The sequence below is a fragment of the Thunnus albacares genome, chromosome 1 (assembly GCF_914725855.1).
Source record: "Thunnus albacares chromosome 1, fThuAlb1.1, whole genome shotgun sequence".
Taxonomy (NCBI): domain Eukaryota; kingdom Metazoa; phylum Chordata; class Actinopteri; order Scombriformes; family Scombridae; genus Thunnus; species Thunnus albacares.
Window position 1 is genome coordinate 35,928,995 of NC_058106.1, and position 61,166 is coordinate 35,990,160.

The 61,166-nt window shown below is 39.5% G+C and overlaps 2 protein-coding genes across 5 annotated transcripts; both read left to right on the top strand.

The window, feature by feature from the left end:
• Positions 1-719: 719 nt before the first annotated feature.
• LOC122985890 (aggrecan core protein-like) lies at positions 720-24,652 on the top strand. Of its 3 annotated transcripts, XM_044356888.1 has the most exons (20): positions 725-972; positions 5,014-5,108; positions 5,288-5,379; positions 6,354-6,645; positions 7,352-7,526; positions 8,035-8,162; positions 8,271-8,564; positions 8,750-9,520; positions 9,659-9,833; positions 9,922-10,049; positions 11,510-11,803; positions 11,890-11,988; positions 12,091-13,938; positions 14,952-15,029; positions 15,988-16,101; positions 18,370-18,528; positions 18,629-18,711; positions 20,396-20,540; positions 22,124-22,306; positions 22,420-24,652. In XM_044356888.1, the coding sequence occupies exons 2-20, from the start codon at positions 5,021-5,023 to the stop codon at positions 22,506-22,508; spliced, it is 5,235 nt and encodes a 1,744-aa protein (XP_044212823.1). In that variant the 5' UTR covers positions 725-972; positions 5,014-5,020; the 3' UTR covers positions 22,509-24,652. The 3 variants fall into 3 exon arrangements, with proteins under 3 accessions (XP_044212842.1, XP_044212823.1, XP_044212833.1); XM_044356898.1 differs by lacking the exon at positions 15,988-16,101; XM_044356907.1 differs by lacking the exons at positions 15,988-16,101; positions 18,370-18,528; positions 18,629-18,711; ... (1 more) ...; positions 22,124-22,306; positions 22,420-24,652 and adding an exon at positions 15,400-15,927 and having other exon boundaries at positions 720-972.
• A 5,036-nt stretch (positions 24,653-29,688) lies between these two features.
• On the top strand, positions 29,689-52,661 carry znf408 (zinc finger protein 408). Of its 2 annotated transcripts, none has more exons than XM_044356920.1 (9): positions 29,689-30,033; positions 32,367-32,641; positions 35,850-35,910; positions 37,740-37,960; positions 41,877-42,592; positions 44,033-44,242; positions 44,653-44,776; positions 47,228-47,461; positions 50,662-52,661. In XM_044356920.1, exons 2-9 carry the CDS (start codon positions 32,371-32,373, stop codon positions 51,324-51,326), a joined length of 2,502 nt encoding a protein of 833 aa, XP_044212855.1. In that variant the 5' UTR covers positions 29,689-30,033; positions 32,367-32,370; the 3' UTR covers positions 51,327-52,661. The 2 variants fall into 2 exon arrangements, with proteins under 2 accessions (XP_044212855.1, XP_044212864.1); XM_044356929.1 differs by having other exon boundaries at positions 32,367-32,637; positions 35,852-35,910.
• Positions 52,662-61,166: the final 8,505 nt, after the last annotated feature.

Below are 61,166 nucleotides of genomic sequence, written 5' to 3' on the forward strand. Positions count from 1 at the left end.
CTCACCACCTTCATATAAATCAAGTATGCCAGATATCCCCAGATACATTTCCTTCAAAATAAAAGCATAACTTAAATTGGGGGATCAGCTTGGTCTAATGAGATATTTGTTCTGGTTTGAAACATCTGTTGTGTTTCTTGCTATTTTCTGCCTCATCCTGTATTCTTTTATTGATGATTCGTCACTCTAACGACTTTCAAATCTAACTTAAAAACTGTTGTTTTCCTGCATCTTTGATCAATTAATTGATTGGTTTCTCTACTGCAATTGTGTTTCCTTTTTCCTTTTTACATTTGGGGTATTTTGCAATTTGTTTCTGCACTCTGAACTGTATTTCCAGTATTTATGACTCTGTTCTTAACTTTTCTAATTTCCTTTTAAAAAGGTTTCTATTCTCTTAATTGGCATTTTAATGTTCTTATATTGTTTTTCTAATGCATTATGTAAAGCACTTTAAATTGCTCTTGTGTATGAAATGTGCCGTACAAATAAACTTGCCATATATATTTTTCTTGCCATATCTTGACAATTGTTTCTCTGTTTCTTTTGTTTTTATCTGTTTCTAAACTGAGTCAGGTTCACAGCTGGTAATGTTTCATTGCTCCACTGTTTTTCCCTCTTAAAAAAAAATACAAATAAAGTGAAAATGACAATGAAACATGTTACTTTGTCTGAAAAAATGTTACAGTGTTGAACTCACTCACCTCCTGAGCAGCAAGGGTTTCACCCAGCAGCCTGGTTTTATTTTGAAAGCGGTAACGTGGCTTCCTCACGTTTCACTGCGAACAGCTTGACGCCGGTGTTTCCTCTGAGGTTTGACAGCCAGACCTGGTCCCAGTTTCTTTCTTCTGCACACAGCCAAGCATCCTGAGCTGTTGCTTCTGCTCACTGGAACTTTTAAACTCACAACCTGGCAAACTGGAACTCCACTGAGCCGAAAAATACACCACTGAAGAAGAAGTTCTGCAACAGGTGGGTAATATTCTTTTTTATAAAAAAGTTTTATACAAAGTTTCCTTTTATGAAGAAACATGAACATGTATGCTCTCTTTACCTTAAGATACTCTGTTCTCATCTACATTAACTCACATCCCTGTGATTGAACTTAACACAGAATATCATTCATTGTGAAGATATATTCAAGTCTGAAAAGATGGATAAAGTGAATTTCAGATGAGTTTAAACTCTGCTGTTCCTCCTGAATCGACACGTGGATTCATATTCAGTCTTCTTTTTGTCTTCAAATATTCAATATGAAATTTTATTTCTGAAGAAGGAAAAAATTATTTCAAAAAGAAGATATGTAGGAAATCAACAGATTAGATCTGTGTTTTTCACCTTAAAACTTGAAAAACATGTCTGTCTATTGGACAATTAATATGTCAGCATCATATCAGTTTAATATCTGAACGGCCTTGACAAATAACATAAAATAAAATAAAAAAACATCAGAATAAATTTGACAAAAATGAAATGAAATAAATGAAACAAACTAAAACCAAATCTGTCATTACTTTTACTACATAGAAGACAAACATGTCAAAACTATAAACTTTATTTGTTTGGTCTTCCACAAGTGATAAAGTACCTCAAAGAATGTCAGTTTAATCACTCTTGTGTATCACACACACACTTATATTTGAGTTAATTATATTTTTAATCAGATTTAAAAACAGCTTATGTTGATGAAAGTACTGCAGAATGTTAATATATCTATAAAATAAACTTTAAATAGTAGTAGAGGAATATTAAAGTGATTTTTTTCTGTTTCAAAAGTGTGTTTAATATCATGTAGAGAATCTATAGATTGTATTTGACAAACCGGTTGTTCAAACCTGATTGTTCACATGAGAAAAGTGCCTCATGTAGGGAGAAAAAATAGATGTACAGGTGAGGAGTTGTCCTGTCATGGCCTCAGCTCCTCCCATCATGTCTCACATTTTTCCGAGTCTCCTTCCTGAATGTTTGCAGTGTTGAGACGTGATGGAAAAAGGGCAGACTCTGGAATATATACACCGTGCTGTTTACATAGGCCCCGGTGTCGTCAGAGCTCCCATAATACAGGCTTCAAGTGGGGGAACAGATCTGGTCTTATGGGCCCTTGGTCTCTCTGGGAGTGGAGCTCACCACAGCAGCTCAATGAGCTCAGTGTGGGGGCCGGCCACCGGTGCGACTCACACACACACACACACATACACACAACTCAGCTGCTAATGAACTGTCACTAAGTCCAAACACCACGTCTCAGTCCTGAGGAGACACTCCCTCCAGGTTCTGAAGAAAGGCAACTTTTAACAGATCAGATGTACATCTGGGAGCAGCTGAGTTGAGTTTTGGGTCCTACATAGACGTGAAACCAAAGAAACTTCTCCACATGAAGTTTCACATCAGCCTTACGAGTTACATAAACTCTATTTGGCAAATAAAAGCAGACAGGAGTGTTCACCTTTGCTTCACTGCATCTCTGGCGATAACTGAGCAATTTGTTCAGGTTGTGGAAAGTGTGTTAGATTTCCGCAGCTCAGAGCAGTTTGCAGGAGCTTGTTGAATCTGTGCTGAGTGCCAGAGCTGCATCCACACCTGGTCTGATGCCCCAGTGACAATTTGTCCCAGGGTTTCTGAGCTGTTTACGTGAACTCTCTGTGCTTTCGGTGCTGCTGACCAACTGTAAAATCTAGGAGTGACATTTTATTATTTGTATTCCAATCCTTTTACTGAGAGACCCTGAAGGAAAAGTTTTGGTTATTTCCCATGAGAGACTTCTGTATTTGTATACCTGTGTGAGCTCTTCTCACTGGTTTGAAGTGGGCAGGTCTCAGTTGGGAAACGGTGATGTCACATATTTCCGTGCACCAGTCAGAGTTTAGTAATATTTGAATCAAAATCAGGATGAAAGTTGTAGGTTTTGTTCGTGTATGGTGTCAGGCCATTGCCACACCTACACAGCCCAGATGAAGCACATCAGTTTTTGAGTGATAAACTCTTCTGTCTATTTAGTCATGAATCTCTGAAGCGGCTATAATCAATATTTATAATGACGTATGAACGTATGTACAGAGATTATCAGCGACTCTGCAGCTCCTCTCGGCTTTATAGTGAGTTTTAGCTCATTTTTTAGCTGCGACTTTGCAAATTTACTGTTTTAGTTCACTCTCAGCGCTCTCATAGTGTCATTTTGGGCCGCAGCAGGCAGCTGTTTTCAGAGAAATAGCTCTAAAAAGCCACTGTACTGCTGCTCAGCACTAAATGGCAAACAGACACAGTTAGCTGTAGACTAGCTGGTGAACGTTGTGGAGCATTTAGCAGATAAAGAGCCAGATATTTCTCTCAGGAGTTGGTAGAGAGCAAAAACAGAGCTTAAAGAGAGTGAATATTGGACTTATATTCACCAGGTGTTGTTGCTCCATAACTGCTGGATGTGGAAATAAGCAACTGTTTGCTAACAAGTCCAACAAATCAACTTAGAAGGTCATGATATAGCCAAAAAATCAGTTATGGCAGGTTCAATCTTCATGAGAATTATCAAGGGTTTTAAACCATGTTGTCAATGAATTTAAGTTCTGTAAGAGTAGAAATGTCATGGTGGAAAAATACTTAATTGCAAGTAAAAGTCCTGCATTTAAAGTTGTAAGTAAACAAGTATTAGCATGTAGCATACTCAAGGATCAAATGGTGAAAGTGAAATTGTATATAATGGGAATCAAAGTCCAAATACCTCAAAAACTACTTATAACTTGTGGTTTAATGAGCAAATATTCCTCATGCACTTCTTTTAGATTCTTCACATATTAAGTAATGGAGTTAATTTTGTATTATTATTGTGTTGAGACTGGAACATACGAACCGAATTTAGGAAAAGTCTCTTCACTCTTCACAAGTCTCTCACTGGGAGGAGGAGGAGGGAGGAGCAGGAAGTGTTGCTCAGATGTAATAACAGCAAACATTTACTTTTTGAAATAACTGCAGCTCCTTGTTTTCCTCCTTGTAGAAAATAAGAGGCGGTTGTTAGAGAGTGAGTAATTGCTCACATGAACCGGTCGTGCGGTCGTGTGTCATTCCTCCCGGAAATGTAGCTGCTGTGTGACTTTTGTGGATTCATTCAATTGGAATCATGTCAGTTTGGTTTTAGGAGTCTGGAGGTGTACATCAAATGACTTGGACTTCAGAGCTGATTTGTCAACTTGACTTTGAACATCAGCGACTTGTGTTTTAATTTGGATATGACTCGGCTGGACCGGCAGCGTATTCACAGACAGAGCAGTGTTTAAACTGTAGGACTGCTACATGTGTTTTGAATGAATGCATGTGACTTTATGGCGGGATTTCTTTGTATTTTGTGTGTATCTGTAGAGAAATGGGGTCCGCTAACAGCATAACTGTGGAATGAGAGCTTGTATTGATCCCTCTTTGACTGAAAAAATGTTTTATTATATGAGACATTTTCACTTTTGTTTGCACTATTTGATATTTAATTGTTAAATTCAGTGGCACAGTTTGTCACCTCCACCAAGAAGGTCGTTTTCCATCTCATTAATCTGTGTCATAGTTAATATATAACTATATATATAACTATATATATGTATAGATATAATATATCTCCAAAATCAGTGAACAGATGTCTTTGAAATGTAGTGAAAAGTCTGGTTTTATTCGTAACTTAACTAACAAAAAATTAATTTCTGATCGTTTTCAGTATTTTCTCATGCAGTACTTATTTGTTATTTTCATGTATTTATATTTAGTACATGCAACACTTATTTGAATGAAAAAATATCAATTACATTAAATTAATTAATTTAATTTTCAAAACAGAAACAGCAATAAATGCTCACTGTTTTATATGTAGCAGTGACAAAAATGAGAGCGATGCTTTTATATCCCATCATTAGTGAGATAAGGTGACATGATGACGGTTCCTAAAAGAAAACTTTCTGGGGATTAATGAAATTCTTATTATGACTCATAATTGTTTTACTTGCATTTTGCTCATTTTCCTTCCTTTCCTTATTTCAGATAAAATATGATCAGGTGGACTGTGCTTCTGACTGTGTGTCTGAATGTCATCTCTGCAACATTTGACTACGTTTATGAAGAGCGTTCACTTCTGGGTAAGAAAGCATTCTGATCTTCATGAAGTGCACCTGAAAACATCATGACCGTAAATCAAGGCTGTATGAAATATGCTTATGTCTCTCTCGATACAGATCTCAAACATCTGTCATTTTTAGTCAGATAGAGTTTATATGTTGTCGTCTTTCTTCCTATTTTCTGTGTTTTTCTCTCACAGATCCAGAGGATGTGCTGAGTGTGGGCATTCCTCTGGAGAAACCACAGCGTCCTCTACTGGGAGGAACGTTAACATTACCGTGTTACTTCGAGGTGTGTGAATACGAGCTTTTGCTAAATATCAGTCCAGAAAAAAACCAATTTGTCATATGCTTAAATGGCGGACTGTTTACATAACTTAAAGCTCTGCTAATTATTTCTTTTAAAATATATTTTATAATTAAATGTAAAAATGCTCTTTTGCAGCTTTTCTGAGCCTCTTTTAGCTCATGACTTCATTTTGATTTTATTACATTAACATTTGTTTTCAACAAAAAATCCAATAAATCCACCATTGCTACCTGCCCAGCAGACAAAAGCAACTAGCTGGAGAGTAAAGTGTAACATCTTGGAGCTAAAGAGTCAGATATTTTTCTCAGGGGTTATTGTAAAAAAAGAGCTAAAAGGAGAGGGAATATTTGACAGAGAGATGAGTGCTATTTCTGCTCCATATCTGGGAATTGTTAGCTAACAGCTATATAATAAACCAATGTCATGACTGTGTGTCTGCCAGATTGTTTCAGAGTTTCTCTGCCCCCTAGTGGCCAAAAATGAATACAGCTTTAAAGGTGTACAGATTTAAAAAAAAAAAAAAAAAAAGAAAAAATCAAGAGACAGATAATTGAAGACTTATCTTGCAAAACACAGAAGTATAAAACAAGAGAAAAAAACTCTGTTGCTCCCAAATTCAATTTGTTTTTTATTCTAATTTAAAAAAAAACAGATTTTCCTACTAACCTCTGGCAGTATAGAGTCGTGCAGTTTCAGTTTAATGGTAACTAAATAAAAACTTCTGCCTCCACTCTAATATAATAAATGTAAATTAGTTTTTGGTGCTCATAGCATCAATAAAATACATTTAAAAAATTAACAGTAATGTGTATTTTCAGAAACTATTTCCACATAACTCGGGATAATGAAGAGAGCTCACTGTCACCCATTTCATAGGGATACATTTTAAAGGAGCTGCATCACACCCTGTAAGGAAGTATGAAGTAAATTGGTGAATGTTGTTGTTTTCCATGTAGGACCACACTGTCCCAGACCCAGGAGCTCCCACCATCGCCCCCTTCGCTCACCGCATCAAATGGAGCCTCATCACCAAAGAAAAAGTCACGACCATCTTAGTGGCCTTGGAAGGACAGGTGCGTATCGGCGAGAGCTACCTGGACAGGGTTCAACTGACGGGCTACCCGACAACCCCGACAGACGCTACCATCAAGATATCTGAACTGCGGTCCAGCGACACGGGAGTCTACCGCTGTGAGGTTCAACACGACATTGAGGACAACCACGACGATATCAATGTGCAGGTTCAAGGTACGCAAAGGAGTGTCAGATCAGTGTCTGAGAGACAAATGCGGTGGATACAACAGATCTGAATATCCCTGAAAAAGTTGTTTAATTGTTTTTGTTATATTTCACACTGTTTTCCTTTAATTGGTTGCCAAATTCATGTGGGTGTGGCCTATTTGACATAAGCTGTGTCCAGAAGTGCAACATGCTGCCAAATGTGTTGCCGTGGTATTACAGAAATAACTCAGTGGTCATGAACCAGACTTGACGTTTTGCACAAATTGATTTCATTACAAAGCCATAATATTCTCAGACAGGTTTTAAGTAAAATCAAGTTACCACCATCACCAAATCATCATCTGTCGCTGTGATACTTTGATGCAAATCCAGATTAGGTTTAAAAATTTCTAAACATGTTTTATTATTTAAATAAAATTGGATAATTGTACTTTACTTAACCTTTTGTAGAGACTTTGTGAGTGTTTTCTTGTTTTGTGGTCTTGACCATGACAACATCTTACTGAATTCACCTTTAAACCAAAGCTGGACTGATATATCGGCCGATATTAGTTCATGGCAGACATATCAGTTAATGTTTATATGTCGACCCATAAGTAACAAAAAATTGCTTGGTTATGTTATGTGATATGTTATGTTACCTGATTTTAAATACAGATAAGAACTCCAGTATCAGTGAAGCTACACTTTAAACTATTGTTTATCTCTGTAGGTATCGTCTTCCACTACCGGGCCATCATGGGCCGCTACAGTTTGACCTTCGAGAAGGCGAAGGCTGCGTGTACCCAGAACAGCGCCGTCCTAGCTTCACCTGAACAGCTTCAAGCAGCTTATGATGATGGATTCCACCAGTGTGATGCTGGCTGGCTCTCTGACCAGACAGTCAGGTCAGTCTGTGCTGTAACATGACGGACAATGACTGCCGATTAATGAAGATTCATGTGTTGATGATGGTGACAAACATATTATATATAAGTGTCTTAACAAATACAAGCTATCCAACTGACAAATGCACAGTCTATGTACTTTCTATTTTACATACATTTAAAATATATATACTATATTATTATATATACTATAACTAGTATAGGTCAAAGGTTGTATATGTTTATGTTATGTATATGTTTGTATAACAGCTTAATTATGAGTAAAAATGTGCTTTAAATCATTCCCTGCATTGAACAGTTTGTCACTTTTGTTTAATTATTAAATTAATTTTCTGTCAGAATTGTGATGTGTTGCACAGTTTCTAGAAGGGACGATTTTTAAACACTCCTTAGTGGTGTGTTCATGAATGCTCCAACATCAGAGAATTCATTGTTGCCTGCAGAAAAGCAGCAATACGTTAACTATTTCATACTTAAGAAACCAAAGCTCATTTGTCTTTGACTGAAGGTACCCAATCCATGATCCTCGTGTGAACTGCTACGGTGACAAAGAGGAACTTCCCGGGGTCAGGACTTATGGAGTGAGAGAACTCAATGAGACTTATGACGTCTACTGCTTTAGTGAGAGGATGACAGGTACACAATGAATCTGTTGTGGGAATTTTCATACATTTTTAGATGTTCTTTGTGTATTTTAAGGTCATTCTTTAATTTTAATAATCTAACCTCCCTTATCCGATACAGGCAAAGTTTTCTACACCGCCTCTGCAGAAAAGTTCACCTTCTCTGAGGCTGTGGTGGAATGCTCTAAGCACGGCGCTCAGCTGGCTACTACAGGTCAGCTGTACCTGGCCTGGCAGGGTGGGATGGATGTCTGTAACGCTGGCTGGCTGGGAGACAGGAGCGTCCGTTACCCCATCAACATTCGACGGCCGCAGTGCGGAGGAGGTCTGCTGGGGGTGCGAACTGTTTACCTCCACACAAACCAGACAGGATACCCACTTCCTGAGTCTCGCTATGACGCCTTCTGCTACACGGGTAAGTCCTCATTCAAATCCTGAGTGTCTAGATTTACAGTGCTTTCTGTGCTCCATAAGTAGTCTAGTTCTGTTCTGTGAAAATCAGACAACAAGATGAGAAAGACCAACATAAAAAAGATGTGAATATAGTCACAGCAAAGTCTTAGGATTCCCTTATTAACACTTCTTCTCCCTCACTTTCAGACTTAACTGATGAAGATGGTTCAGGTATCATAAGAGAAGGAAGTGATGTGTTGAGTGTTAGCACGGAGACACGGAGCCCAGAGGTGTTCTTCAGGAGGACGACTACAGAGAGCGAAGCGGTTGGAGAGGTGGAGACTCAGCAGCCTACGGTTGTGGACTTCACCTTCACAGAGAGCCCCACCGAGCTACCGCTGCCTCAGCCGCCCAGCGTCACTGAGCTCATCACTGAGTGGATACAGCCAGCCACCGCCAAGCCTGATGTGGACAGGGAGCCTCAGCCGCCCAGCGCCACTGAGCACATCACTGAGTGGATACAGCCAGCCACCGCCCAGCCTGGGGTGGACAGGGAGCCTCAGCCGCCCAGCGCCACTGAGCACATCACTGAGTGGATACAGCCAGCCACCGCCGAGCCTGGGGTGGACAGGGAGCCTCAGCCGCCCAGCGCCACTGAGCACATCACTGAGTGGATACAGCCAGTCACCGCCCAGCCTGGCGTGGACAGGGAGCCTCAGCCGCCCAGCGCCACTGAGCACATCACTGAGTGGATACAGCCAGCCACCGCCGAGCCTGACGTGTCCAGGGAGCCTCAGCCGCCCAGCGCCACTGAGCACATCACTGAGTGGATACAGCCAGCCACCGCCGAGCCTGACGTGTCCAGGGAGCCTCAGCCGCCCAGCGTCACTGAAGTCATCACTGAGTGGATACAGCCAGTCACTGCCAGGCCTGAGGTGGCCAGGGAGCCCAGTGAAAGCTTTGTGATGCCTTCAACTGGTCAGTGATGGAACTGCTGGTGCATGTTATAGTCACTGTAACGTCACAAAGACAGTCTAGTGTGGTCCAACTCCTAATATTGAATAAAAAGGCTCCACCACATGAGATTCTTTCTTTTCTTCTTCTTTCTGTACGCAGGTGTGGTCTTCCATTACCGCCCAGGATCCGGTCGCTATGTCCTCACTTTCATTGAGGCCCAGCTGGCCTGCCAGAGTGTTGGAGCCTCCATCGCCACCCCAGAGCAGCTGCAGGCGGCATACGAGGCTGGATATCACCAGTGTGCTGCAGGATGGTTGATGGACCAGACTGTCAGGTAAATCTGACATGTATTTTCAGACCAGGCAGAGAGATTATTGTTCTAAAAAGACATTTAATAAGCCTTCACATCTGCTCTTTTCTAGGTATCCCATTGTTTCCCCTCGAGATAAGTGTACTGGAGATCTGGGAGATCAACCTGGAGTTCGGTCCTATGGTCTGAGGCCAGCAGATGAGAGATATGATGTGTACTGCTACGCTGATGGGCTCAAAGGTGAGAAACCTACAGAGAATTACCAGAAACTCTGCAGCTGCCCTCAGCTTTATAGCAAGTTTCAGCTCATTGTTTAGCTGTCCAACTGCAACTTTACTGTTTTGTTTCACTCACAGTGCTCTTATAGTGTCGCTTTTGGCTGCAGCACTTTTCAAAGAAAAACCTCTAAAAACTCACTGTACACTACCTGCTCAGCACCAAATGGCAAACAGTTAGCGACTAGCTGCTGAACATAGTGGAACATTTAGCAGCTAAAGAGACAGATATTTCCCTCAGGAGTTGGTAGAGAGCAAAAACAAAATAAAGAGAGTGAATATTGGACTTACATTCACCAGGTGGACAGAAACACGACTCCAAATGAATGATAATGTTGTTCTGTAACTGCTGGATGTGGAAATAAGCAACTGTTTGCTAACAAGATCAACATACCAACTTAAAAGCTGATAATATGTCAGTGTTGTGTTCACTACTTGTTTCTGCTGAAAACAAGGCCAAAAAACCAATTAATGCATCTTGCTGTAAAACGATCGATGCCACTCTACTATCTGTACATGAAGAATTGAACTTGAATCTAAAGGCAGTTAGCATAGCTTAGCATAAAGACTGGAAATAGTGGGAAACAGCTGTCCTGGCTCTGGCTGAAGCTCAAAACTCCACCAGTTGGCTTACCAGTTAATGTGTTATATGTCATTTGTTTAATTTGTACACAAACAGAAATGTAAAAAATACAACAATTTGTGGTTTTTAAGGAGAGTTATGGTATGTGCTGTAACTATTTTTTGGCAAACAGCATCTAAGAGCACTGATTTTCAAGAGCCTTTTCGTTACTTTGAGGTTTCCAGGCAACAAGGAGACACTACACAGAAGTGTGGTTGTTTGTCAAGAAATAGTACAGTGTTACTCTTTCTAAATCTGTACAGATTAAACCGACAAGATACAAGTTCTAGGAGTGTTGGGAGGTAGAGAAACAAGCTTGCTGTTTCCCCCTGCTTCCAATCTTTATGCTAATTGCCTCCTGGCTCCAGCTCCATACTTGACGGAGAAACACAAAAATGGTATTGATCCTCTCATCTAAGACTTAACAAGAAAGCAAATACTGTAAGCATATTGTCCTAAATGTTGAAACTGTTCCTTTAAGGTTTTTACAAGTCTATGCTAAAAAGCTAGCATCCACGTTTAATTTAGTTTTAACAAGTAATGAAAATTTTTGTGCCATATTTAACATCAATTAGCCAAATGCTTGTCAGTAAACAAGCAGTAAGCTTTTTAAATGAACTATAGGAGTCATGAAAACTTGAATTACAATTAACCAAAATGTACCAGACTTAGAATGATATGAGTATAACATATGTAAGACAGGATCAGACAAGGATTTCAGTTTGTCTCTGACTTTATGTCTCCATTTTCAACTTTTTTCACTTCTTCACCATCTTTACGTCTCTTCGTCATCTGCTCCACAGGCGAGGTTTTCCACTTGGGCTCTGCGGAGGGTTTCACCTATGATGAGGCTGTTTCTAGCTGTCAAGCGCAGAACGCCATCCTGGCCTCCACAGGAGAACTCTATGCAGCCTGGAAAATGGGTTTTGACAAGTGCCGTGCTGGCTGGCTCTTGGATCGTAGCGTCCGTTATCCCATCACCAACCCTCGTGCTGGGTGCGGAGCGGGGAGGAGAGGAGTACACACTGTGTACGCTGACCCCAACCGGGCAGGCTACCCTGACCTTCACGCCAGATATGATGCATATTGTTTTAGAGGTAAACACTTAATTATAACTATCTAAAGGGCTCGTTCTGAATTCATTCATTAATGCATATAATTTTCCTCTGTTTAATTCTTGCAGCTGATATTCTACTTATTGCAAATGAAACTGGACTGAACATCACAGATATCCAGGAGGCCCTCCTGAACCTAACAACAGTTACTGATTTATTGAGGCCTGGTAAGCTATATTTCAGTCCTGAACACTGAATGCTTTATTTACCTGCCCAAACATTTCTTATACTTCCCATGTAACTCACTCTCTTCTTATATGTCTCTTTAGCTGTCCCCTCCATCGTCCAACCCATCCCTGTGGAGTCTTCAGGTTCTGGTTCAGGCTCAGAAGACTTTGGCTCAGGGTCTGCAGTTGATAGCGGCTCTGGGGATCACTCTGGAGACTTGTTTGGCTCTGGAGACGGGTCTGGATCTTCAGACTTGTCTGGTTCTGAAGACCGGGTCATCTCTGGAGACTTGTCTGGTTCTGGAGACGGGGTCATCTCTGGAGACTTGTCTGGCACTGAAGACCGGGTCATCTCAGGAGACTTGTCTGGTACTAGAGATGGGGCCATCTCTGGAGACTTGTCTGGTTCTGGAGACCGTGTCATCTCTGGAGACTTGTCTGGTTCTGAAGACCGGGTTATCTCAGAAGACTTGTCTGGTTCTAGAGACGGGGCCATCTCTGGAGACTTGTCTGGTTCTGGAGACCATGTCATCTCTGGAGACCTGTCTGGTTCTGAAGACCGGGTCATCTCAGGAGACTTGTCTGGTTCTAGAGATGGGGTCATTTCTGGAGACTTGTCTGGTTCTGGAGACCATGTCATCTCTGGAGACTTGTCTGGTTCTGGAGATCGGGTCATCTCTGGAGACTTATATGGTTCTGGAGACTTGTTTGGCTCAGGAGATCAGTCTGGCTCAGGGGACCTGGTTGGTAGTGTGAGTGCAGAGCTGCCCAGTGGAACACTGGGTCTTACCAGTACAGATGCTTCTGGATCAGGTCTCAGTGGAGAAAGATCCGACATCACTGTCATTTTTTCAGGCATCGACAGCACTCTGGCTGAAGGAGGTTCAGTTTCAGGAAGACTCCAAGAAGCCGAAGAGGGGAGCGTGGGGATCCTTATCTTCCCTTTATCTGAAACAGGCTCTGGAGTGGTCAGTGGTAGTGGGGACCTGTCCGGATCTGGCAGTGGATCTGGCTCTGCAGAGAGTGGCTCTTCCATGGAAAGTGGACAAAGTGGACAATTCTCTGGCATGTCGTCCAGTTTCATCACTAGCCGGGACTTTTCTGGGTTCAGTGGTTTCCCATCAGGAGCCTCTGGAAGTGCCAGTGGACAGCCAGGAGATGCTCAGATACTACTTGTAGATGATGAACTGGTTGATGCATCCACACATATTACCCACAAGGAGTATGAGCTTGGTGGAGGCTCTCTGGCATTCAGTGGCTCAGGATCTGGGGTTCTCAGTGGTGATCTCAGTGGCTCGGCCTCTGGAAGTGGCTCTGGGCTCTTCTCAGGTGTTACCTTTGTGGGGTCAGGCTTCACTGACCTTACAGAGTCATCTTCTGTAGAGCAGGAGGCCTCTGGGTTTTTACTCTACAGCTCCGGACAGGGAAGTGGTGGACATATGTCAGGATCTGGAAGCTCAGGCTTCCACTCTGGGTCTGGATCAGGAATGTCTGGATTGGAGTCCTCTACCAGCGGGGAAGAAGGCAGTGTTACATTCTTGACTGAGGATTTTATGACAGAGGTATCTGGAGGCAATACAGTGGCTATGGAGCTTGGACAGGGGTCAGCAGAGTACAGTGGAGAAGGAAGCGGCAGCAGCGGCAGTGGCATCTACTCCGGCAGCGGAGATACCCACTCATCCACAGCCAGTGGCGTTTCTTCAGGAGCTCCCTCTGGAGATCTGCCACAAGTGGTGCTGCCCTCTCCGTCCAGTGAGTGGGTACTGACAGAGAGCACCACAGGAGCAGAGCAGATGCTGAGTGGAGTTGAACTAGCACAGACTTCTAATAATGTCTATCAGACCCCCGGCCATGCATTCGCCCCTGCAGGACTGGCTGCCCCTGCTACTGCAGCTACACCAGTCTCTGTGCAGGCACCAGGCATTGTGGCAGAAACTGATTCTGTGGAGGGTAAGTCTACCTATTCTTTCACATGACAATTTAATACTTTGTGTCTTTGGTTCTTAGGTAATATTACATATTTTACAATGTGTTGTCTTGTATTCTGTAAAACCAAGGGACAGAGTGTGTGGATGGTACGGAAAGCAGGGTTTGTTCAAAATTATAGGGATTTTGCACCCTCATGATATAATGTTTAAAGGAGTTTACTGCGGGTTTTGCATGTTTTCGTCAAGAGCTGAAATGATTAGTTGAATCTTTAATGGAAAGAAAAGGATCAGTTAACGGTTTGGGTCATTTTTTATGCAAAACTTAAACCTCTCAAATGCAAATACTTCTAGTTAGTCTATGTCAGTAAACTGTACATCTCTGGGTTTTGGACTGTTGATCGGACAAAACAAGCAAACAATTTAAAGAAGTCAACTTGTGCTTTGTGAAGTTGTTGTGGACACTTTACACTGTTGTCTGACATTTTATGGACTCAAGGATTAATCAGTGAACTGAGAAAATAACAGCTGTGTCAGTCAGCATTAGCAACAAATGTTTGCGGAGCTGCTACGACTAGTTGATTAATTAATTAGACAAAAAAATAATCAACAACAATTTTGATAATTGTTTAATTTGCTGCTTTTGCTGCCTTGTCTTAAATTATATTAAATATTATTATAATATTTTTGGGTTTTAGACTGTTGGTCAGACAAAACAAGACATTTGAAGACGTCACTTTGGACTCTAGGAAATTAATAATAAAATGAATCGTTAGTTGCAGCCCTAAATCTTTGATAAAGTTTGCTGATGACACAACTTTGTAAGTCTATAAGCAATGAAGAAACAGAACATGGTCCTGTGCTGGAAGAGTTTAAGACTCTCATCTGACCAACAAAATCAAAACCCCCGGTAACTCCGTTTCAACACAACAATAGTGTAACTTTAACAAAAGAAAAAAAGGCATCACAGCTCCACCGCTGAATTTACACTTGTAGATTCAGAGCATCACATTTTAATCATTTTACCTATGTTTCTAGGTGGCCTTAACCCATGTGAACCCAACCCCTGTGGCAGCGCTTCATGTACAGTAGAGGACGGGGTCGCTCTCTGCCATGGTAAGTCCCAACACTGTTCATCCTTCTCCTTTCTTTGTATGCATTAAAAATTGTGTGACGATGTTTTGGTTTAACAAACCTCGTCAGTAACGTTTCTCCGTATGTCTTTGTTGTTGAGCAGTTTGCATGTTTTATATTTTTGGACTGCATTCTGTTTATTAATCAGCTTGTGACCTAAAGTTATATTTTCAGATAAACACTTGATTATATTTACTGTTTGTGAATCAGCATTACCAGACTTAACAAAAATCCTTTTTCTCTCCCTGCTGTTCTGTCCTGTTTTGCATCATATTTTTGCTCTTTGTTTTGTGTGTTCCTTTTCGTTCATTTTGTCTGTGCCTGGTTATGGGTCTCTGTGTTTGTGTGGCAGATTTGAATGTTATGGTGTTTGTCAAATACGTATCGGCTCTGCTCTGACGTTACACAGCATCTGTGTCACACGTTTATCACAAGTGTCGTCAGCCTATATGTTGTTTTTGGTCTGCTGTGCCAATTCGCCACCTCCGCTCCACTGCATGCATGCTAAACATGGGCAACATATGTGCTTTCTGGCATTATATGGGTGCTCTAATCCTGCTGGAAATCGAATACTGATCTTCTGCTGCAACTAACCACAGATTCAAACATAAACTTACTGCAAATATTGTGATTTTTAGTTATTGCCTTTGCAAAACTAAATAAATATGCATTTCATTATATATCATATATATTTGGTAACCTGGAAGACCTCAAATCATAAGATGTATCAAAAACAAAACATAGTTTGCAGTAAGTCTAATCTGGATCAGAAGTTCCAGCAGTGATAGTATTGTTCACTAACTCCATCAGTCCTGAGGTGTGATAGTCCTGCTATCACAGCCCCACCCCCACCCCCCACCTCTTCTTGTTTGCCAACCTAACCACCTCCCATCCCCACCCCTCGCTCAAACAGTAGTGTCACCCGCCCCCTTTTTTGCAGAGGTAGATGTGTGCCATTCCAACCCTTGTGCCAATGGAGCCACCTGTGTGGAGAGTGCAGACTCTTACAAATGCTTATGCCTGCCCAGCTACGGAGGGGAACGCTGTGAGATCGGTACGAGATCAGCTTCAGCTAATAAATACTAACAAAAGCCTCTCAAAAACAACTGAAGCGAAAGAGAGATGCTAAACATCACCATCATTACTCACTGTGGCTCTGTGAAAATACAAAGTCATGTGGAGTCCTGGTGGCCCAACAGTTGAAGATGCAAAACGTGTAACTGTGATGTCCCTGGTCTGCAAAAGGCTGTAAAAGTAGCTAAAGGGTCAGTTCATCCAAATCACAGAAAAAAATATTTCACTTACCACAAGCAGTGTCTGGTAATGCAGTAATTGTTCAGTTTTTTACAGCTCAAAACACTGAACAATTAACCCTTTTTTATACCCCTTTATTGAACAGCAATTGTCCAGTCATAGTTAAACAACCTAAATGACTCAGCAGGTCTGTTTGGAGACCTCCCAAGTTGCCGAAGTGATGAGCATAGGGTACTACTAGTAGTAAGTATCTGAAGAAAGAGATTTTTCTTTTGTCCAAAACCCAAAACACAACAGAACAATTTTAAGGAATGGATTAAATAAAGTATTTGTCTCTTGACAAACGCTTACGTTGTATCCTAGCATTACTTCCAAGATTAAAGGGCAGCATATTATTAGATAACTATATTCATTTACAGGATTTCAGGTTCCATTCAGAATATCCCTGTTCAGGACCTGGTATTGGAAGCCACGTTGACACATCCCAATATTCCAATAATCACTGCCAATTTTGAGTGGTAAATCTGCCACCATTATCAATAAAAACTGCATATGTGCCATGTTACTATTAAACGCCAGACTGGTGTAGCAACAGTAACTAAGGGAGGAGGGACTTATCAAACAAACAAAGGTTTCTTTGGCAGAACGTTGTTCATAGTGAGACACAATAATCTCAGTTTAAGGTCCAAGATATTAGCTTATTCAGGCCTTTAAACCGCATATCACAGTCTTCATCAGAAAATGGAACTGGCTCAGGTGTCATCACATGACCACAGTTACACTCGGAGATCATGTGATTGACACTAGCTTCATTATGCTTGGGGCCGCATTCTCGTCATTCACTTTTTGTACCCGCGCTGGCCCAGAGCGACAATCTCTCTACCCTCCTCTTTACTGACAAGATGTTCTGCTCCGTGTTGGAGGGTCCTCACCACTGATCTTTGATGTTGTACGATGACACCTGAGACAGTTCCATTAGTGGATGAAGACTGTGAGAGGCACTTGAAAGCTCAGAAAAAGGCTAGTGAGTGGATCTTGAGTTGAGATTATGTTGTCACACATACTGATCCAAAGGTCAACAATGACCTTCCATGCTCGTGTTCACAGTGGGGTCTGCGGATTACCCTGAGCAAACTGGAGGTCACACCACAAAGTACATTGGCTGGTCCATGTGACATACGGCCAGTCACGATATCACTCGCAGTTTCTCTATTTTCTCTCTACTGATCTGTTTATATCCCTCTGGCATTTTGTTCAGCATAGCAAACCATTTTCTTTAATAACATCTTATTGAAGAGGGAAATCACAGCTAACGAGCTTGCTAACGGTTAGTTAGAAAACTAATTCAAAGTAACTAAATTTGCCATGAAATTTCTCTGTTTTAAATGCTGATGTGACCAGACAGAAAATTGGGATGGTAACAGAAGTCTCAGAGGTGGACATCTCAAACTCTGGGGCAAATAAAAACCAATGCTTTCTGCACGGCTAAATGCTACTAAGGCTAAGTGGAAATGTTTGGCTGAACCAACTCATTAAAGTGGAGCATGGGAGAGAATGAAGCCTTTCAATGTTTGAGAAAAAGAAAAAAAAAAAAGTGGAAATTTACAATCACGTTACTGTTGGGCATGGCCCTTCCTGTTGAGAGTGAAATTATGTGTAATTTTCCATTCTGTATTGGGACATTAGCACGTCAGGAAGGAAATACCATCCATCATCAAGTTTGTACTGGATGCAGGACTGACTGCGGGCATCGCGGTGGGATAATATATTCCTCACTGACTTACAAGACAACAACTGAATATGTTAAACAGAAACACTACATGGGTTGTGAAGAACATCAAGCACTGTTCCAGCTGCTGAAGCACTAACAGACAGCTGCATCTGATGATGAAAAGCTTCTCATCATCAGATTCAGTGCTTTAGTATTTCAACCCATCTGTAGTTGTAGATATTATCTTTGTCTCAGAGCCTCAAAATTGAAAAAAAAGGGACATATTTAAGTGAAAGTTCATACATTGAATGAAGTGACATATTTCACAATGTTTCCTCCTTGGTGTTGTGGCTGCAGATGAGCAGCAGTGTGAAAAAGGTTGGACTAAGTTTCAGGGGAACTGCTACCTGCACTTCTCCGAGAGGGAGGAGTGGCTGGACGCAGAGCAGCGCTGCCGGGACCTGAACGCACATCTGGTCAGCATCATCACACCGGAGGAGCAACACTTTGTCAACTGTGAGTGCTTAACGTGGTGTGTGTGTGTGCGTGTTTGTGTCTGTAGAGACGTAGAGAAAATGAAAAGTAAAGTTCTGTCGACATGTTTTTCCGCCCGCAGTGAACGGAAAGGACTACCAGTGGATCGGACTGAACGACAAGACAGTAGAGAATGACTTCCGCTGGACAGATGGCACTCCGCTGGTGAGTGAAGGACGGTGTTTCATAGCATTTTATCCACTTATTGAATCCAAACCTTTTCAAATCCCTTACTGAATCTTCTAGGTTGGCAGAAACGGTTTCCAGTAGCAGCCAAATTAATGTTCATAACCTAAAAATGAGATGAAAAGCATAATATATGAAATGTGAATTGAATTATCTGACACATTTAAATTATATGCTGCAGCCTTCTGTACTTCAGGAGCTACTTAATACAAGTACTGAAGGTCCTGATTCAGAACTATTAAATTAATCAGATTAAAATATTGATTTGATGTGAATCAGAGTTTAAGATTCTTGAAGTGAGGTGATCAGCTGATTATGTCTCTATCAAACTACAAAAACACTCAGTCCACAGTGTTGTTACAGAGTGATGCATCTTCACTGACAAACAATCTAAGTGTGAATACCAACACCTGCTGCTGAGAGCACATTCACCAGAGAACTTTTCATTGTACCCGTTACACAATTAAAGTTAATTAGCTACAGCTGATCTAATCTGCCACAGGTGACATCTGTTATTATACAGACAATGACAGTCAGCTAAAAATGAGAAGCTGTTACCTGCAGTGTATGTTTTCCACTACTCTCGACTAGTAAAAAGATAAAAAGGTTTTGATGTGTGAAAAGCTGTGAAAATTGCTGTTTACACTTGTGATAAGAGGTTCTCTGAGCAGGTGAAAACTCAATCACCAAAATAGCTCTGCACCACCTGATCTGCATAAACACAACCTCAGCTGCATCGCTGCACCTTCCTCAGCGCACAGGTGCAAGAACGAAAGACATATATCATCTGTACTTCTGCCACCTTTGCAGCAAGAGACCTAAAAGTTTAAACACACCCTGCTAGCGGACGCTTGACGCTGAAATGTTCATTACACACTCAAAAACACACACACACACAGTACTGATGATTATTCTACTCTCAGAGCTTTACCAGCAGTGGAGCCACCAAAGTAAATAATGTATTGCACTACATTTGATATTCCTGTGTGTAAGAGGACATTTATTTTTGATTGTAATGCTAGAGGAAAGCTCAGGGGCTCAACACACTGGTGCTGCAAATAACATTAATTCTCATCATTTATTAATCTTCCAGTTATTTTCTCTTAATCATTTTGCACATAAACTGCTGGAAAATAGTGAAAAACCCCTATTTAAGACATATTATTACATCCGAGGTAATATGTTGAAATAGTTTGTTTATCCAACCAACGGTGCAAAATCCAAAGACATTTAATCTATTATCATATATAACAAGGAAAAGCATCAAATCCAAACATTTGAGGAGCTTGAACCAACATGTTTGGCATTCTTACTTTAAAAACGACTGAAACTATTAATCGATTATTAAAATAGTAGCAAAGTAATGTTTTGTTGATCAACTGATTGATTGATTTACTAATCCATTCAGCTCTACAACATACAAAAACTACATTTCATGGCAATCTGGCAATTTAGATGTTGATATTTCTTGCTGTGGACGAACATCCTGAAGGGCTAAACAAACAACAAAAACAGTAGTGTTGCATGGTATAAGATATTATAGTATGATTTAGCTAATACAAAATGATAAAAACAGTAAAATTCAAAGGTAAAGCTGTGAGGTCCCTCTACTCTGTGCTTACTTTGTGGTAAAGAATGTTTCTATTTCCTTTTTCTTCTTCAGCAATATGAAAACTGGAGGCCGAACCAGCCTGATAGTTACTTTAAAGCCGGAGAAGACTGTGTGGTGATGATCTGGCAAGAGAGCGGTCAGTGGAACGACGTGCCCTGCAACTACCACCTGCCATTCACCTGCAAGAAAGGCCCAGGTACGCCGGCTCAGGCTTCACATCTGCTCCGGTCTGAAGCAAAGCCTTTAAAGCTGCATCGATTGATGTACAGTCACTAGAGAGCAGATATTATTGCCTGATGTGGTTGCTATGGTAAATGTATTGGCAAACGTTTAAATGCTCGCACATCCAGTCTGACATTGATTCTCCTTTTAGCTCTATTCTGACTGTCACCAGCTCCTGAAAAAACATGTTTTTTTTACTGTAGCTGCTAAAGTAAATGCTCCACTTTGTTCACTACATAGTTGCTAACATTGCATATCTGCCGTTGGCTGCTGAGCAGGTATTACAGGTCTCATGGGTCTAAAATTTTGGTGAGCTGAACTGAAATGGACCCATGGAAGACCTGCCCGAACCCAACCTGCAAACATTCAGATCAGGAAAGAAAAGTGCAGTAGATGCAGTAATTAGACCAACAAACAGACCCAAATGAGAGAAAACAGCAACAGCAGCAGTCTGATGCTCCAGCAATTAACGAGCTGCAGCAGTCGAAAAGAGCAAAACATGTCATTTTTTCCCTGCGCTCCACAGCTCACACTCTCCGTCTTGCCTCTAAACACACATTTTCCCCTGTGGTGATAATGACACATCACATGAGCAGAGTTAATAGAGAATCTGACACACAAACCCAAGACCCAATAAAACCGGTACCCCACCCACCCGATCAGACTGAGTATAATCAGGACCGACTCGAGTCCTGGGTCGGGTCTCGGTGACTATAGGAACCAAGTGGAACTGTGAATACTAGGGGCGTGCTTGAATACAAATACGTTATTCGAAAAAGCACATATAGTGGGGTTTCTTACAAATATTTGTTTCACACAAATATTTTGAAAATTATTTGTTTTTGGGAAGAAAAAAAAAAAGTCAAATACCAGCATGCAGGTCAGTTACATCACTATCTCAGTGTCTCTTCTCTGCTCCACTGTGACGTCTATCAGCAGGTCTCAACGAGGGGAGTCACATCCACCTGCTACATGACGCACATTTCCTTATTTGGACATCATTCCTGGAGTTACTGACACTTTAATTTTCTAATTAAAAGCATAATAAAAACAAAAACAATATTTTTTTAGGCCTCTTCCCACTTTCATTCGAATACAAATACAAATAATTTTGCTGCCTCAACAAATACAAATACAAATACTGGGCCCTCTGCACATCCCCTAGTGAATACCTCTAGCAAGTAGCATACTGGTTTAGCAGAGCTTGTTTTCAGGAAACAGCTGTCTACTGTTGCTTGAAATGGGATTAAAACCAAAACAACAAGATAAAAGATGGTCTAACCTTAACTAAGTGCTGCCAGTGCCTAAACTTTTCCAGACATTGTACTGCAAACTCAGATATTTTGGCTGAGAAAAACAGGAAATACGTTGCCACTGAACATTTTACTCATACGTTCAATATTAATATTTTTGTGACTTGCCAAATACTTGACTGAACAACCTTGTTATGTTGGCAGAAAACATTATTGGTCTGGAATTACGTTTCCTGTTGCAGTTTAATAGTATATAAACATATTTCTAGGAGACATGGTTTGATATGTTGACCTCTGTCCTCAGTGTCCTGTGGCGCCCCGCCGGAGGTGGAGAACGCTCACATGTTCGGTAACAGGAGGGAGGAGTACCCTGTCAACTCCATCATCCGGTATCAGTGCAACCCAGGGTTTACACAGCGCCACCCACCGGTAGTTCGCTGTAAGGCAGACGGACAGTGGGAGAAACCCCAGGTGGAATGTACTGACGGTGAGTTCGCTCTACAAATATAGTTTGTAGAGAAACCTCACTGATAACGAAGGATGGGTGTGTTCATTTCTAACAATAACTCACTTTTTGTTGTGTCTTCTCCGTCACCGCAGTAAAATCCAGAAAAAGAATACAGGAGAGGATCAGCAGGAGTCCGGCAGAACCAGCCAGCAGCAGCAGCAGCAGCAGCAAGCTTCACTAAGAAAGAACAAAGAGGAATTAATTATTTAAAAGAACATTTGCTCCACACAAAAATCCATTTTCCATTTTAGTGAAGATGATTTGAAAGGTTGAATTATTGAAATTTCCACATCCCACAGGGTGCTACATCATGGTAATGTGATTTTTTGTCTGTTGTGTTCCCTGCCCCTTCATAATATATTTTAATTATATGTAATAATTTTATTGCTCTGAGTTTATTTTCATTGTGTGTATTGTAATATAATTTTGTTTGGTGAAATTATTGATGAAATAATTTGTTCTATACAAGTTTTACATTTATAGACGGCAACATCTGTCTGGTTCACTGTAGTCTGCTGTAGATCTTTACCACAGAAAACAGTCCACATATCCTGATCGGCATTTAGATGTCGGTCGAATGAGCTGATGATGATGTCAGGTACCATGAAGAAATGTATTTGTGTACCCATTAAACTCTAATTTATGTAGGAGTTAAAACACAGCAGCAGGGGGGGGGGGGGATTCTGCTTTAAAATGTGTGTTAAAGTGTTTTCACGTCAATCATCACAGTCGGTGAAGTTGAAGGTGTCAGTGTCAGTTTCCTGCTGTTCGTTCCTGTTATACGACTTGATAAAAAAACGACGATTCATCACAGGAAACAATCCATCTAACGTCACCCGGAGGTGAATGTTGTCATTAAGTGTAAGCACATTAGAGCGCTGTTTTAAGTTTAGTATATGAATACATGAAGATGGAAACCCCAGTATTAATGGTTGAGTTCAATTTCAATTAATTTTAACAAACACTCTTTGTAAAAATACATTGTAGAGCGGGAACTGTGGCCGAGTCATTTTGAGCATCTGGAGCGGCTAATTCATACCGACTTCAGTTTGACAAGTTTGGATTTTGAATGTGGAAGACTTATTGCAAAAGTCAGGTAGAGGTAAACCTGATGCAACTCTAAATTTAACTGTCAAAAGGAAAAGTTTGACATTTTGGGAAACTTTGGGAAAGATGGATGCCACCGTCTCATATCATGTCTGCACGCTAAATATGAAGCAGGCGGTTAACGTTAGCTTAGTTTAGCATAAAGAATGAAAGCGGGGGGGGGGGGGTAAAATAAATTGCCTTCCAGCATGTACTGCGGCGGGAGTGCTAATGCAGAAGGTTCAAGCAAACCAATGTTGGGTCACCCGGAGAAAAAGTTGGTGCAACTTTTGCTGCAACGCAATATGACATCATCCGGCAATTGTGTACATAGATTCTGACGGTAGCGCTGTGCTAGCCAAATCTCTCACCACCATGTTTCCCGTCTCCATTATCAGCTCTCGGTTAAAGGCAAAAATGCCTAAAAATATATCTTAAAAAAATAAACAAAAACCTTCCTAGATGAGTGCAAACAAGTTAATATTTAAGCAAAACTAAGTCGTAGGAAGAAATCAAACAAACCCGATCAAGCTTTGACCACAAGTCTCTGGTTTAAGCAGAAACTTTTGTCTACATACAACCTTTTATTTATTGATTTCACACAGCGACAGAGTCTCTGCTGGACTGAGCCGGTGATTGTTATATAAAAGAGAGAGAGATTCAGTACTGTTGTATTAGACTACAGCAGCGTCAGCAACACACGGCCGGGGCGAATAAACTCCATGTTTCATAGTTAATGTGTAGAGGATGAAGTGGTACTGTTCATGACCTCACAGTTTGTCATGTCGGCTGGTTTGAGTCTTTCGTTTTCTGTGTGTTTAGTCTCTTATCATCTTCCACGAGGCTGTGCAGTGCACGGCGTTTCTGTGGAGCAGGTGTCGGTATAATGAACCTGTTATCAGTTTCATGTGTGTAGCTTCAGAGGAAATAACCTCGCCGTAACCATTGCAGTGTGTTACTATTATTGTTTCTTTTTTCCAACTTTGCTTTCATTTGTGCACTTGTTTTGTGTCATTGTTGCTGTATTTTGGGGGGGGGCTGTGCCTTCTTCTAACGTACTGTCACCTGCTGCATGATAAACCAAAGACTGAGAATTCAATTTCCGAGTTGTACGTGTGTGTCTGCTGTAGCCACATTTTATTCACTCATTAACGTCTGGCAATAGTCTATATTTTTCATATTGTCAACAAATCCATGAAAAGACCAAAACCTACAATAAATTGATCTGCTTACAAGTATTATGTGTGTATCCAAAGTCTGATAAATCTTTTTTCCTCTGTGCCGTAGACCTCCGTTGTCGTCCAAAATATATTAAAAACACATCAGTGAGCCGCACCGCTGCACTGAGTGACATGTTCCTTCATTATCATAAACACACATACTGTAGTTTATTTTATACACCATCCTGCTGCCAGAAATACTGCTGTACTAGCTCACTAGACCGCCAAATGTGTATTAATCCGCCGCTGAAAATACTCCCCAACAAATACACAATTTTCTCCTGTTTTAGTAATGTTTGCTAAAAACTACAGTGCCCAGCTACTTTAGGTAACTCCTGAGCTTTTTTAAAAAACAAAACAAAACAAAACTATATATTTGTGACCCATTTTAAAAGATATATATATCTTCAGTAGGTTGAATACCACAGACAAGGAAATCAAAGTAGAAAGTATTGAGAGACGGACTGACACATTTCTGGTTTTGGTCTTTTCATGAGACGATAAGAAAAATGTGGTATAAAGCCAGCCTCATCCTTAAATGTGTCAGTTCAAATGCAAATTCAAACATCATGTCAATGTGAGGACAACGCTATGGTTTATAAATTCATCAATAAAACACTAAACGCTCTTGAGATGGGACAGATTAAAAACAAGGAAGTGATTTAACAAAGATACACAAAATATCATGTAAGGAAAAACACATTTTTGCCTCATCCTCACATAAGAATGTCTTTCAATTTCTACTTTAAAGGACGGGTTCTCGGTTTTTCAAGTCTGTCAGGTGTTCAAATGAACATTGAAACATGTTTTTCTTGCTGTAATCATTCCTCCTGTTCATACTGACCATTAGAAGATCCCTTCATAATGCACTTACAATGTAAGTGATGGAGGACAAAATCCACAGTCCTCCTTCTGTGCAAAAATCTATTTAAAAGTTTATCTGAAGCTAATATGAAGCTTCAGCGTCCAAATGAGTCAAATCAAGTAGATATCTTTCAATGTTACAGTCTTTTTAGTGTCAAAGTCCCTCTTTTTGTTACTATACTTCCACCTGCAGCTCAACAGGGAAACACAAAGAGGGAATCTGATGCTAAAAAGACTGTAAATGTGTCAGATATCCACTTGATATGACTAGCTCAGACTGCTGAAGCCTCATATAAGCTTCACATCTACTTTTAAATGACTGTGCAGACACACTGTGGATTTTAGCCTCCATCACTTTCATTGAAAGCACATTTGAAGGATCTTTTAATAGCCAGTATGAACAGGAGGAAAACCTCTTTCACTGCTCATACGGACACCTGACTGATGTTTTAAGACAGACTTGAAAAACTGTGAACCTTACTGTTCATGTTGCAGAATGTCTGAATGTTTCTACTCTGAAAACGAATCAATCAATGCCAAATAAAAAACTCTTTGGTTGTTACCTTATGTAATGGGTTCAGGTTTCCCTTATGACACATGCTGCTCATACAGAAAAGCTACATAAAGATGTTTGAAAGTTACATAATCAACAAACTGCAGAGATCAGTCATTCCTGGAGGGTCAACACCCAGATATTCCAGGTACAGACAACAAACGCGTCTTTCACCTTGGTGTCTGAGTCTCAGTGAGCTCAGTGTTTTTCTGGCAGTAGCTGAGGTAAATAGCATACAGTGCTGACTCACAGGAATAATAAAATTACGGTAAATTTGTATTTGCCCAACTGGGTGGGTTGTACATGGCGTCAGCGCTGCCTTGTGACTGAATAGAGTCCTTTTAAGGATCCTCTGCACCCCACCCTCCACACACAGCGGCTCACCTCTCTGCCTCCCGGGGGCCCTCTGGATGAATCGTCTCTCTCTCTGCTCTGATGATATTTTGCACTCGTTAATTAGTAGAAAACAGATTACAATTACAATGTTTATGTCACAATAACTTAAAATATATACTTAATTACTTCACGAGCGAGCTGTAACCGTTTCAGAAACATTAACGTCATTGTCGAACTCTGCGTCAGAGTTGGTGTTGTTGCTGTTGAAGGTTTGAACTTAAACATGAACCATAAATATAAAAAGAATATCTATAAAAAGACCAAACAAATAACATAATAAGAAACTATTTAAATAAAGTCAAAGCTGTGGAATTTTAAAGAACCTCAACAAATTTAAGAATAAATTTAGACTCATCGTTCTTGTTTATATGCAACTATTTATTGTCTGTTTTTACTCTAAAAGTAACTTGAATCACAGACTTGTGAGGCTGCTGCTGTTTCATTAGTTTAGCTGCAATTTAAGGGTTAAGATGGGTTCAAATCTCTGTTGTTTGGAATAAAATCATGTAGTCTCTGAAAGTACACGTCTGTGCCCTCAAGCTATGGTTTAAAACTGCACCTGTGGTTTAAACCCAGCTGCTGCTGCACCCTGCAGAAAATAATTAATTTAACTGTTATTAAATTTTTTTAAAAAAGTGTCAGTGATCAGAGGCAGCTGAGGTGGAAAATTGGAAGTTTGAAAGCTGAAACTAATTTCTTTAATTCACCTTTTCGGAGTAAACAGAGCGCTATTCTGTGGCGTTCGTCTGACTGGACGTGTGGAACATCCAGCTGTGGTGCCGCCACCTCATATAAAAAGGGCAGAAGATTTTAATTTGGACCTGGAAACTTTTTCAGGGATGTTATTGAAGCAGTTTGTCAGGCAGGAGGATGTGCAAAAAAAAAAAAAGTGACGTTTATTAACAAAAATATTAATGGAACAGAGGAAAAAATGAACCCCAGGAAATTTAACAGAAATAATTTAAGCTGAAGCAAAGAACAAACAAATAAAATCTGCTGCCTCCTCGTCTCCTCCCTGCTCCATCTCAACCAACCAGTGACTGATCTTTTACCTTCTCTGTCTCACCTAAGTGGGACGTATCACCTGCTCAGGTGACCACAGGGTGACTGATACGAAGCTTTCAAAACATACAGAACGACATCGATGTAGAATTTCTCTGTTACTGCAGACAATCATAATTTCCTACAGAATGTTTTATCCTTCCTTCTTCAACTTGACGATAGTGACTCACTGCTTAGTGCAGCTAATGATGCACACCTGTTGTCACCATCACTGATGATCTGATTGACAGCAGGACTGAGGCCTGTCAACAAAATATAACATTGTCAAACATAAACTTCTCAACTGAAACCTGTACTCCTTTATTTGTATAACATGACTGATAAATTAACAGAAACATTGGACTGAAATGAGTGATTTAACACACAGAACACTGATAATGTTGGGAACCAGTGAAGAGGGAGAGGAGCAACTTTTTCACACCAGTTTAGCAGCAGTTCAGCTGAACCTTTGCTTCTTTTGACAAAACAATCAGGTTCAACAGCTGAGTTTTAAATGAAGCTATTCAACGAAGTTTCAGGAGCAGGACCACACCTCAACTACGCCACTTCCGGCATTCCCATAAATACCACCTAACCCTTTCCGCTAACCCACCTGCTGTTGCCCGGGTGCTGCGGCGGATTCCCCACGACGCAGTCAGCAACCACAAGAACTATGCACATCAATGGTTTTCCTTAATAAATCGTTCAAACGCATTTTGTTGATGGTGTGGTCCTTGCTAGTGCAACAAAAAATCAGCAACATCTTTAGCTGAAGTTGATAATAACGGCAGCTAAGCCTGACGCTAAGTGACACAGCGACATGCAGGTATGATCACAGATCATCTCTACATCTGTGTTGTTTGTTTCCACTCAAACACTAAAATGTATTAATGTTCAGTAAACTGTTACTGATAAAAGAATCTCAAAGGTTCTGCTGCATGATCACCCAAAACTGCACTCATGGATTCAGCCACTTACAGTAAATCAGACCAGCATACAGCAATTTTTAAATGAAAATGAACATTTAATTGAAAAACATTAAATGTCACAAATATGTCCTTCATGCATAACCACCAGTTTTAAATGAAATAAAAATGAACAAACTCCACACATGGACTGAAGAAACTTTCTGTCCACCTCTGAGGGAACTGAGCAGTTTCCGTGCGGTGAGCTGATCATGGTAAACATTTTTTCTTCTTCATACTGGAGCACAATAAGACCTGTTTCCTTCCTCAGTTATTTTATATATTTATCAGTTATTGTCTGTGACAACTACAACAACTAACTGCTGAGTTTTTCATAAGAGAGAAATCTCCAAGCGCAGAGAAGCGGTGCAGAACATGCTGTTTACCCTGCAGGTCCTTGTAGTGCTGGATACCATTAAATAAACAAGCGCACAGTCTTACTTTCAGAACATGTACACCATGAGTCCCATTTATATTTTAAAACTGCTGTATAATGGATATGTTGGCTGTCATTCAACCAGATAAAATATTTCCCATGAACCAGATTCAGTCATCACTCTTTTCGTTAGAAAATAGTGGCATCATATCTTCTTTTATATCCTCTTTTCTTGTCATGAAGGATTTAAAATTTCAGGCATTACTTTTTAAATTTTTTTGCAAGACATTTACATTTATTTTGTAGTGATATTGAATACCTGAAACTGATCTACATGATTTTAATATCATTTTGGTAGTCTATTGTACCGATTTTTAGTAAAGTAAATATAAGAGTTAAGTTGATCATTTATTTCCACTGTAGCATTGATACAGTGGAGCTGTTCAGGACTCTTGTCGGGACTGGCTGGATCAATAAGTCATTCTTAAATGTGTAAATATTGCCCATATTTGTTTTGTTTGTTTGTTTGTTTGTTTTTACATTTAGCACATTATGTTACGTCTATGTTACTGTCATTTGACATTTCAATGTCAAACAGGTCTCATGTCCAACTCAAAAGATGTGCAAAAGTAGGATGACCTGGACAAGCATGGTGTTCATGACGGTGCTTTGAATCTGGATAAAAGTCTCCAGACTTCAATACTTTGTGTATCACAAATGTAACAGTTTTTTTCTTTTGGTTGTATTTTTCTGTATACTTTGTTTCAATTTTGCTCCTTTTTTGTACTTTTATGTTGTTGTTGGTTTGTTCTTTTCTGTTTTATTGTCATTGTCCGTCTGTTTGTCTGTCGCACCACCACAGAAACGAGATGACTCGTCTCAATTTTGAAATTAAATATATATAACAGGATGAAACACGGCTGCTATTCGATATAGACACACATATCAATACATATAAGTATAAGGGTGCTATCACTTCAGCATTCTCAATCTAAAGATACTCTGTCATTTGTTGTGCGTGTTTTCAGATGTGTGACTGCAGAACTAAATACACTATAACTCCATTTTCCAGTCGAACCATTAATGACGAGGACTTCCGCTTGTGTTTTCTCGCTGGATAACGATGGCTTTCCCAGAGTTTATTACGGAATAAAATAACTGGTATTGTAATAAATAATCAACCCAAGACAGCGTGCACACCCCAAGTATGTACACGGTTACATTCAGTATAAAACTGACTCATAAAATCGTTTGTGTAACACGGAGCTTTGTTAAAAACAGCTAGTTAGCTCACCAGTGCTAACACACCGTGAAAGTTGGTTGCTGGGAAACCGTTAGCTCTAGTGCATTTAGCTGACAGTTAGCATCATTTTGTTATTAATTAACACGAAGGACATCATCCAAGGTTTTGTAAATGGGAAGGTCCTTCAGTTTAAATGAATCTATTCAGCTTTCAGCTAACATACTAGCGAGGCTGTGTTGTTTGTTGTTGGCCAGAAATGCATTTTCCCTGCGTTAGCTGGAAGTCAAACTGACTGGAAACAGCTTCTGACAGAGTATATATTAATATAATCAGTGGTGGAAGAAGTATTCAAAGCCTTTACTTAAGTAAAAGTACATAAGTATTATGAGCTTGATGTAGTTAAAGTATTGCAGTAAAAATAGTGGTTTGGTCCCTCTGACTGATATATTATTATATATGACATCATTAGATTATTGATAGTGAAACATCAGTGCTAGAGCAGCATGTTACTGTTGTAGCTGCTGGAGGTGGAGCTAGTTTACACTACTTTATATACAGTTAGCTAGTTTAGTCCAGTGGTTCCCAACCTAGGGGTCGGGCCCCTCCAAAGGGTCACCAGATAAATCTGAGGGGTCGTGAGATGATTAATGGGAGAGGAAAGAAGAAAAAACAAAGTTCTGATACACAAATCTGTTTTCAGTTGTTTTGGTGGAGCTGTTAACAACTCATAGACATGTGAAATGTGACCCCGACTACACACTGCTTTTTGTAAGACGTCAAAAGCCAAAAAAGGTTGGAAACCACTGGTTTCATCTTTAACAATGTGTTGTATTTTAAAAGTTTGTTATATTATCCATTGTGTCAAATCTTCATCTGAAAAGTAACTAAAGCTGTCAAATAAATATAGTGGAGTAGAAAGTACAATATTTCCCTCTGAAATGTAGTGGAGTGGAAGTATAAAGTAGCCTCACATGAGTGTAAGTACAAGTACTTTAAAATTGTACTTAAGTACAGTACTTGAGTAAATGTACTTAGTTACTTTTCACCACTGAATATAATATGAGGTGTAAAGAGTGTTAGAATAGCCTACTTAGTTATCAGTACTAATACTTGACTTAAATATGGTAAATTTATTGTAATGTAGCCAAATTAAATTGCATTATTAGTTGAAAAATTAAAATTAAAGAACATAAACAATATCAATAATTGTATTTAACATTAACAAGACCATCATTGTGCATCCTCATAATGTATTTAATGTGTTCAGTATGAATACACCCTAAAAAAAACAACAACCCCTCTACAGTTCAAAGATGCTCTCAGACGTTATGACCATTATTGTACAATTATTTTATGGAGAAATTTAGAGATACTTCTAGAGCTGCAACGTTAATCCATTAGTCAACCGACAGAAAATTAAAATGGAATAATAATTGAATAATAGCCTAATTTTAGTACTTTTTTAAGGCAAAAAGCCAAGTATTTGCTGGTTCCAGCTTCTCAAATGTGATGTTTTTATAGTTTTATTTGTCTTATGTGACAGTAAACTGAATCTCTGGGATTTGGACTGTTGTTTGGGACAAAACAAGACATTTGGAGATGTCAACTTGGGTTATTGGGGATTATAACATGCATTTTTCACTTCTGACATTTTATAGGCAAAATGACCAAGCAATGGAGAAATTATTTGGCAAATGAATTTATAGTGAAAATAATCTTTAGTTGCAGTGCTACATATTTCATTGTGAAAGAAGTGAAGCCTGCTTAAACACTGCTGTGTTCCTCAGTGATGCAGCAGCCGCTGCCTCATACATGCAGGTGCATCTAGAATAAAAACGCATCTGATTATTGAGGTTTTCTGTAGCCAGACAGGTGACGCTCCTTATTATTACCTGCACTTTGCACCTGTTAGATGTATGATAAAGGAAGGTTATTGTATGTATTGGCCTGTTTCGTTGTAACTACCTAGAAACCCTTTTGTACTGACATCACTGTAGTTTTTTCTCTTATATTTTTTATATTAACTGAACTAAATATCAGGATTTTTCATCATTTTATGGCCCTAAAGTAACAGAAAACATGGAATAAAATGTCAATGAGCAACATAATATAGAAAATGAAAGACTAAACTTGACATTGCAGATGTAAAAACACGTTCATTCATAAACAATGATGACAAAAACTTTTATTCATGTAAAAGTGATGAGTGTCTCCGACCTCCTGGAAGTTCCTGAAGCACAGCAGCTGTATAAGGAACATTTCTACCTGTAACCAGCTTTTTATTTGTCTGTACAGGGTGATGGCCGGGCTCCCGTCTGCTCTCGCCTCTTTTCTCTCCGCGTCACTTCCCCGTGGCTTCGCCGTGGGGCCTTCTCTGTTCTGCGAGGGGAGGCTGGGGCTGTGGTGGGTCGGCCGATCTCTGGAGGCCGGATGCCTGCTGGGGAGGGAGGGGGACGCAGGACGGGCCTCGAAGCATCGCACTGACCCCCCGACTCACTGCCGAGAGGATGAATTTACAGAGACCTCTCAGTCCATAACAGATCAGACCAACAGCACAGAGGAAAAGGTAAATTTAATACAAAGTTGTAAAAAGAATAAACATTATCACAGATGTGCAGCTTACAGACAAGGTCCTCTGTGTCTGTAGATTCTTTTTGTCACATTTTGAATAGTCATTTTTGATCATTTTGACTGTAAATTTGATTTTTTTTCCTTAAGAAATTAACTCAGTTTTGAATTTAGTCTGCTTAATATGGAATATTAAACCATTTTGCACCTGTAATCTTAGTTTTGTAATCTTGTACCTTTAAGTTTGTTATTTTGACAGCTTTTATATTCAGTTCAGTTTATTGTCCTGGAAGAGGAGATTTTTTTTTTGCAGCAAGTCAACATATAAAACATTCAACAAAACCCGATAAAAGACAGTAGAAGACATGAAAAGTGGTTCTGTACACACAAAAAAAAATACAATAGGCCTTTTCCACATTAGTAATTTTGAACTTTTATCAACATTTAACTGCTTTGTTTTCAGGGTCCTGATATTGTGCACGCTGGCTGTCACTGTTAATGCTTACTGGGATTTTTAGTTTAGTTTTTTACTTTTTATTTTTATTTCTGTGTCATGCCAAACATCTCGACAAAACACCGCTATTTTACATAACACACATCTTCCTATAACACATATACAAAGCATATACAGAAGCAAAACAAACAAACAAAAACCCAAAAAATCCCAAGTGAACTATCACATATAGCTTATTTCAGTACAGAGCTTTTTTCTCTTCTCTCAGACTTTCTCCAAGTAACTGCATCATCCATATTTACAAAATCAATACCTATTTTGTCTTACTAAACAAAGCATCACGTAGTTCCCCATAAAGAGGACGATAGAAAACCAAATGGAACTCATTTTCTATTTTTTTTTTGATAACACTATGATAACAAATATACCTTTCCTCTTTTAGCATACTGTCTAGTTTCAACAGCAAGCGGTAAAATAGGAGATCTCAGCTGGGAACATAGAGAACTTTGCCTTTTAGACATATTATATACAACATATTCATTCTTTATCATCCTAAATATATACACAGTTTTGTTTTAGTCCATATATATATATATTCAGCCCTCTGCTCGGAGCAAACAAATATTAAGCTTGAATAGAAATATGTTATTAGTAACACTACAATAACTGCAGCTATAAGAATAAACAGTTTATTGTGTATTTGTTGCTCCTGGTATGAATGAAAACTTGAATCTGTTGCAGCTCATGTTTGGAAACTTGTAGGATGTCAAATGTCTATTAGGGGTGTGCCCCGAATACAAATAGCAAAGCACAAATAACGGGTTTTTTTTTTACAAATATTTGTTTCATACAAATATTTTTAAAAATATTTGTTAGTTAGAGGTCTGTCTGCAGTGAGGCGATGAGTAAAGTTTTAGTTTAGTTCTTTCCACTTTTATTCAAATACAAATACAAATAATTTTGCTGTCTCAACAAATACAAATACAAATACAAATACTGGACTCTCTGCACATCACTAATGTCTATAATGTCAACTAAAGTTTCTATAATATCACACAGCTGCTGATCACCAGTCATTTTACTCACCTTCACAATGTTACCCATTGATCCACGTTTCACACATTTACAGTAAACTCCAACACCGAGAAATCAGTGAAGGTCAGGACAGATTGTATGACATTAAAACCATTTATCCTCCTCGGAAGAATCTTTCATATCGCCTCAGTGTTCACATCAAAGCTTTATTTCTAATAAGAGGTTATTCAGAGGTCTGCGCTCGCTCGCAAGTCTGAACATTTACATTTTTTTCCCTCTGTAAGCTTATAATTCAACCACTGCTTTCTTCTTCTGTGGTGCAGCTGACACTCTGGAGTCATGTACTTATACATGTACTTAAAGGATCATTTGGTTTTAGTGCAGTCATCATAATCGTATATGATAATGGAGTTAACATTATGCATTACTTAGCCTAACTGTAGATTTTCTCTTCTCATTATGCATTACTTAAATATAGATTTTCTCCATCTAAACCTATGGACACTTTAGGAAACTGAGACAGAACGACAGATGGAAATTTAGCCTGTATAAAAACCTGCAGTTATCAGTGCAGTTATGTTTGGGCCTGAATCATAACTGCACCTGAGCACAGTTATCCAAGATCAGTAAAACACACAGCAGCTAAGATGTTATCCTCACAAAAATAGAAATGTAAATTCCAACTGTAAAATTAGTTTTTTTTTAACATTTATTTAACCTTCTAACCCTAATCTCTCAACAGAGGCCTTGACGAGAAAAAGAAGCATTGCAATAATGATTTTTAAAGAATCTATCTCCATATATTTATATCTATATATAATTATATCTGCGACCAAAGTCTCAAACAAAGAGAAAAGATACTTTGTACCAGATTTGCTTGCTTCTAGTTCATTTCCATCTGTCGTCTCTGAGCAGAAGAACAGAAACAATAAAACACAAAGAAAATCCTATTACCTCCACTACAAATGGACTAACAACCTATTGACATCCACGCAGGAGCATGCACACACACACACACACACACACACACACACACACACACACACACACACACACACACACACACACAGTTACACATTTCATAGAAATAAATGCAAAGCAGAATACAAATATCAAAATATTAAATCCAAAGTTATAAAAACAGGTCGTCAAAATGTCAAATTAATGCAGTTCAATGTATTATTAATCAAGTATCAATCCAACAGTCCCAGACGTGAATCCATCCTGTCTGACTCAGGAAAACAATCACGTTGTTGAATCGGCCCAGAGATCCTTCACAATGTTTGTACCTTCACCTGCAGCAACGTCTTCTGTTTGAAACCGTTAGCAGTAAACATGAGCCTCTCTGCTTAATTAAGTGCCGACCCCGTGGAGAAGATAATGAGTCAGTCCTTGTAATTTCCTCCAAGCTTTCTACAGACGAAAAAAAAAAAACATAAGGAGAAAGAGTCAGGGCAGCTTCACGGATAAAATATGTACCAGCGATAATTTTACAAGCACACTGCAAGAAAACACATTCAAAGCAAAAACGCTCCTATCGGCTCGTTATTATTTTGCTCTGAGTGGAAGATAAGAGACACTAAGTGATACTGAGTCAGACAGGAACCATAATCATTCATTTGAAAATGAATATAAAAGTATAAAAGGTGCTAAACATCTGATTAATTAGGCAGCTTAAGAAAAACGTGATGATGTAACTTCTGTGTTGTGTTTTTGTTTGTAGGCGCTGACGGACTTAACAGCAGATAAAGAAGCTCTGCTGCAGAAATCTGTCTGGATCAGGTACGTCGACTCGCTGCTTCATACAGAGATAACTGAAGCTCTTTGGACGATTAATCTGGTTCTATGACATATTTGGGATTTTTTTAGGGCAAATAAATACTTGGATTGGTTTGATTTATTTAGGGATTTCAATTATCGATTAATCTGTTGAATATTTTCTCAATCAATTAGTTGTTTGGGCCATAAAATGTCAGACAATGGTGAAACACATCGATCACTTTTTCCCAAAACCCAAGATGACGTCTTCAAATGATTTGTTTCGTTCACAACCCAAAGATGTTTAGTTTACTGTCACAGAGGACTAAAGAAACCAGAAAATATTCACATTTGAGATGCTGGAATCAGAGAATTTGGATATTTTCTTCTTCAAATCACTCAAAATGATTAATCGATTATCAAAATTGTTGGCGATTAATTTAACAGTTGGCAACTAATCGATAAATCAGCTAATCGTTGCAGCTCTAAAAATGTCCTTAAGTTTAGTTGACTTGACTTTGAGAAGAGAAAATAATAATAATAATAATGCATGTAAAAGAAAAACTCCATACAGAATTTGGAAATTTTCTTCTTAAAATGACTCAAAACAATTAATTGATTATCAAAATAGTCGGCGATTCATTTTCTGCTGATCGACTTATCGATAAATCAAGTAATTGTTGCAGCTCTAGATTTATCAACAGTAAAAAACAACATATCAGACTTTGTCCTGGACTGATTTCCATCGATGTCTCTGCTGTTTTCACAGTAAACAAACATTTATCAAGATGGAAAACAGGAGAGTTTACAGCCATGCTAGTAGCTCTGCAGTGCTTTGAGCTAAATGCTAACGTCAGCATGCTAATATTTAGCCGGTGTAATGTTTACTGTATTCACTATCTTAGTTTAGCATGTTAGCATGGGAGTTAGCACAGGAGAGCATGCTAACATTTGCTAGTTAGCACTAAACACAAAGTACAGCTGAGGGCGACGGGACATGAATGTTTGTACCAAATGTCATGTTAAAAACTAGAAAACTGAATCATAAAAGCAGAAATTCAATACATGTTTTTATCAATCAATTTATTAAAAGGTAAAACATAAAGCAGTACATTTAGGAATGACAGCTAGCAGCAACTGTTTAGCTATAGTCTGAAGATAGTTGGTTTGATGTGATGACACCAGCGTACAGAAAACAATCTTTATCCATCTTAGTGTTGTATCTATAAATATTTAATGATGCTTAAATTAACTAAAGATGTCATTTAAAGTCTAGAAATGCTTCTGTCCCATCGTTGGAAACAGACTTCTGACCTTACTGAATAGCATCCCTTCCTTCCTCTGACCAGTTCTTCCTTCTCCGCCTCCATATTTGAGGTTTTTACCATATTTAGCGTGTTATGTTTTATCAACACTGTGGTTTGTGTGTCATCTGTACTTTCTGCTACTGCTGGCTGCCAATATTTTCTCCTGCTGTAGGCTGTGTACTGTGTGGTGTCCTGATTAAAAAAAAAAACTGGCCTATTTTTTCTCTTTGAGAGTGAAAATCTTATCATATGCTTCCACAGATCACCTGTGATGGAGCAGAAGGGATTAATAAAGTGTTAATTGGTGTAATTTTCATTTAGCACTTATTGCCTTCTCATATTTGCAGTATTTGGACTTTCAAGGGTTTTTATGCTCTAAATCTCTACTGGACTCCAAACTGGCCTCATGAAAAACATCTTTCAATCATCATGTGGACACCTGACTGTTGCTTTAAGACACACTTGAAAAATTGGGAACCTGTCAAGATTAGATTAGTTTTCACATTCACATTTTGATTCAGTACATTGTGTTTTTTTTCCCCCCAGCTTTGCCTGCCAGGCGCGGAGCAGAGCCCAGCAGAACGTGACGGCGCAGTGTGCGTGCGGAGAGGTGTGTGCGGGCGAGTGTGCGGACGCGTGTCTGCGTGTGTGTCGGGACATCCAGCCGGGAACAGAGCTGCTGCTGTACGGAGACACTGTGGTGAAAAGTCAGACAGCAGACGAACCTCCTGACACACGGGACAACCCCACCGGACAACACCGCCGAGGTAACCGATTATTTACACGGGGAGGAGTTTAGTTATGAAGCTTATAGATACATCAGCCAAAGAGATGATGATGATGATGATGATGATGATGATGATGCCGTAAGGTTTGTAGTCACACTGAAGTCAAGGGAAAGATTAATTACCACGTTTATTCCCTGGGAGGGTTGGAGATTAGGTTCATTTCACCACCTTTGGGTATTAAAATCTGTCATGCAGTATTTATAAGACAAACAAATCCCATATCTGATGCTTTTTTTTTCTAGTATCTGTTCAAAGTTGCACTAAAACAACACAAAACTGATTTTGGAGTTTTATTAAATAGTGAACGAGAGCCCATATTTGAGTTTTTTTTCTTGCTGATATATAATCTATCACTCAGCTGATAATCAATACTTTACTGCAGGTTTGATGGTTTATTGTAAGATGGGAAATACTCACATTTCTTAACTTGGAACCATCAACTGTTTGGCATTCAAAAATAAACGACTTATTATTTGATTATCGAAATAAATGCAGATTACTTTTCTTTCAACCGACTAATTAATTAATGGACTAACATCATTGCAGCTAAACCTAAAAATATAAGTAGTGTTGTTGAGCTTCAACAGTTGATCGATTAATCTTTAAGTCAATCGCCAACTACTTTGATAATCGATGAGTCATTTTTAAAGAAAAAAAAAAGCCAAAATTATCTGATTCCAGCTTCTCAGATGTGAATATTTTCTGGTTTCTTTTGTCTTCTATGACAGTAAACTGTATATTTTTGGATTGCGGACTGTTGATCAGGACAAAACAAGACATTTAAGGACGTCTCATTGGATTTTAGGAAATGGTGATCAGCATTTTTCACCATTTTCTGACATTTTACGAACCAATAATTGACAGATAAATCAATATAAGTGGTACCAAACATGGCCCTGATTAATGTCAACAGACTGCTGCTGTTCATTCATACTCTCCACCTGGAGGAGCCAGAGGGACGTTTACCTCTGGAAGTCAGGGGGACCCTTTTTTTTTTCAACAATAACCACATTATTGACCCCAGAAAACCTCATTTACCACCCCGCGTTATAATTACACTCTCACTTAGAGTGAAATGAAACGGCCTGTATGTAAACACGGGGGAGGTCCGGGTAGATGAACGAGCGTCGACTTTGACTGATCGGCCGGATGATAAAAGCAGAATTTCCACGTCGACGTTATTTAAAATCACACACGTCGTTTAATTTTCAGCTTTGTGAGGGATCTGCTTAGTCAGCTGAAATACACTCAAAAAATAAGGCTGGACATTAATAATCAGAAGATGAATCACGTCTGACAAACACAAAATACCTCAATTAAAAAGAAAAACACGAAGCAAGAAAAACAAAATCATTAAAGCGCATTTGTTATACGGGAATAATAGGCTCTCCAACGCTCTCTCTGTTCCTTTATTATTCCTGGGTTGTGGAGCATTAATGGGTCGTGATTGATGGGACATTAAGGAGGCTCTTCATGCAGAGAATACCCAGCAGCGTCGGGCTGTAGCTCGACTGTGGATATCTTATTAACCTCTCTCTCTCTCTGTAGAGTGCTGATTTAAACAGATTGAGCCTATAAATCATGAAAGCATCTTCAAAACAATTATGAAAACTCAAATGAAAGATAATAAGATAAGAAGCGATCGATCCCTTTGGGGGAAATTATATTGTTGTGGTTGCTAATATTAATTAGTTTTCACAGGAGGGGGAGCTGTAATATGGGCAAGAAGAAGTAAATAGTTGAAGCTTTTTCAAATGATGAAATAATGAGAAAATAAAATAATATGTAAACATGTGAAAAAGCTTCCAGTGGAAAAACACAGCAACCAGTTTGTTTTAGATACTGTATATATACATATGAATATAAGCAGGTACAAGGTGTTAAATCATGGAGGGTAACGTGCTGCAGTTAAATACTTGCATCTTATTTGAGTATTTCCATTTTATGCTACTTCATACCTCCATTCACAGGGAAATAATTAATAATATTAAAATAATACTTTTAACTGGACCTTATGTATCTAACCGTTGTTAAGATTTTATAATATGAGCATATAAACACAGTTCATTGTGTTATTTTACATACTAGCCAACAGTACAGTACATAAAATGCTTACAAGAGCTAAAATATTAAAATACAATAATCCAGTAATGTTTATATCAATCAACCAAACTGTATCTGTGTAGCACCTTTCATACAGGTTACTGCAGTTCAAAGTGCTTTATAAATGACTGACAAGCTGATATGTATCAATAATCTTAGACTATATAATAATAAAACACTGACGGAGGATATTCTACATAAGTACTTTACTAACATTTTACTGTTACTTAAAGAAATACTTCTGCATTTTGGGACATTTCCTTATTCTTGCTGAGAGTTAGATGAAGAGATGAGAGTGATGTCAATCTTTCATCTTACTTTTCCTTCAAAATTCCTTAAAAATTTGAATGCAGGACTTAGTTGTAATGGAGTATCTTTACATTGCAGCTTTTATTAGAATAAAGGATCTGAACACCTCTTCTACCCACTAGTCTAACAACACATGGATGTATAAAGAGAACTGGATACAGCGTTGGAAACGAGGCTCCGTTCATTCCTATGAAAGTCACTCAGTGGTGCATGAAGCCGAAAAAGTTCAGCTTCTTCCGCATTTCCAACTAGTAACTTTCACTGGCCGAGCCAGCTACTTCCTGTTTAGCCCTCCGGTTAACTTGAATGAGGATAAAACAATCCAATCGTTCGGCTCTTCTAGGTTTTCGATATGTGATCGGACCAAATGGATCAAATTCTGATAGTGAGACGAGTCGGTTCGCGGTGGTTGTGACGCTCAAAAAAATGTATCCTCTGTTTACAGACGTCTCTTTCACAATGTAAGTCTAGCATCACGTGACGTTGTAATTACATGATTTGGGTGATATGTCAAATTTGATCCAAAGCCCGGCGCTCTTCCTGTATCCAGTTCTCTTTATACATCCATGTAACAACAGCCGTATGTGCAGGAAGTGTCACTTTAGTTTAACGGTAACTGACTGAGGGAAGATACTTTTTCAGGTGACTGTATTTTTTTCTGTAGGACTGGAACTAATGATGAAACTACCAATTATTTTTTGGTTAATTATTTTATTCTTGGCTCAGTTATTTGCAGGAATAAAAAAAAAAAGAAACCACTTGACAACTAAACGGGCTCAGGATACAAGATACGTCAGTTGTTGTGTGGATACGGGGGTTAGTTTTCCTTTACAGGCTATTGACGGCCACAAGTTTAGTCATCATGTAGAGTAGCAATTAACCTGCCCAAGTGAATAATAACAATAGCAGTAGTAATAATATACGTGTAAGTAGGTAAATTTGATGATCCTGAATGGAGTGAGACACACAAAGAAGCATAAGTCTGAATACGGCTTTATTTCCGGCCTTTTCAACATATGTTTTCCATTATCAGTGGACTTCTCCTTAAATAAAACTGGTTTTATTTCCAGCTGAGTCACCGCGGGGAGCGTCCGTACTCGTGTCCTCACTGTGAGAAGACCTACGGCCTGAAGCGGGACCTGAAGGAGCACATGGTCCTGCACACGGGAGAGAAACCTTTTTAGGAAACCTCTTTAATGTATAAAATGACAGAAAAACATCACAAGTTCCTAAAGTCCAACGTGAGAACTTCCAGTTTTTTGTCTGGTCAACAGTCCAAAACCCAAAGATGTTGATTTTACAATGATGTCAAACAGAGAAGCAACACCTGCTCATATTTTAGAGGCTGAAACTACAGAATATTTGGTATTTTTGCATAATAAAAGGCCGAAATGATTAATTGATTATTAAAATGTGTCAATACATTTCCTGTCAATCAACGAACCATGTCACACTGCTAACTGTATTCTGTTTAAATCGACAGATAACGAGGTGGAACTCATAAAACACCCAGAGATCGTTGTTGCCGACACATCGATTATTCGGGAAAGGGAAGAGGAGACGGATGACAGACGGGAGGAGGAGGAGGAGGAGGAGGAGGAAGAGGAGCGTAGAGTCATCAAGAAGACTCACTCAACCACACTCAGGAGGAACAAGAGAGCCGAGAAAATCCTGTCTGAGCCGAACTCAGACGGCGACAAACAGCCAGACAGCAGAACTGACGCTCACACAGAGAGTACAGAGAGCGTCCCGTCCTCGTACGCTACAGTTTCCAGAGGCCCACCTGCGCCTCCACCTGTCCGCTGTAGCTCCCGCCTGGCCGCTAAACCGCGACGGGTTCACTGTCTGAGCAGCCGGGTGAAGCAACCCGCTGCCCACTCTGACCCTCACCCGTCCAGACAGACGGACAGACAGAGAGGAAGCCCCACCGAGGGCACATCCACAGAAAAGGTGGTTTCCATAAAGACGTCGTTACACCCCGACGCCGAGACGCTCGCAGCAGCGTACGTTGCCGGGGCGACTCTGACGTGGCATCCGGAGATCAGAGAGAGGCGGTACAGGTGTTCCAGCTGTGGTAAAAAGTTCTTCCAGATCGGTCACTTAAAGAAACACCAGTTCAGTCACACGGAGGAGAAACCCTTCACCTGCAAAGAGTGCGGGAAAAACTACACCTCCGCAGAAAGCTTCAAAGCACACGAGGTAAGAGACGCGACAGGACGACTGAGCTGATTAATGACTTTAAACCTCCTTTATTTTATGTTTTTAATAAAAGTTTCTTTCTTTCTTTCTTTCTTTAATGACTTTAAACCTCCTTTATTTTATGTTTTTAATAAAAGGTTTGGTTTTTGAGGCAGATATAATATTGATATTTGAGAGTTTTAAAAAGTCTAGAAATATAGATGCTGATATCTTTTTTTTTACAACATGTTACATAATCAAACAATTTCAATAAGGATCCCTTAAATTTGGTTATTTAATATTTATGAACAAGATGCATAAACTTAAATAACATAATATTAAAAGGAAATGAAACAGCACACTCTAAAATGTCACAGAAAATTGAATTTGTGTAGCGTAAATATTGTTCCATAACAGCTAAAATAAACGACACAAATGTAAATAAAATATATTTAAGTTTAGATCAGAAAAATACGTTTCAAATATAAAAAAACGCAGCTGATAAAAAAGTCAGAACTAGAATAAACTGTAAGTAATGCCCATCATTTGATTTTACATATATATAACTTTTTGAATGTGAAATGACCTCAGTTTTGATTTTAACCTGTTTAAACGCTGGTTTCTTTCTCTATAAAGTCAACGGTTGTCATACTGTAAACTGTTTGTGCATTTATGATCAAAGCCTGATTGATTCTGGATTGTTGAGGTTGATATCACTCTTTGATTGTTAAAGAAATGTGACAATATATCAATAAGTATATCAATATATTGACCAATGTTTCTCTTATTTTATACACATCAACACATTTTGGGTTTGGTACTACAATTAAAACATACACTTACCAGTCCGCACTAATCAATGTAATGTAGACACTGTTTTTAAATTACTTCCAACATATGTTTGTACTAACGTGTCTTGTTATTTATCGGCTGACATTTACACCAGTTTATCTGGGAAAAGCTAAAATTGTGATATAATATTTCTTTCTTCCTGTATGTTCAGCTCTCTTCTTCTTTTATTCTGACAGACCGTCTGACACCAAACACTCATATTTACCGTTGATGTTTTAGCTGAAACATTTCCTGCTATCAGAGCCGTTACCCTCTTGGCTCAGTTATTTACAGGAATAAAAAAAAAAAAAGAAACCACTTGACAACTAAACGGGCTCAGGATACAAGATACGTCAGTTGTTGTGTGGATACGGGGGTTATTTTTCCTTTACAGGCTATTGACGGCCACAAGTTTAGTCATCATGTAGAGTAGCAATTAACCTGCCCAAGTGAATAATAACAATAGCAGTAGTAATAATATACGTGTAAGTAGGTAAATTTGATGATCCTGAATGGAGTGAGACACACAAAGAAGCATAAGTCTGAATACGGCTTTATTTCCGGCCTTTTCAACATATGTTTTCCATTATCAGTGGACTTCTCCTTAAATAAAACTGGTTTTATTTCCAGCTGAGTCACCGCGGGGAGCGTCCGTACTCGTGTCCTCACTGTGAGAAGACCTACGGCCTGAAGCGGGACCTGAAGGAGCACATGGTCCTGCACACGGGAGAGAAACCTTACGTCTGCGAGCACTGTGGCAAAGGATTCGCACGCCGCCCCTCCTTACGCATCCACCGCCTCCTTCACTGCAGCAGATTGATTTACACACAGTCTCCTAAGGTAGGGACGTGTTTTTGTTCCGCACAGTCAAGCGCTCGGTCGCTCGTCTGTGGTGACATTTTCAAATCGTCGCAGTTTTAATAAGAGCGGCGGGCAGCTAAATTGATTCATTTTTCACTCACAAAGTGTAATGTTTCTCCTGCAATCACCAAGGAGGATTATTTTTAAATTGCTGCTGCTGCTGCTTCACCTTCCCCCTTCAGCTATTCTAGACTTTTAAACACGGTTTCTAAAAAAAAAAGTTGCGTTTCTGTCCGAGCGCCGCTCAGCCACATTTGAAAAATCTTTCATGTAACATCTTTAAATTGTCATGCTGGTCCTTTTCTTCCTCCTCGACAAGCAGTTTCAACTTTTAGCATTTAAAAAGAGAGAAAAAAGGCGCATTTGATTTTTGTTTTTCTCTCTCTCAGCTGCAGTGTACAATCTGCCCCAAGCTGCTGGCTAACTCCGGCTCTCTGAGGAACCACATGAAGCTCCACACGGGGGAGAGACCTCACATCTGTCAGCACTGTGGGAAGTGCTTTAGTCAGAAAGGTAATGTCAGAGGTCCGAGTCTGAACGTGGAGCTGCGGTCAGTCTTTCTTTTTCTCACAGCGGATCATGTTAAAGGCCGGGCAGATTGTGCAGACGCCTTGCTGGTATGAGTAAACAAAGTAATGGTGCAAACCAGCATCTGTGTGATGTAACTGAAAACTAATCGGTCTGGAAAGATGTTCAAAATTTGGCCTTGATACATTTCAAATAAAAAAATCTGAATGTACCTGCACCAGAAACCACTCACCTTTTCTTGACGTTATTATTATTTAAAGGTATACTATGCAGGATTTTCCTTTAAAAAAACAAAACAATGTATAGACTCATACTAAAATAATCCTTCTCAGTCATCACTTATGACCCACTAGAAGTGTTTGGGGGTACATTTATCTGCAGAGATGCTAACCTCTGTCTGTATTTTCTTATTATTTTGTTCGTTTCTGGGCGTCAACCTTTGAGCAGTGGGTGTGTAGCCCCCCCAACCAATAACAGCGTGCAGGTGTGCTCTCTGTCTCTGTGTCATGGATGTATAAAGAGCAGCAGGTCTGTGTGTCTGTTGACCAAGGGGGCGGGGCTGAGCTACACACACGCAAAGCAGAGAGGCCACATCCTTCCTGCAGGGTTGCGCGGTGGGGGGGGGGGGTGTGTTTATTTGTGCTTTAGAACATAACCACCATGAAACAATCAGAAAGTAACGTTTTATTCACTTGATTGATGGCTTTGTTTTCACCAGTGCTGCTCTCTCTCTCTCTCTGAACCGGGGAGGAGGGGCCAACTTTGAATGCTATGAGTTTACAAACACCAACTTACAAATCCTGCATAGTACACCTTTATATTCTGTATTGTTGTGCTGCCCCCATCAACACTTCAGCAGTTAAAGCCTGTGTATCACAGTACGTTACGCTTTATGACAAATTTGAAAACCGCCCTCAAACTCGACTCTTACATTCCTCTCGGAGACTTTAGAACTTTATAATCTGATGTTTTTTTTATGATTGTTGTAACTGTTTTCATGAATTTCCTTGTTTATTTTGTCGTTGTTTCTGTCTGCTGATGAATGATGAATGTTTCTTGTTCTCTGTTGGAAAAGAGACCTTTTTAATCTCTATGAGACTGCCTGATTAAAAAAAGATTACATAAATAAAAACAAATGTTAAATTAAAAAGAGATATAATCAGATTTTAAAAAGTTCTTATTAAGTTACAAAGTATGTGCAAGAACTAGAAATGAAGTCTTGGAAATCTCAAATAACAGTAAGTATTAACTCCTTTTTTTGCCTTTGTTTATCTGTCAAAACATCACAATTAAACATCAGTATTTTTGTCTGCTTAAATCGAAAATGTATATATATATATATATATGTATGTATATATATGTATATATATATATATATATATATATATATATATATATATACATTCAGTAGTTTTTTTATTTTTTGGATCAGATTCTGTCTTGAAGATGTACGAATGGACAGACTTTGAAATGTTGATGTTTTGTTTAGCCTCTGGACCTGTCGGAAAGCGGCCGAGATGCAGCTTCCATGAGCTGTAACCAATCAGAACAGAGTGGGCTCATCAGGAGGCGGGGCCTTAAAGTGTCACGAGCTAAAAACGGCCTGTTTACAGACAGAGGCTGAACTGAGGGGCTGCACAAAGGACCAGTATAAGATAATCCTGAATTCTCTCTCTCTATTCCAGATGCTCTACAACAACCTACTTAAAATGTTTTTTTAAAAATAGAGCCAGATAATAGATGAGACGACAGCAGCTTGAACTCGTGATATCATCTACAGTAGCAGACTTTGCATTGAAAATAGTTAGCAACACTCAGCACCACTTAGCACAAAGACTAAACGCAGGAGAAGCAGGTCGCCTCCACCAAAAGAGGAAAAAATACACCTTCCAACACCTCAAGAGCTAACAATACACCTCTAAACGTGCTGGTTACAAAAGCCAGCAGCATCACCCTGACGACGGCTCTTCTGTTAGATGTTGCTGCTCTTAAATATCCAATATATTCAATTTGTAAACAAACTGCCCATTAAGCCACGACGGGCATTACAACGTGTACATAATTCAGCTTTGGACTCGTTAAAAAGCAGGACAGTAGCTTTGTCGTTTCCTCTCGCTACCAGCTAATTACGTCCCAGAGCAACTTCTTCTCACCGAACACAGAGACCGTCAAAGTATTCGTCTAATATCGGAAGACAGGAAAACATTACCTTGTTGTGTTCACACTGATGAGTTGATGAGAACTGTTTAACGGTTGTTTTTTGCACCACTGTGAGGACGTCTTCAGCTGTGATCAATTCCTCCGATTTAAGTTTTCATCTGTCAAAACGACACATTACAAATACACCGCGACCACAACCTCCCCCCATCAGCGAGTATAGCGTGAGCGTCTCTAGTTCTGGCTTCCTGTCTGACTGTCTTTACTTGCGTCTCTCAGGGAACCTCGATAGTCATCTGAGGATCCACAACGGAGAGAAGCCGTATCCCTGCGCCGAGTGTGACCAGAATTTCTCCCAGAAACAGGAACTCCGCCGGCACATGCTCTCCCACACCGGAGGCGGTTTCCTCTGTAGCTACTGTGGGAAATCTTTGAGGGACCCGCACACCCTGAAGTCCCACGAGAGACTGCACACTGGAGAAAGACCCCATCGCTGCTTTATCTGTGGAAAAGGTTAGAACGTGATACTGAAATTTAAAAGTCAATTAAAATTCAAAGGAGGAAACAGACAGGGGACAAGTCTTTGGAAGAGGTTTTTATTTTATATATATTTTAGGACTTTTTCACTAATTTTCTCCCAGTTTGGAAGCCCAGACATTTTCAAATTAACATACAGTGAATTTAAAGCACCTAAAAATTGGTTTCAGGGTATTTCTCTGTAACATTAAGTATTAATGATTAAGTAAGCAACAATCAAAGTCATCCTTGCAGGTTATTTACAAAAACTAAACCACACATTGAACATGCACACTATCATCTTCACAGAGAAGTGGTCTGGCATGTGTCGACCCCCTGACTTTCCCTCTAGCACCATCATGAGGTTGACATTTTTGTTTTTTTATTTAAAACGACTTAACAACTATTGGCTGGATTATCATGAAATTTGGCACACATTAATAATAATAACTTACAAACCTGCAAACATAACGACATTCCCATCAGCCTCTAGTTTGTGTCAATTAGCAAATGTTTTCATGCTAAAACGCTGGACTGAAAGATGTGAACATGGCAAATGTTATATCTGCTAAATATCAGCATATAAACATTGTCATGACATGTTAGTTAGCATCCCGAGCCGTTAGCATGGCTAGTAGACCTACAGTATGTGTCAGTCGCGTTCGCGCCAGCAGGGGTGCAACTAACGATTATTTTCATTATCGATCAGTCTATGAAATGTAAAAATGCAGGAAAGAAAAAACTTCCATCTTAGTCCGATGTAACTTCTTCAAATGTCTTGTTTTGTTCTGAGCAACAGTCAGACAAAATGAGATCAACTATTCAATGTACAATGATGTTAAACTAACATTTAAGTGAGTGGACGCAACACATTTTTTAGCATTTTTGCTCGAATAACAACTAAGGCGATTAATCTGTTATCGAAACGTTATTTTATTCTACTAACGGACGAATCGTTGCAGCTCTATATGCCAGTAGGACTTTTTAAAGTATTATTGTGTTTAAAGCTGCAACGATTAGTCCGTTAATCGACGAGTCGAACAGAACATTTTTACGGCAACTATTTTGCTAATTGATTAATCATTTTAGTCATTTTTCAAGCAAAATTTGTCTGTTTTCAGCTTCACAAATGTGAGGATTTCATGCTTTTGTTTGTCATTTTGACTCTGGAAAAATTATAACATTCATTAATTTTTCACTGATATTCTATAGATTAAATGATTAATTGAGAATGAAAATAATCGTTAGCTGCGGCTCTAATTGTGCTCGCATTTATTCTCCTGTTAAAAATGACAGAAAATAGAGTAGATTCTCTCTATTTTTACAGAAATTGTAATGTAATACTAGTGATAAAGTAAAATATTTTAACATGCTAGACAATTCTCATTAAAATAAAAAATGTTTAAAACAGTAGCTGAAATCTGTTTTTTTGGTATTTTATCAAAGAATTGGCTCAGAGTGAAAAACACATCTTGTAACTGAAACAAAACAATGAAAAACCCAGTCGGGCATGAAGCACACACACGCTGGCCAATTCCCCTCCGACCGGCCTTGTTTATCTCACTCAGTAGGCTGCAGATGTTCTGCCCTGCATACTTGAGTGGAAAACACACAAATGCTGATTACAAGGTTGTCCGCATATACTTTTTATGAAGCGTTAGACAGCAAAAAAAAAACTTGTGTGTGTGCTGAGTTCAGCGGTTGCATTATTGATGAACTCAATAATAAGTGGTATTTTATCCCTCGTGACTGCATGGCATGTTTTCATCTTTGTGAAATGTATTTAAAGGAGTGAATATGATTGTTTCTGGACTTGAATCACTCACAGTTGCAGCCATTTTTTTTATACAGTACAATTAATGCACTGAGGCAATTTTAAAGTGCTTTACATACAATTTCCCTTATAGATAACCTCTTCCAGTATTCTGTGTTTCTCTTGCAGTTGGCAAATCCCATGAAATGACCAAAATAAGCAATTGAGCTACTAAGTATTGTGTGTTTCCAAAGCCTGATATATATATTTATTTACATGTCTGTGAGAACCTGTGTACCGACATAGGGGTTTCAAGATGTTCACACCAAACGCTGAGACCATTACACACGAACATACAAAACTGAGAAAACCATCAATGCAGCTCTCCTTCGACTTCACACACAAACCTATTTATACCAACAGCGGACGTGACTTCCTGTCTGTGTTTTTTGGCACTTTTGTGAGCCAAATGATCACTTGGACATTTCTTAATTTCTGCTGTGTGTGCACATGTGTGGTGTACTTTGCTCCCCCCGTTTTCCTAATATCTCCAGATGTCTCCTCCTAACGCTTTTTGGGTGGATCAATGACCGGTGTAGGTCAAGTCGATCGGGTAAAAGTTTTGTTTTCCCAGAGATTATAACCAGAACTTTGGAAAACCATCTCCTTTAAAGGAGTTGTTTTTGCCTCTCCATTGGTGCTATGCAACCCTCATCATATTTTTGCTGACTGTCTCGGATAAAGGTCTGTTTGATTTTTTTTTGTTTGTTTGTTTTTTGTTTCTTCTTACGCATGGTCTGGGTACACTGCAAAACGGAATTGCCCCTTGGGATAGTTGTCTGTCTTACTCCTCTGGGCACTGTTGTCATCCAAAAACTTAAAAAAAAACACATCAGCGAGTCACACCGTTTATTTTGACTTAATCCCACACAGCTACTGGAAATACTCATTAGAAATCTGGTGACCTTTATTTATTCAAAAATTCAAAAATCCAACCATTCAGAAAGTTCATTGACCATAAGCGGGTCGAAGCGGGTCCATTTTTGACCCAGGAGGACAAAAGTCCACAGATGCAAAGTAGTGATCATTGCTTTTACTTGCAAAGCGTGTGGTATGGAACCATCCATGTGATTTTCAGGCAATTAGATGAAAGAAACTAATATTTCTGAGATGAAAAACATTTGAAAACGGGTCAAATTTGACCTGAGGACAACAGGAGGGTTAAAAAATTCTTACAAGTTCTAAGATTATGACAACCAACTGTTTTGGTTGGTGAATGCTTGTACTGTAACCAAGTGAAAATCCAACATGAGGTTAAAAAAAAACTGTTAATGAAGCAAACAGGTCTTCTTTAATCTTGGTTTTCTCATTTATGAATGACAGTGAGTTGTTTATGTTCTGTAATACTTTATAATACCAATTTAATTGCTGGTTTCTACCTTAGGCTACACCGTGGCCACCAAGCTGAGGAGACACATAAAGTCCTCTCACCTGATGGAGAAACCACACAGCTGCCACTGCGGTGCCTCCTACACTCTGAGACAAAGTCTGCTGAGGCACCAAGCTCAGCACAGGACAGAGGAGGAAACTCAGAAAGAGACGGAGGTGAAGGGAGGACACAACGGGGAGACGAAAGAGGCTGTGCAAGAGTTAGCGGCTTTAAGCTCCAGTCACCCGAAACCAGTCAGAGGCAGACCCAAGAAGAACTCGCTCCCTCAAGGTGCAGGAGAGAAGGAGGCGGGTGAAATGAAGCGGAGGAGAAGACGAGGGAAAGGGGACGAAAAGGATGTAGCGAGGACGGTTCAAGAGAGCGAGACCTCGACGGCGGGGAGAGGAGGAGGAGACGGGGAGGCCGCGGGTGACATCCAGCACGCCGTCGTCTACGTCCGCACGGACTCTACGTCAAACTCCGGCCCTCTGCTCCTCGCCTCGGGGAGCTCGCTGCCTGCGGGGGCGGGACAGGAGCTGGTGGAGGTGGTGATATCAGAGGGGGCAGAGCAATGCATTGTGGTCCACGGGCAGCAGACGGTAGGAGAGCTGCTGATCTTACAGGAGGAGGGGAGCGGACTCTGCTCTGTTGCTCAGACTGTCGAGATAAACACAGTGTAGCTTAAAAATCTGAGTTTCTTGAACCATCTCTGGTGCTTCCTACATGACAGCTGGAGATCTAATCAGCATCGATCCCAGGTAACTTTAAGATGAAGTGTTTTTTTTTTTTTTGTTGAACTCACCTTCCCTCAACCTACCTCGTCTACACTTTCTTCACTGTATTATTTTTTTTGTATATCCCAGAATGCCTTTGAACAACCTCCACAGAACAGATGTGAACTCATTAGATGTAATAAGCTGCTGGTTAAACATGCAGGAGGGGAGAAGTTTGATATTTTTCCAGTTGTGAACAAGTGAAAGTTCTGCCCCCATCACTCTGATCCCAGCATGTTTGTACATGCATTGAATTGAGGTCTGTTTTCTCCTGTTGGCTCCTCAGTGATGAATTTCTTCTGTTGTGATTGTTGAACAGCGGCGCACAGTTTGATGCTGAGCGGCAGACACCCAAAGCTGACATTTAGTGTTGATGCTAAATATAAGAACAAACCCTTTCATTTACTGGAAGTAGCTTGATGTGACATTTTGTCTTCTATATTTATCTAGTTATTCCCTGAAGTTAAAAGAAACATGCAGAAATACAACATAGATGTGTTGTTATCCATGTGATTTAAGGTGGACTATTTTAATTTTTATTACTTCTGTGTATGGCTGGGTATGAAAATGTGGGACAGCACAAGAAGCTGTGAACACAAAATTGGCATATTATTACCTCATAGAGACGCTATGGTGAGCGTGTTAGCTAACAGTCTTCTTTAGCAGACATGGAGTTAATTTAACAAAACAATAAATTTGTAGGCTGTAAATCCAAAACACTGAGCTGAAAGATGCTAAAATGTGTGATAGAGTTGAAGGTAACACTAGAGTTGGGTTATGATTATCTGTGAGTGAGTGACCCCCTTTCACATCTGGACATGCACTGTTATATTAAAGGGCACATATCATGCCTTCTGTGATTTTCTGTTATTTTTACACTGTTTTAATGTCGGATGTTTATGTTAAACACGATCAAACGTATGTAAAAATGCTCCCTGCAAGTCAAAACCAGTGATGGGAATTGTGGCTGTTTGAAGGGAGCGGGACTCTGTGGCTCCGTTCCTTTCCGAAAGCCCAACTAGTCGTATTGTCAGACCTAATGTTAAAGATCTGCACTGTAAACGTTACACAAGGTGACGACTTATCCTTCTGTTTTGTCAGTGAATTTACTACTTTGAATTTACCCTCTGTATGAAATGTATTATGTAAGTAAAGATGCCTTGAATGTAATTCATGCAACACTTATTAGAAAAGTTTTTATTGACGCATTAAAAAAAACACTTTTTTTTTCAAAAATTTCAACAGATTTTTAGTGCAACAATTATCTGAAAAACATTTTACATGAGATTTTTTTTTAAGAATAAATAGTAGAACAACTTATCAAAATAATACTTTGTGCAAATACTGCAAATGAACTCTCCTGGGCTGTGTACACCTGAGCTGCTTTGACAAAAACAGGAGAGGAGCTTTGGCCACATCAGCTTGCTAAATGTGCCGAATTCCCAGCGGCCTGGCAAGCTGATTGGCCTGGAGTGTCAGGCGAGTGTCAAAAATGCTAAATGAAACGGGTAAATCAAAAAGACTGCATCTACTTAGCTGTTGTTGGTCTATCCGTTTAGAAACTGGATTGTTGAGCGTTGGTGCAAAATCAGAACTATTTACTGCAAAACTCTATCGCAGCAGCTGGAAATACACATTATGGTCATTAGTATGTAATATGTCCACATACTTTCATTTATTTTTGGTTTGGTTTTTGGGTTTCTATTTGAGGGAAAGGCTACAGGATACACTATGTTAGGTAATAGTGTTCTTCCCACTTTGTGTCAACAGTTTGTGGAAAGCCCCCTTCGATTTCAACATCACAAAGCTCCCATGCAGAAGGGATTTGTTGGTACACATGATCATAAGTGGCTCCAAATGTACGCACATTCTCAGGCACAAGAAGAAATTGATGAGCCTGAGTCAATGTTTAGAAATGAGCATGAATGATGCATGGTGGACTAAAAAGACTAATAATAGTGATCACGTTTTCAGTGTCCAGAGAGTAGTTCTGTGTAAGGTAGATTCCACACTATATCACAACCTACTGACTTTGTACTGAAGTTCTTCAAGAAATTTATATTGCAGTACAAAGTCAAGAGGTTGTGATATGTAGCCCAACAAGCTAGAAAAGCTTTAAATAGAACTGCGTTCCCGCATCTGCCTAACATAGAACTGCTCTCCGGAGGCTGAAAACGTGATTGTTATGACAAACTAACGTGACCGAACTCTTCATAATGAAGGAACATGTCACCCAATGCAGCAGTGTGACTCACTGATGTGTTTTTAATAGTTTTTGGACAACAACAGAGGTCTACAGCACAGAGGAATAAGATATATCAGGCTTTGAATACACACACAATAGTTGTTAGTAGATCAATTAATTCTTGGTTTGGCTCTACACATGAGATACGTGAGCAAAAATATAGAAAATTGCCAGCCTTATCATTTAATGTTTAGCTGTCCACATACTTTTGGCCATATAGCATGGCTATAATTGGGTAGATTACCACACCATTAATAAAAATACATTTTAATAAATGCATCCATAAATTCTAAATACATCACCTGTAGTTGTTTTAAGTGTCTTAGATTTATCTTTATCCTTGCGATTTGTTGGGATCAAACTCAACAAATGAAGCAGCCTCAGTGGACAAAAACTCTGTTAGAAATGTAATGTTGTTTTCACCCTCAGAGCCCCACAGGAGTCACAGACGCTCTCACAGTCTGCCACTCACTGCTGAGATGGTTTACGTTGTTGGGAGATACTGACCCACAACATCCAACCTCCTCTGTAAAACACCTGTCTGAATGATGTGTAGCATTTCTTATTTCTTCTTAACAAATCCTACATAAAGATGACCTCTGCTTGCTCCTTTTTGCAGTTCATATTTGTATTACTGAGAGGATGCAGGTCTAGATTGATCCCTGTCACCTGTGGTGTTCCGCAAGGATCGGTTTTCGGCCCCATTCTGTTTACCCTCTACATGTTCCCGCTTGGACATCAGCCATCAGTACACATGGGATGTCTATTCATTGCTATGCTGATGATACCCAGCTGTACATCAAAAGTGCCCCAGGCCCTTGTGCAGCCATGTCACGCCTCAGCACCTGTCTTAAGGAGATAAAGCCTGGATGAGCACAAATTTCCTCGAGTTAAACAGCAGCAACAGCAGCAGCTCTCCTTATTGGCACTAAACACAAGATTCAGTCATCCAGCATACCTCATCTCACCCCCCCTTTCCTCCTCAATCACTAATCTGAGTGTTAGCTTTGACCCTCAGCTGACTTTTGATGACCATATAAGACATCTGTGCAAAACCTCTTTCTACCATCTGAAAAACATCTCTAAACTCCACCTCCACATATAACACCAGTTCTGTTTTCATTGCAGTGGCTCCTTGTCTCCTTTAGGATTGACTACAAAGTCCTGCTACTCGCATATAGATCCATCAACGGTCATGCGCCTCCCTTCCTACATGAACTGATCATACCACAAACCTACACTCACACCCTCAGATCTGCTAGCAGCAGCTTGTTCCTCTGGGCCCTCAGTACTAAGCTCCGCACCATGGGGGCTCGAGCCTTCTGCTCTGCTGCACACTACACTTGTGGAACAGCTTTCCTAACCATCTGAGGGCAGCACGGCCTAAAAACCTTTCTATTCAGGAATCTTCTGAGTATCTTAACTCTTATTATTATTTTCTTTGTGTTGTGTGTTCTATGTGATTAATACTGTCACACTTTGAGTTTCACTATGAATGAAAGTGCAGTACAAATTAAATGTATTATTATTGTAATTGATATTCAGAGACAGTGTTCCTTAAATGTCTTAATTAGCTTTGTTCTCTTGGCAGGGCTAGTTTTCCCAGTCTGGCAGTTTGGACATTAAAAAAGGGATTTAAAACCTCAATTGACAGCCGTAGAGATATTGCATTGGCCTGTACTCAGAAGGTTTCACTGCTGGCTCATCTTTTTCCGTTAAACGCTGGCTGCCCGTTTAGTCTGTTTATGTTTATCTTCTTTCTATACTGTCTGCATCTCTCTCTCTCTCTCCATCTCTCTTTTTCTTGCCATTAGAGTCGGGGAGATATGACTCACCCAGAGGGTCCACAGATGTCACCCCTCGCTTCACTCTCCAGGCTATTAAGTGAAAAAAAGAAAATGGAGAGAGTTTTTTTTTTCCAGGCAGGTTCTGGGCTTCATTTTTAAGTAGTTGCTGCAGAGCTGTCAAACAGGATTCAGGCAGTTTTCCTAAACCGCTGCTGCAGCAGCTCAGTGAAACTTGAGAGTGATTTAGCAGTGCAGTGGCTTCGGGCTTCCCTCTGTAATGCACCGCCACAGACCGGGTTTCTTCATTTGAAATATTTTTTGACTTTAGCTGAACGCCTTCCTGCGGAGGTGTGCAGAGCTGATACAACATTAACCCCTTGTCATTTTTGCCTTGAAAGAAAGAAAGAAATAACTCCACATTTTTCTGTGGCTATTATTTAAACTCTAAAAGGGCAAAGTCACTGTTAGTCATATTTTCCCATTTTTGTCATTCATTATTATGTGATCCATTGATTCAAATGAAATAACCTGCTATTGCTGTCACTTTTACTTTAATCAAAAAAATAGAAAAAACTGATATCTATTCCTTTCAGTCTTATTTAAATTCCTTTATTTTATTCAATACAAAAAGACTCTAGTATAATTCATGTTATTTTATAAACACATTTCACATAATATCATGCAATTCTAGTTTGTAGATAATACTCAGACATTATGCTGTGGTTCCAGAGTTTCTTTCTTAAATAACAAATGAACAAGAAAACAAACTAAAAGATCCCCTCTAGACATTTTTAAATACAAAATATAAAAATATTCTGCTTTGAATCATAGTTTGTATCCACCAAAAAAGTCCTTAAATCCTTAAATAAGCAAATATATTTCATTTGTAAAGTTTAACTGCTGGAAATTTCAAAAATTCCCCATCACACTTGTGCAATACTGGACCAAGATTGGTGACAAACTAGTTGTGATGTCACTAATCATGCTTGTAGGAACACGTCCGAAAAACACGTCTGAAGATTTAAGGTGTGCACAGAAACCTTCCTCCTTCAGCAGATGAATGTGAAAACAAATTGTGCGTATAAATCATTCTGCACAACATCCAACAGAAACAAGAAAAAATAAAACATTTTTGAGTGGAATGAGACTTTAATGTATCCTTTTACATTTTACAACTGTTGCAGAGAACAATACCTACAAAACTAGTAAACCGTTTGTGGTCTGAGGTTGGAGCAGATCTTAACGATGCAACCTGCACTGACGGGGTCCTGAGACAAATACACAGTTTTTTTTGTTTTGTTTGTAGGACTTTTCCGATGTTTTCCTTGTAAAATACTGTATTCTTTCACCAGTTCAGGCATCTAATAATCCTTGAAATGAAATACTCACTCTTTGGTTGGGCTGTGTACAACTCATTACATTAAGGTCAACTTATGATTTGAGGTCACAAGTAGACAGGAGCTCCTTTTACACAGAGACCGGTCATTATGGCTTCTTTGCTTTTTTACTCTGAACCAAACAACGGCATGATGCTGCCCCTGTGTGTGATTTAAGATAGGTGTGCAGGCGCTCTGGAATCAGAGGTGTGAGGTGTAACACAACAGTGTCGGTATCTAGTGTGTGTAGTCCTGCCATGCTAGCTTTCCCTTTTACACAGATGTCGATCCGGCAACGATTGACAGCTGGAATCAATGCATAACATTCCTGCGTTGAATAGGCCGTATAAAAGGGACTATTGCCTCATTTTATGAGGTCACAAACCAGAAAGGTTGGGAATCACTGTTGTGTGTGCTTCCAACTTTGTGGGAACAGTTTGATGAAGGCCGTCTCCTGTTTGAACATGAAGCCAGGTCTATAAAAAAATGTTCTCCCAGTCTGGTGTGGGAGAACTTGATTTGTCTGGCCTCCACAAACATTTTGGCCATGTACTTAAGTGGCCAATTGGAACATCAACCAGTCTATTTCAGTTCATAAGCGATTCATTTAAACTCATGCCACTTTTAAGAACAACGAGAGGCTTTTTTTTAAGATTATGCAAATATTTTTAAGCTGTGTCTGCCATTTAGATAACTCTTGGTAATGTGCTTTTGTGGCTCCAAATGTTAGGCTTTGTTTGCTGTTCTGTAAAGGATTTTGGTGCCATTTATTTCCCACTTTGAGTGGAATACAATAAAATGCTGGAATATAATAATTCACCACAGGAAGCTGCCTTAATGAATATGTGAAAAAAAAATAAGTGGACAAACTGAAGGTGTCTTCCTGAAAAGAGTAGCGCAAAGTTTTGTCTAAGTTGGCAAAAAGTTTAATAAGATATAGAATAGATAAAGAAATCCTGTCTTATCAAAAGACTATAAATCAAAATTAGACTGAAACTTTCCTCTAACAGTGGTACATATTACTTAAATATAGCAAATAAAAATCCCAGAAACATCACTGTATGACGCACTGAGACCTTTTGAGTGAACTGTTTCCAGCTCAGATAAAGGAGGATCTATCTTTTTCTTCCTTTAACAGGTAAGACTCATATGTTCCCCTGAGCGAGACCCTTTTCTCATTTTATTTTTAATATGGTAGCAGCAACCTAAAATATTCAGGCTTGGATTATAACCCCTCTAAATCCATCCCAACACAGGTACATTGGTACCATCTAGGAGCTGTCTGGTCCGGCTACAGCCTCCGGCAGCACCTACACACAAGATATTGTTAGCTGAAGCAGGTTAAACTCAATTCTAGATCCTAAAAAGATGTGGTATGTTCTCTGAAAGCTAAAAGAGAATTATTTGTTTGCTGGTAAAGCCTCACTAATCAGTATATTTTATATTAACAATGATTATGTCCAATTGAGCCCATTCGATTAGACGTGTCGATGTGTAATGACTCCTATTCAAAAAGACCTCAACTTCTCTTAGAAATACTAAATCAATCATTTTTTTCATCAAGTCATTATGGTCTCAATCTTTAAATTCAGACCCACTTATAAATGTGCTGGTGGTCATTTTGGAAATTATTGCTCCAATAATAAGATTTGAGGACTTACAGTAGCTGTGATGTCTCCCATGTGGGCGTTGATTGAAAGCTGTGATAAACAATTGGCTCGCATGCTGCTCTTCCCAGCAGTGGGACTCGCGCTGAGTCACTAAGTTTAATGTTACTTTAATGTGGAAATTTGCGGGACACCTTGCCAGCAGCTCCATGCCCAGGAGACAAATCAAGTTGTGGGTCTGGGGGTCCTCCCCCACGAGATTTTGATTGTCAGACTTAATTCTCTGCATTCTGGTGATTTTTTTTTGGACCAATTTGTGCTTTTTATGCATTTCCTGTAAAGGAAATAAAGAGTCAGTAAGAGTAAAGCACAGTTGCATCAATTATATTAAGGATGAAAACTGACATGGGCAAAATGTTTGGTCTGTCAAATTAACTATTTGGTATATTTGGAAGAAGTAAGAACCTATTGATAAACTTGTGAATAGTAAATAACCTGGAAGACCACAGAGACCGCTACGGTGGATTACTGAACAATATATTTATTTGTGAAAATAAATTCATTTTACTGTCGAACTGATCATCTCCTGGATGTAGGCACTGAAATAAAGATCAACCTATTCCAGAGTGAGGGAAATGTGGAGAAACAAAATAATTACTAATTATCTAAGTTATGTGAACTTTGTGAATGTGAATTCTCTCTCTACGCAACCTATTCCCCACCTTCTCTACTTTTTCATCCATGTGTACTTTTTGTTACTCCTTGCTGCTTGAAGCAGTGCCTTGGCCTTTAAAACCACTGTGTAGACGTCAGCACAGGACAGGTCAAAGTTCAGAGACAAGTAGCTCACTCTTCATGAGCTCCACAGAGCACCGGTTCTGGATCTCACTCTACTTGCTGTTTATCCTGGAGAAGATTCTCTCCACAAACTCTGTTGAGGCTGGTATGCTCAGAATGTAGGAGATGATGGAGAGCATATTTGGCAGAGCAGCTGCCTTAAATACAGCCATCCACTTGACTGCACCACACCACTGAACTCCCTCCTGGAGCTTCTCCATAACTATGTTCAGTGTGGTGCACAATGTTCAGTGTGGTGCACGTCCATGTTCACTCTGGCCATGAGGTGAAGCTTCTCACAAATCTTCTCCAGGTCAATGAAGGTGAGTTTGCCACGGAGAGAGCAGGGTGAAAGACAATGAAGCCAATTGCTTTCAGAGAAGTCAAACCATTCCTCGATGTACCTGAGGGCAGTGTCGATGAACTGGTCATCTCGCATCTGTTTTAGTTTGGCACTGAAGGAATGCATGATGGGATAAAGCTCTACACATGTAGTTGCACTGGCCTCAAGCTTCTTGACAATCTCTTCAAAGAGAGAGAGAATGTTGTTGCAGAAGAGAAGGTAAACTTCCACAACATCCTCCTGTACTCAGTGGTGAGCTTCAACAAAGTCCTGATTTGTTTTGGGCACTCATCTCCAAGGCTGCTGAAGTAGGACTTCAGTGCCGACCAGCTTTGCAGGACTCATGAGATGTCAGGGTTGAGAGAAAGTCATCTGGTAGTGACACACCGCAGGACTTCTCTGAACTCAATGTCACAGAACTCACAAAACTCCTTCAGAGCATCTCTTCTTTTTGCTGATGTGGAGAAGAAGCTGTACAGTTTCAGGACCACATTCTCCACATCTACTCTCAGGTTGTCAAGAGCATGCTTGAAGATATTATGCACAATGTGTTCATGGCAGTTACCCTGAAGTAGGTTGATCTCAACATTGTGTAGACCAAGTTGTGGACCCCAAAGTTCACATTTGCATTGTTGGCACTGAAAGCTGAAACTTGCTCTATTTTAAGGCCAAGTGTTTCCAACAAGTGCAGTAGACACCCAACAATCCCCTCTGCTGATTGATCAGGATTTTACACAAAGTAATTTTATTCACCACACCACATTCTGGTGTGAAGAACTGGACCACCAGGGGGAACATCTTTCTGTTGCATTTGTTGGAGGCATCCGTCTGTATGGAGAGAGGTAGAGGTGTTTCGTCTTCCTTCAACATCCCGACCACATCTTCCACGGCCTTTGGTGCTAGCACATCCTTCACCAAGGACTCCACCTTTGTTCTCTGACAAAAGATTTTTTGGCAACCTTTGAGTCCGGCAACATTTTCTGGATGAGCTTCTGTTCCCAATCGCTACTCTTGCAGCTCAGGTTGTGCTTCATGGTGTAGTAAACCTGAGTCAGCTCTGCAGCTATTACCTGGAAGGGAGAAATCATTAAATAGAGTAAAGAACTGAATATAAAAAAATGATGGACCATAAAAAACTGTTGGCCTTTTTATTGGTAAAATTACTTATTCATTATTACTTATACACTATCATATTTTAGGTCTCTAGATTTGTATTTGGTTTTTTATATTCATGGATGCTGTGATGGAATAAAAAGTGAATGGACAAAGTTTTTTTTATGCTTATAATATTCAGAGATGGATGGCTGTAGTCTTATTCTAAGACTCTCAAGTATACAGCCAGTTTTAACAAATAGCCAGACCTAACAACTCTGATAAAGCCTTGCCCTTGTGTTATTACCGGTTAACAGTAGAGGTCCAAGCACCCTCTCTTAGTCTAGACTGCATCATAACAAAAGTGTTCTCTTGCAGAATATTATCATTTGTAGGTATTAAAAATAAATCTAATTTTAACCTTCAGTCCAACACCTTTCAGGAAGGATGGGGTAACCTA

Excerpts from the sequence above, each read along its gene's own strand:
- LOC122985890 (XM_044356888.1), top strand. The coding sequence starts at position 5,021 with ATGATCAGGTGGACTGTGCTTCTGACTGTGTGTCTGAATGTCATCTCT. Across the intron at positions 7,527-8,034 it reads CTCTCTGACCAGACAGTCAG|GTACCCAATCCATGATCCTC; the intron begins GTCAGTCTGTGC and ends CTTTGACTGAAG. Across the intron at positions 11,804-11,889 it reads TGATGCATATTGTTTTAGAG|CTGATATTCTACTTATTGCA; the intron begins GTAAACACTTAA and ends TAATTCTTGCAG.
- znf408 (XM_044356920.1), top strand. The coding sequence starts at position 32,371 with ATGGCCGGGCTCCCGTCTGCTCTCGCCTCTTTTCTCTCCGCGTCACTT. Across the intron at positions 44,243-44,652 it reads TTTACACACAGTCTCCTAAG|CTGCAGTGTACAATCTGCCC; the intron begins GTAGGGACGTGT and ends TCTCTCTCTCAG. Across the intron at positions 47,462-50,661 it reads CTGCTTTATCTGTGGAAAAG|GCTACACCGTGGCCACCAAG; the intron begins GTTAGAACGTGA and ends TTTCTACCTTAG.